This window comes from Benincasa hispida, chromosome 6 (assembly GCF_027475165.1).
Source record: "Benincasa hispida cultivar pf3 chromosome 6, pf3_genome.v1.1, whole genome shotgun sequence".
Classification (NCBI taxonomy): domain Eukaryota; kingdom Viridiplantae; phylum Streptophyta; class Magnoliopsida; order Cucurbitales; family Cucurbitaceae; genus Benincasa; species Benincasa hispida.
In genome coordinates, this window is record NC_143483.1 from 27,016,300 (window position 1) to 27,088,388 (window position 72,089).

Consider the following 72,089-nt stretch of genomic DNA (forward strand, 5'->3'; position numbering starts at 1 on the left):
TTTTCACTCATAGTTTAAAAAACCAAGCCAAATTTTGATAACTAAAAAAAAGTAGCTTTCAAAGTTGTTTTTGTTTTTTAAATTTGGCTAAGAATTCAATCAATGTACTTTATCATAAATGTAGATGAAATAAACTTAATTTTTAAGAACAAAAATAAAAAACCAAATGATTACCAAACGAGATTTTTAGTCATTATACTTTTGAAAGTTTTACCATTCATAAATCTATTAAATATAAATTGGAAGTTTTTTATTCATTAGACATAAAATTTAATTCAAATTTACATAAAATAAAATAATTAACTTAAAAAATAATTTATTAAGTGACTATTAGACATAAAAGTACTCATTTAGAGTCATATTAAACACTTCTAAAAACTTAAAAATAAAACCTAAATTTTTAATCTTTATTCTTGAATTAAAAAGCAAACTAGGGAAAATTCATTTTTTACCATAACTTTTGCTACTTATATCAATTTTAATCTTAAACTTTTAATTTTATCAATTTAAACCCTGAAATTTTATAAATATATCTAAATAAAACAAAATGGAGGGTTTAAATTGATACAATTACGAAAGTTCAAGGTTTAAATCGATATACTTATAAAAGTTTAAGATTTAAATTGATACAATTATTAGTTAGAGATTTAATTTAATACAACACCTAAAGTTTAGGGGTATAAATTATTATTTTTCCAAAAAAAGAAAAAGAAACTTAGGTTGATTAAAAAGAAAAAAACTCAATAAAATAAAACATATATGGAAGTTATGACTTACAAAAAATGAAATTGATAAAAAAAAAACGATTATATTTAAATGAAACAACAAAGACGAACATTAAAGGAAAAACTACGAAAAAAAAATATAAAACATGCAAATAGTTGAAAGGAAATTGATTTAGGATCAAATTTTGTATTAGTTATTTGAATTGAAATTGTATATTTGTGATGTTGAGTTTTCAGTCTTTTCATTTAGATTTTGCTATATTTACAAATAGCTTTAAATCTTGCTACTTTTGCTATTAATTTAGTCCATTTTATCATATATGTCCACCCTATCAAAGAGAGAAGATGAAGGAGCAAGGCGGTCAACCAAAGGCCCCTAATCAACGACTCAGATTTTGCCTATGTTAAATTAAATACAACAAAATACCAATATTATAATATCTACTCATGTTAGGCAAAGAAAAGATAATTTGAGGGGCACGTGCTCCTTAAATATGACGTGAATCTACCTTCAAATATAATGATATAAAAATCTTTAAAGATACAATTACGTCGAGCATATATTGAGTAAGATGAAGATGAAATAAAATGTCAATAACCAACATGTTAAAATCTTGAACTCAAAAGAACTTTGAGTTCTATAGAAAATTGTTTTACCACCTAATTCAAAATTGAAACCCTAAATTTCATTGTGTGACTAAACTTATTAAGTAACCTAGTCATCCGAACATACAAGTCATATCACCTTTCCATTTAAGTGTTAGTGAAATCTTAATAGCATGGACCGAAGTAAGCACTTTTTAAAAGTTCAAGATTAGAATTGATGTTTTTTAAAGTTTAAGGACAAAAATAGAATAAGATTCAAAGTTTAAGGACCATAATAGAATTTAAACCTATAAAAATTTAGCTAAAAATATATATATATTAATATAAAAATTATATTTTAGTATCTTGGGTTTGATTTAAGTTGAATTTGGGTTTATGAATCTTCAAACTCAGCATTTTAGTCTTTAAGATTTCAAATAATCTCAATTTTTTCTGTCCTTATCATTGACACTTTTGATCTAATTAATTCTTTTGTTATATATATAGCATTTAAGATCATTGTAATTGGTAGTAATTTTAGGAATAATAACCAAATGTATAACAACATTTAAAAAAAATTACAAATATAGACAAGTCTTTCTACTCTTATCAGTGATATGGTCTCTCACTGATAAACTCCTACTAATAATATGATCTATCACTGATAGACTATTTAAATTTGATCATATTTGCAATTTATGTACTAATATTTTGGGTCTAATGTCTATATTTACGATGGTCTCTATAAAAAAATACAGGAAAACGATTAGGGGTTGAGGGTGAAAGTTTGAAATCAAAATGACATCACACTCAGAGAGGAAAGAGGAAAGTAGATCTAGATGTCAAAGCAATCTTATTCTATCAACTTACGGACAAATGAGGATGAAAGCATTGAAAGATACTTCGAGTTTGAAAAACTTTGAGGGAGAGTAGAGTATGTAAGAGATGAAGAATACATGCTCAAACTGGCAAAAATATTTTTTTGCACATGGAAAAATTAAATTAGGAGGTAAACAAAATTTTTGAAATGATCAAATCAACGTAAAATCAGTGTTATTTTATCTAGTTTAGCCTAAAAAGTAATTAAAAACAAAACAAAACAAATAACAGTCTTCAAGCTAATCCAAGCAAAGCTCAGTCTTAATTGATATCGGCACTCATTTCCATCTTGTAAAACACTATTGCTTAATGATCCCACACAACCCTCCGAATAAAATATAATCTAGGTCCGATGTTATAAACGTCTTCCTAATTATATCGCTAATCTTTTAGAACAATCTCTTATCGAAATTAAAAGGCTTAATACATTGCAATGTGTGATTTAATTCAAATTTCAATGTTCCAGATTTAATGAAAAACTGCATCCCATTCAATCGAATTGGGATGCCCATATCTAGCATGTGGCTTGCTTGGTAGGAGTAACATGAAGGGATTAAATAAACACTGAACTAATAAACCTAATTCAAGGATAGATAATTCACAAACGAATATCCAATCTCATCCTTCTGATGCTTAAACTACACAAAAAAAAGCAGCACAAAAGTTCAAACTGAAAATGCACCATACATTTTCACAATTGTAAATTACATCTCATCTAAAACTTTAATAAGAATATAACTAATGTTTTTTTGGGGAAAAAAATATAACTTTAATAAGAATATAACATTAAAACATATTGTTTTCAATGATGACATTCGCAATGCTCAATGACCTTTATTTCATTCAAACTATATCCCTAGTCCAATCAATATTTAACTTGAACCGAAAAGTAAACTACAGGGAATTTACCTAATCAATTGAATGTGAGAGATATAATGTCATCAGCTTCAGTGTTTATCCATTTTTTGAGATATTTGCTCTGTTGAAACTCCTTGTCCAAACTATCCTTGAAATGAACCAAAAACCAGCCGAATAGATCTGCGAAAACTGTGGATTTGCTCTGTTGGGTTATTTATAAATAACATCAAAGACAAGAAGTCAGCCTCGTTTCGAAAGGAAGCGAATCAATAATCTCCTCTCCTGCTGCTGACAAGATCGCCGACTAATTTATCATTGTCCTCCTCACACTGATCCAAGTATTCTTTGTAGGCAGGATTATAAGCTGCAGCTGACTGTAAGTATTTTGTAGCTTCAGCCTTACGACCTTCATTGTATAGAGCACTGTAACGATGAGAAATAAGATTTTAGAGAATTTTCATGTTCAGGGAAGGGAATGTGAAATCTTTTCTAAAATCATTTTCCCCCTTAGGAAGGGGAGTGGGTAAGTGAAAGATGAATATAATCACTGGTAGGGTTGAGACCTTGCAAGCAGAACCAATCCGTCATAATAATGAGCTTTGCTCTTTGGTTCTTCTGGCTCTTTCATATTTGCAATTCTTTCCAGATGAGCAATGCCTTCTACCATTTTTCCCTGACATGACAATAATGAAAAGAAACGTAGTTACTTGTAGAACATAAATTGAGTCATAACTTGAGCTTCAAAAAATATCTAAGATGGATATACTCCCAAATTAATCCAGGAAAAAAATTGACGCGATGACAAATTGCAAGGGCTAACATGAGTATCAACTTCATCGAGCGTTATTTCCCAGATCAACTGGAAGAAATCGTGGATTTAACTTCAAAATTAAAATGTCTATTAATGTCTGGGATGCAATCAAATTATACAAAGCCACAAGTAATTGAAAATGAAATAGAAAGAGAACTAGATCAATATCATAGGTACAGCTTTTGGGACAATTTTATAACTCCCTCACCAGGTAATTTTAATTTCGAGCACATTATGTAATGATGTCCATCCTAGCCATGTTTAAATTCTCTCTAACATGTCATAGTTGATGAGTGGGAAAAAAGTTTCTAATAAACAGATTTGATTCAATCTACCTTGATCTCCTTGTTGATAGGCATAAGGTAAATAAATAAAACACGGACAATTCTCACCTGCCTTATACTGGCAACACCTGCCCATTGGGAAGCAAGAATTAGAAGATCTACCCCCTCAACTTCCGTGGGATGCCCGGAAAGAAATAGCTGAATAAGAAATAATTATTGTTTTAGCAAAATAAGAAATAAGCAAAAAAAATGAGCATCAGAAATATCTAAAATACGTTCAAAACCTCTTGTTCAGAGACATAAGAGATGATGCAAGATGATAGTAAGATAGCTGATCGGCATATGGGTAAGGAAAATGTACCTATTAATAAAGTACAATATTAAATACCTATTGGAGACTTTTCTACCTCAATCATTCTACATTTGATGTCTATTTCGTATTTAATTATGTAAGTCTAATCTCATTAAAGAGAATATACAGAGTGTTTTTCAGATCTTGGGGATACCTAAAAATAGCTCGATTAGAAGGTTTGTACTCAAGAAAACAACAAAAAAACAATACCAAAATCTTCTTTGATAACGATTGGGAGAGCTCAAAAGTCTGGTTAATCATTAGATGTTGATCCTTTGTCTGGGAAAACTTGGTAACGCGATGAAGGAACAATTAGTTATGCCCAAAAATGATGTACAAGTTAGAGACCACTAATTGTTCCCTCTCATGGCCACCATTTTACCCCTTGAACTACCGTTAATAAGGAAGGAAAAACTCATGTTCCTCATACCCACTTCCACACTCGCAATTTATAACCAAAACCCTCCTTTGCCAACACCTTGTCCAAAATATTCCAGTCTACATCATCATAAGCTTTTTCAAAATCAATCATGAAAACCACACCTTTCTTTCTAACTCTATAATCCTCAATCACTTCGTTAGCAATAAGAGTTGAAGATATGTCTAGGCTTAGAATTTGTCAAATTGTGGGTCCTTTTTCCTTCCACTACAAAATGACACTATTCTCACCAAGGATATACGGATATATTTAGAAAAGTGAAGAATCACACGATCATAGCTACATTCAATCAGGAGGGAGATTATTGAAAAGCTCGCTTGGCCCATGACCTTAACTGAGACCCCTTTTTCTTGTTTTTTAAATTACTTATGCACATAATTTCTCCCGTTCTTGTGTAAAATGCCCTTACCTTTCTTTTCCTTTCTTTTCTTGCTAATTGGCTACTACTGGGTTCTTTCCTGTCTTGTTTATTAGCTTTATTCTTAAATTGGGTTTTAAACCTTTACCAATTCAATGAAAACGGGCAGTTTTACTCAATTCTGGAGATGACCATATAGATATACTGTTATCTGAAACTGAAATAATAGTCGACATATCATTGTTATGCACCAGCAAGATAATTCATACACTAATAATGAAAAAGAAAATCCAACATTGGGACAGACCTTGGAAATTGCACGCTCTAAGTATGCAGTAGCCTCTGCAGGTTGCCCATTTTGTAACAGAGTTTGTCCCATGACAATCAAAGCTCGAACATACTCAGGCTCCTTGTTAAGTGCCTGTCTAAAATATTAAATAAGTCGTGTGTGTAGCCCTTTTTTTCTTCCACTGCAATTTAGCCAAAATCACTCGCCAAAGAAACCCATATAGAACATATACATGATACTGACATCTGAGAGAAGAATAGAGAGCTTACCGCAGTAAAGGAATAGCCCTTTCCTTTTGCCCTTTTGATAGGAGTTGGACAGAAAGCTGTCAAGTTTAATCATTAGCTATCTGAAAACGTTTGCATTACACATTTACACTAACTTGAACCAACACAAAAAGAAAATTAAGCTCAGCATAATTTACAGCAAGCAATTCCTTAGGAGACAGCTTCTCTACAGAAATTTTTTTCCACTTGGTGGGCAAATCCAATGGTATTTTTCCTGGATTATTGGTTTCTCCGAGAGTTGCAGTGCCCACAGGAACTTCCTTGGAAGGCAATCCCAATTTACTGCGGACAGCAGGATGCTGGAGGGTTAATTGCTGCAAGGTTGATATAAAAATAAGCTTCTCAAAATATGCAAACTAAACCAAAAAGTTTAAAAAACTACAATAATTGAGAAGAAGCTTGTTACTAAAAACCCCTAATTGCTTCTTTTCTTTTTTTTTTTTTTCTTTTTTTTTTTAATAACTGGGAGTGGGAGGTCAACAGACAACACAAAGGAATTAGAAATAAAGGGAAAAGATTTGCTCGCAAGAAATAACTAAAAGATCACTGCAAAACTGAAAGTATGTCCACACAACAATCGGTCAAAGTATTCATTCAAAAAAAGTGGTAAATTTTTGGTCCTTCGTCAAGGAAAAGCTAAGCAAAGACCTCACCTGAATTGCAGTGAACGAACTATTTGTAACCCAATAGACTAGACTACCCTGTAAAATAAATAATAAGGGGAAAAAACCAGATTCAGTAAATTCATACTCTAGACCAAATGGGCAAGGGCAAGATGTCATTATTATTGGCAACAAAGGTTGAGAAGAAACAACCAGAATGATCGTAATAAGATCTGTCAGATAAGGTAAAAGAAGGCACATTTGAGCAAAGAAAAACTAAACAGATAGGGCAGCTCATCTAAGTTGTGACATAATACCATTAGGATAAATTAGTCAATCATTAAAGAAAAAACACAGAGAAGAGGTTAACTTAAATTCAATTCGGGTTAATTGGTCAGTTCGTTCCTTTCTCTAGGGATTGAACTCTAGTCAATCCCACTAAATTCTAGTTTAGTATTCTTTAGTCCTGACTCACTTTAATGAATTATTTTTTATTTCTTCATCAAAAAAACAGAACATAACAAAAACAATATTAGAAATACTAATTGCTCCTGCATGAGCACAATGGTCATCAAACAAAATAACATTTGTAGGGTAAAATTGCACAATTTTGAAACCTAGGGATGAAATTGACATATTTCCCAAACCTTATGGATCAAAAACGTAATTTACTCCTTTTTATTATATCAATAAGTGGTTCATTTCTTGTTGAAAACAAAAGCCTTTTTGTGACTCAGTGGCATAGTAAGGATATATCATCTCCCATTTTTTAGCACGGTTTTTGTATGAATGTATTATCTCTTTTTTATCAAAAAAAAAAACAAACAAACAAACAAACAAACTTCAGACATGTTACATACAGTTTTTTTAAAAAAAAAATAACGAATCAATTGACACTGTCAATCAAAAATTGAATATTGTTCCAGCGCAGCAATAAGAGTTGAAACAAAGTACATGATGTAATAAGAAAGCCTCAAATGCTCCTTAAAAAGATATAGAAGTCTTGGTAGGCAATGCTTAATTGACGTTAGAATTGAGGATGGAAAACAATCAAAGGATTTATGAAGACAATTATAGCCCTTGGTTTGATCGGTTCGAGTCTGCACGTTTACAGCATCCTCATGGTGGTCTCTTTCTAAGCCTTTTGCTGATTTTTCTTTCATACATATGTTTAAATTTGGATGCCTTTATTTTTCCCATGTAATTGCTATTATTTTTTTTTCTTGTCTCGTTATCTCCCTTGTCAAGATACCTTTTGAGCTTTTCATTTCTTCATTTCTTGTTTAATAAAAAACAAAACAAAAACAAAAACATATGCGACATCTATGATTTGGATCTTTTTTTGGAAGTTCAAGAATTTTTTGGCTTTTCTCCTCTCCATAGTGAGAATTTATCTTCAAGGGCTCTCTTTGAGTTTTATTTTCAACATTTCTTATCGATCCTAATATGGTACCTAGTGATATTTTGTCGGCATGGATAGCTCAGCTTGACAAAGAATGGGTTCGAATTCAAAAGGAGAAGCTTCTTTGACAAATAAAATTCCTCAAACGGAAGATTGCGATTTTTCAGCAACACTTGTTGGAACTTTCAGACATTTACTCCAACTTCTATGGGCAACTCAACGTTCATACTCTTGCATGATGTTAATGTATTAGTTCTTTGTTAAGTTTTTGAGAATATCATTTGTTATGGTTTGTGGAATCTTTATATGACTCTATGTTTTTCCTTGTTACTCCTTTAAGAGTTTGTATCCTTTGAGCACTAGTCTCTCTTTTCTTCTTTTTCATAAAAAGTTCTATAAAAAATTAAAAATTAAAAATAAGAATAAGAATAAAGTAAAAAATGCTTCCATTAAATTCTACAAGAATGGTGAAGTCTTATACAAAATTTAAAAATGCCACTTCGAAAAGTAATCATGAACAGAATTACCTGAGGAATACAGTAACTAATAAAAAACAGTGGCACAGTCAGTAGATTCAAATAGAGTTTGTAGTACTGCAGAGAAATAGAAAATATATTTATCAGTCTAAAATATATCTAAACCAATGGAACAAAAATATAAGCATGTGTTATAGAGTACAATTCTGTCAACATTAAGAACATCTTAAACACTTACTTCTGCTAAAATGCCAAATATGCCAGTTGCTTTTTTCAATGATGATTTTCTGAAAGACACCTGAGCAAAAGAAATAAAGAAATAAGGAATGAACACATACCTGTTAACAATGAAAACTGAAAATGTGGATGCTTCTTTGGCGAGATTTGAAAAACCAGAAAATTTATATTGCCCCAAAAAATTGTACTATATGGCAACAATAAGTCAAAACAACATAGTTGCTTTCATGACAAGCAATAATGTGTAGGCAAGTGAAGAATGAAGAAAAACAAGAATTTCACACATTCTGCTGATGACTGATGAAAGTTCATGCATGTTTGTAATTGAAGACCACATAATGCCACAAAACTCAATTGGAAGTTTCTGTTATCTTCTCTTCAAATGCCCTTCCATTTTTTCCTTTTCAAACATTCGCATACCCGGCACAGCAACCGTTCTAAAAACCTTAGGTCGCATTGCCTCTTGAACCCTTACCAATACCACCGGGTAATCTTCACATGCCTCATAAACACAAACACTCAAGCTAGATCAGAAGCACCTAACTTACCACCCTATTCAAAGAAATGTGTTTTTGCTTGAAAACAAGAAAAAGTTGAAATACCTGAACATTAATAAAGTGCAAGCTGGCAATTAGAAACGGAAATATGGGGCCGAAAACTCCATGTGGATACTCTGTCAGATTTTGGAACCATAAAGCTCCACCCTGCAATTAATACACCACAAACTTAACCCTTTTTTTTTCTTATAAGAAGATCAATTTTCATTGAGAAAAAAGGAAAGAATACAAGAAATAAAACTTAACCCTTAACTATTTCCAACTTCAGATCCAAGAAATTAAAAAAAAATGAAAATAATGCAACTACGGCAGCTTGTTGATCATATCAAAGCTCAGAAATGAAAGGAATTCCAGAAGGCATCTAGTATGATAGGATGACGAGCTAAATACATCAAACTACAAAGCCCAACCCATCCATGCCCTTGATTGCACTTTTCAAGTGGTAAAATGAGAAAGATAACTTTTTCAGTCTCCTAAGTGTATTGTGTAAGACTTAATTGGGTTTTTTTACCCGTATTTAACAAATCAGCCTTACACAGTCAAATCCTGGATGGTGATCAAGTGACATTTTGCGGATAGTAACCATCCACAATAGAAAGCATGGGACCTGCACGTAGGTTTGGAAAGAAAAAAGAAAAGGGCAAAGACTTTCATCAGAAGAGCTAAACAGCAACAACATGAAAATAGTCTTCATAATATATGTGCTTGCATGGAATGGTTGAGTAAACTTAAATAAAAATAACAAAAGATAATGTGAAACTTAGAAACTCTGATAATTCCATAATTTATGGTTCAGAATATTGTCATTTAATTAAAGAACAGATCGTGCTCCTGATGGGTTTATATGGAAAACCAAATTCAAGCTTGAGATAAGTTCCCCACCCCCCCTTCTCTCTCCCTCTAGAAAGCCAGATTTCATTGAAGCAGACAATAGAACATGCAAGGGAATATGAAAAAGGAACAAAAGGATCCTAGTGAACAAAGAGCAAAAACTATCAAACTACACAATTACAGGAAACAAGACCTATTTTTTTTAAAAAAATGGAAATAAAGGATAATCACTAGAAACCTTGGTGAGAAAAACAAAAAACGAAGGCCAAATTGTAGATTAAGCCTAACCAAGCCCAAATCTCCACCAAGACATCCTCTCCAGTCTCTCCTCATTTAGCTCCTCAAGATGCTCCTATTTGCTCCAGCCGAATACTTGAAAGAACAGCAAAGAGACCAGCATGCCAGCGTTGCGCCCTATCTCAAAAGGGAAGATGGAATAACCACATCCATCAATTCATATCCCACCACAGCCTGCTATGATCCGAACACCAAAAGTTCCCAAGAAGCTATCCCAAATCATCTAAGCAAGCTAAAACCCCCAGAAAACATACTCCAACCTTTTTGAGCCCTTACATAGGTTGGATCATCACAGCCCGAGAAAAACAAAAGAGAATTTCTAGATATGGTCAATAGTGTTAGTCCTCACATGGAAGACCTTCTAGGCAAAAACTAACCTTCTTAGGAATTTGTACCTTCCCAATCAAGGAAAATAGTGGGAAAGCAAGGGACGAGGCCATGCAAAATAAGAAGAATACCTACCATCATTACTGCACTTACAAAAAAGCTATCGGAGAAGCCAAGATTATTATAATTATCCATTTTTTCCTTGAAATTTTTATTTTAAGCAAATTTTACGATGCCATAATCTTTATACAGAAAAACAAACGTTCTTGATACTTTCTTGAGTATTTCAATTGAAGAGGGACTACCCTTGACTAACCTTCTCTCACGCTAGTCAAGAAAGTGATAGACCCTGAGTAACGAAAGTATATGAACGCCGAAGGAAGACCAAGGAGAGGCTAGGTAATGAGAAAGATAAAGTGTAATAAAATAGATGTGGGGCGGGGGCCACAAGAGAGGAGGAGAGTATTTGTAAGGCCATTGAGGCCATGGGAAAGGTAGGAATGATTTTGTGAGTAGCAATCTCTCTTATGAGATTTAGAGGAAAGGTAGGGAGCTCTCGAATACTCCCTTGCTGTTGATAAATAAAGGTAACTTGGCTCAGGCCTATTAGAAAGATCATGAAGTTTTCAAATATTGTTGGAACTTCTAGACAAAATAGACATTGGATGATTATCATTTACAAAGACAAAAGAAAAATAGTTCAAAATAAAACTTTGATGGAACTCAGACATGAGAAAACAGAACATCTTTCCAAAAATAATATAGTTTCTAATTAGATTAGAATCACCTGAATAGAAAAGTATGCAACGAACCACAGAAATGAGGGGCATCCAATTGCCTTTCTTTCCTTTCGGAAAAGAGAAATTTGGTCCATGTAACTCCGTCCCGATAGAGGTGGTGGCAGTGGAGGTGGCACTTTGAGAAATGCAAATAAAAGTCAAACTAAAGTAATTGAGTTAAACAAGTGAATTTCATTGACCCATAAATGAGGTGGTAATATAGTATTGTGATTATTTTAATATAATAACAATTTAACTATATGCAATTAAATTTTTTGTATATATATATCTTTAAATTGGTCAACAAATTATACAATTAAGGAAAAACATCAATTTATACCCCTAAACTCTGGCAAAGAACCCCAAAATAATAATTATATTAATTTAAACCTTAAGCTTTCATAAGTGATGCCCAAGGAAAGGCATGAACCTACCCATTAAACACACTTCCCAAGAGATTTTTAGCCCACTAAAAATATTTCCTGTCTCTCTCAAAGTGGCAGATGAGACTATACTTCTTCCACGATCAAGCAGCCAAATTTATTAGGTCACAAATAAATTTATTAGGAAGTGAGCGGATGTGATTGAAGGCTTTCTGGATTTTCTAGTCAAGACTTGCTGGCAGGGGAAATTTCTTTGCTTAAAAGAGACTGTTTTTCCAAGATATTTGGGAGCATATTCAGGAGGATCTTAGGAGAGATTTCACTAAGTTCTATGAGAGAAAGATCCTGGATAGCTCGCTAAATGAAACTTTCATCTGCAAGTTTCTAAGATGGAAAAAAGGCATGTTGGCTAAGTGGTTGTGGCATTTTCCCCGTGAGCCCGGATCCTTATAGCATAGGATGTTAGGTAGTAAGTATAATTGATTAGTTTGCAGGTGGGGTTAAAGATCGGCTCTTGAGGATGTTGCCCTCATCAGTGGGTCCTTTCTGTTGTATTCTTTGTCGGAAGGCGGAGGAAGACCTGGAACACTTTGGAGCCGTGAGTTTAGGAGATCCATGTAGAGTCATTTCTTTCAAGAGTTTGGGTTTGCACCGCTCACCAGAGGGGTATCAGAGACACGATCGGTGAGTTTCTCCTCAATCCGCCTTCTTAGAGGAAAGGTTAGTACTTGTCGTTTGCAGAGATGTGTGCTTTATTATGGGAAATTTAGGGAGAGAGAAATAGAAGAGGTGGGGCCTTTCCTTCTTCATATTTCGGTTTTCCTCTAGGCCATAATCCTAAGCTAAACCAATTCTTTTTCATTTGTTTTTGTCATCAGTAAGGTTAGAGTCTTCCTTATTGGAGAAAGGGTCCTTTTTAAAGAGGTGGAAGGCTTACCCTTGCATAATCTGTCTTGAGTGGCATTCCAATTTATTTCTTGTCCCTGTTTAACACTACTCGGTGCAGTTTGTAAGACCATTGAGAAGTGATGAGGGATGTCATCTCGATGGGGGATAAGGAAGGGAAAGGTTCTCATTGGGAAAGATTGCAAGGCCTTTTAATGATAAAAATCTTTTCATTTCTTTTGTAGGGGGTCACAGACTCTAATTGGAGAAGTGTACTCTCCACAATCCTTTTGTAATCCTAATCATGGTAGTTTCTCATAAAACTCGACTGGATGGGTTTTCTGTTTCTAGTATGCAAGTGCTTCCTTCAGTAAGATATGTTTCTTCACCTTAGCCTTTAGTTGGTTCTTTCTTTTGTTGGAAAGAAATACTCGTTTGTTATAAAGAGAGGATAAAGATGTGGTTACGTTAAATAGTTGTGTGATTTATTAATTCTTTTTACATAATCACAACAACCCAAGACAAAAGCTGTAATGAGTCGGGCAGTAAAGAGAAATAAATCCATTCGTTACTTTGGAAACTTACACTTCGGAAACAATTCTCCAATCCTTTTCAACTTGTTGAGTTGAACAATGAGTAAGGGCAGCAACGTAAATCTGAGAGCTAAAGTTGATGAAGCAATAACTGCCCACCTGAAATTAAAAGGATCAGCGAAGTAAATTAAAATTGAAGCTATCAATCTTACTACAAACCACCGTCCACGATCTTTCCACACCCCTAAAAGATCAAACTCGTAGACTACGGGAACATTAAAAATTTTTGTTTCTAACTCAAGCTTACATGCGGAGTATAACAATATAATGGGAATAGTATTTTATTGTTATCCATGACAATACAAGGATAGATGCTCTCTTAAATAGATAAGCTTGAGAGAAGTAACAGAAAACTACTCGGCCACTTACATAACAAAAGGTCTAGAATAACTGATTAGCAAGAGATTAACCAAACTAACTAAATTATAACAAAGCTAACAACAATTAAGTACACATAACATGGAGTTGGAAATACCAAAGCGAGCATAGCAGCTCAACTGCCATTAAGAAAATGCAACATTATACTGAAACGTTCACCACATCAAAGACAGAGCTCGTCAATTTCTCCATGACATACCCATATCAAATAAAAGAAAGACACTATGGACAAAACACGATTCAAAGTGTTCAAATTCGAAATAGAAAAGATCAAAATCCATATGCGCCGAACACTGCTCTCAATTTTCCTCCAGAATCATATGAGAAGCATTGAAATGCTCACCAGGGCATACCGGTATACTGATGGAACCCATCCAGTATCGAAGTCAGTTGTTGAATGGGTAAAATCGACTCCTCCACCACAGCCGCACCAATGACTTCCTCGACAACTCCTCCAAGTTCCAGGTCTTGAATCCCAGAATGGATTCCCGTGTCGTCGTTAGAAAGGCGGCTTGATTCAACGCCGAAATGGCCAATTTGTTCGAACTCTGATTCATCGTCTGAACGAGTCCACAATGACCGAGAGGAGAATGCGGTGAGAGCAGCAGTGGAGCATAAATGAGGATCAAAGCGACGGGTTGGCCTGCTGAATGATTGATGATGAGGGCTTGGGAGAGTGTGAGCTTCGTGAAGTCGAAAGGCCATGGGATAAGAAAGGGAAGCGCTGGAGTAAAATCGAGACGGACGAAGACGGCGAAGGTGAGTACAGAGCTGCGACTTTGCCATTTTTCGGCGGAGAGAACATACTCCGACCACCAGAGATACCGACTCCCCTATTAGAAATTGCTTAAATTGTCTAAAAATGGAAAACTCTATTAGAAAGACTAAGGCCACCTTCACCAGACCACAAAATGACCCAAAACCCAAAAACTTTTTTACTAAAACTTTTCTAGCACGAACCTTTTTCCCATGCGAAATTCTAAAATTACTCTTAGTTTTTAAAAAATCTTCAGACCGTTTAGTGAACTTGCATCTTTACGAATACTTTAAGCGAGCATTTAGATATTACTAAGCAATCGGATAGAGATTACTAAGCGATCGTTTCGCTAAATATTACACGATCATTTAGATATCCATTATGCGATCGTTGGCTAACTGTTACGCGATCGTTTAGTTTTTGTTATACGATTGTTTAGATATCTATTATGCGATTGTTTAGATATCTGTTATGTGATCGTATAGTTTTTGTTAAACGACCATTTATGTTTTGTTATGTGATCGTTTAGAGAATACTAAGTGATCATTTAGCTAACTGTTACGCGATCATTTAAATATCCATTATGCTATCGTTTGACTAACTATTATGCGATCGTTTAGTTTTTGTTATACGATCGTTGAGATATCTGTTATGCGATCGTTTAGTTTTTGTTAAATGATTGTTTAGGTTTTATTATGCAATCGTTTAGATTTTGTTATGCGATCGTTTAGATTTTGTTATACGATCGTTTAGATAAATTTGTGCTAAATTTGTAAAATACAATTGGTGTTATACATTTAACTAAACAAATAAATAACTAAGCGATCGTTAAATTTGTGCTAAAATTACATATTGTACAGTATAATTGGTGCTCAAATTATATATTGTATAGTATAAATTTGTACAGTATAATTGGTGCCAAAATTACATATTGTATAGTATAAATTTGTACCGTATAATTGGTGCTAAAATTACATATTGTATAGTATAATTGGTGTTATACAGAAAAACGAAGCAAAAATTTCATATTGTTTAGTCTAGATGGGTCAGTATCAGGTGTTATCAATGTTTGTCTGCACGTTTTCTTGTTATGTCCTCTCTAACCACATCGTGTACATCTGTGTATTTGTCGTGGCTCCTCTCCAATTGAAGGTATCCTAACGGTTTGACGTCGATCTACACTTACTACCTTTTGCGATGGTAGAATTGGTTCAAAATCTCAACATCTCCAACCCATTCTTGACTGTGTCCGACTGGGAAGATTGGTTCGACGTAAGCAGAAAGTACACATTCAACTGTAAACTATTTTGCACATAATGTTTGAACATTAATGTTTCTCAGGGTCGCTGCAGATATTGCATGGGAGCATGGGATCTCGAGGCAATTAAGCTCCATACACGTACATGTTCGTGAACGAAGATCAACCAACCCCCTCAAATATCCATCGTCCACATTAATTATATGTATATCCACTGGAGAAACATGATATGTTCTAGACATCATTTCTGATTCCTTAAGAATACTCATTGCGTAATTAATTACAATGTTTGTGCATGTCATTGCTTGTGTACGTCGAATATAGAACCAACCTTGTAGCCACTCGCGGATATGCCCTAATAGCTTTGTGATTGGTAGTTCTCAGGCATCTTGTAACACTCTATTGAAGCATTCTACTATATTTGTCGTCATCTTGTCTTACCTACAATGAACTTGATAAACCCTTGCCCACCGTTGTAATCCAACCTCCTCAAGATAGGCCGTCACACCAGGATATTGATGGAGCTTAGCCCAATACATCTGAAAGTCAGACATTCTATATGCTTTCGCCGCTAGGTAGAAGTGTGGGATTATGTCCTTATTCTTGAATTTGTCCACCAAATTGTTCCGAATATAGTATATACACAGGGCATGAAATGCATCAGGGAATATCCTTACATACACCAAAATGATCCTTCTGGCAACCCTCGTGCATATACCAATTCATACTCTCTAGTGTGATAAGCCCGTCCGTAGGTAATGTTCACTCTATATTCTCGTCGGACGTCCTCAATTATAACCCTTGGGCGGTAGGTTCGGCCAGCTTGTTTGTATTTGGACTTTATTAAGTGTCCAATAATCCAACTTTTTACTTGTCGATGATTACCAGTTCTCATTTCAAGAGAACATGTATGTTCGTTGGGATATTTCGTCACTTTGAAGGAATCACTTTCTTTCATTTTTTTTGCACGGACCCACCACTTGCATTCCTCCACCAAACACCAAATAGTTAGCAAGCTCTTTGTTGACTTTTTACACGGTAGTCAAAGTTATTTCTTATTGTAAGCATCGATAATTTAACTGACAAGTCATATTTCAAAAAGAAAATTTGACCGACCTTTATATATCCTTGTCATTCCGACAATCATGAGGTATTGTGATGAAGTTTTCATATGATGGGCCATTTGATGGTCTGGGTATATCAACAAATGGTTCGATAGGAACGATAGAATGCATTAGAATCGAAGGCATCACAAGCAGTGGAACGGGAGCATGTGGGGTTGGAACATGGATGTTAGGTTTTGAGAAGTTTGTAGACCTGAAGATTGTCCATATCCCATATTCAGTATTGAATCATGAAGTACATTTGGGTTCACTATTCCGACCAAACCAAACTTCACTTCGGTCATCTCTCAAGTTACATGGCTCAATATGATCATCAAATGAAGACATGGTATGAATTGGATTGGGTTGATTGGTTGAATTGCTCTGGTGTACACCATGACTTTCACAAGGTGTAACTGATACAAATAACGACATCTGGGATGCCTCACTGCCTTCTAAAAAGAAACTTATATCTTCACCGTCGACTATGTCAATTGGGGGAGTAGGGACTAATAGATTGTAGCAACATTTGATGTGTATATCAAACATATCTGGATCGATATCCAGTCGTTGGTGCATTATACTCAGTAATTCACTGACTATTATATCATTTCTGATCACCAGACCTTTCATATGACCACTAACCTAATTTCTTCCGGACTCATCCTAATCTCCATCAAATCGTACAAAGATACGAAGTAGCGTCATTGATCTACAATGAGATAAACAAATCATTGATAAGTGAACGATCGTGTATAAATTACCATGCGATCGTGTATATATTACTACATGCTCGTGTAGTAAACAATTGCATAATAATGTCTAAACGATCGCATAGTAATATATAAATGATCATATTAGTACATAATCGTTTATAATTTACTAGGCGATCATGTATAAATTACTATGCGATTGTGTATAAATTACTATGCAGTCGTGTATAAATTACTACACAATCGATGTATAAACGATTGCATAGTGATGTATTAATGATTGTGTATATATTACTACATGATCGTTTATAATTTACTATATGATCGTGTATAAATTACTACACGATTGTTTATAGTTACTATACGATCGTATTGTAATTTATGAACGATCGTGTAGTAATTTATACACGATCGCATAGTAAACGATTGCATAGTAATGTATAAACGATCGCATAGTAATGTATAAACGATCACATAGTAATGTATAAACGATCACATAGTAATGTATAAACGACCACACAGGAATGTATAAATGATCGCATAGTAATGTATAAACAATCGTCCAGTAATTTAATGTTAAACGACACTTATTATGAAAGCGGTATGGGAGAAGAAATCGTGCATTGAATGAATGACTGAAGAAACCGTTGAACGAAAAAGAAATGTGGACTGAATCCGACGATGAAAGCTACAAGAAAAGGCTACGAGAGAATCCGAATATGTTGGACTGAAATTCTAAGAGAAAGCTACGAGAGAACAATGAGAGAATTTCGTGGGAGTTCGACGACAGAAAGTGAATAATGAGAGTGACGTTCCATTCTCTTCAGAATATTAGTTGGGAATAAATGTTTTGGTGGAATGTTGATGATGTATTGAATTCACATTGAATGAAGGGCTGGAGAAATCATTGAAGGAAGAAGAAATCGTTGAAGGAAGAAGAAATGTGGTACGATCTGAAGGCGGAAGAAAACTTGGGGTAATTTTGAAATTTCGCATGGGGAAAAGGTCAGTGGTAGAAAAGTTTTTAGGAAGAGGTCATTCGTAGAAAAGTTTTGGGTTTTGAATCATTTTATAAAATTTTCCATCTTCACCCTCGAATGAAAAAGGACTCAATAGATCAATATGAAATTTAGAGGTTTCATATAAAAACAGTAAAAAAAAAATTAAAATTGTAAAAATGTCAAATCGAATTAAATACTAAAAAATAATAATGACAATTTGTCAGAACTACCATCACTTATAAATAAATATGTAACGTTCAAAAGTTGAAGCTAGAAAGTTTAAAAATGTTCAAAAAAAGCCTTCAAATATATTATAACTAAACAATTATCACGGTCATTAATGGAGCCTACCAAACATCCGTTCAATACCTACATGATATGATTACTATACCATACTAGGCATTCATGCAAAATAAAAAAATAATAATTAAAACAAAGCCCACCAACAACTCAAGTCAAAATCGAAAATAAATTAGGGATTTGGAAATCTTTTTCATGCGCAACGTTTTCCTTTTCGCCAGGTGAACACAATACACACTATCAGTGTGAGGAACGAAAACCAGACTTCTCAGGTGAGGATAGCCCCTTTTATTGTGGCAATCTTTCACCTTCTCATGTACAATTTCTCTAAAACTAGTTTATATAGAAATCTTCATTTTTTTTCTTAGAAATAATCCAAGATTTAGCTAATTCTTTTCTTAAATAGAATAATGCATTTGAAAATAATATTTTATTTGTACTCCTTAGGCAAACCGAATAAATCTTTGTTCAACAAATATTTTCCCTTGATTTTTAGGATTTCAAAATAGAAAGGCAATATTATCCCCATCATTTAAATAATAAGTTTAAAAACAATAAACCATTTAAAGGCATTTGAAGAAGGATAAAATTTATGAAAAAATTGAAGGAAGAAAAAGAGTTAATGAAAGATTGAAAGTTGCTGGAATTACTGGGAGAAAAAAAATGAAACAAAGAACCAATAGTAGTCAACAGTGAGGATGGGGTATGTTTCTAATATCTAATTGTAGTAATTCTGAAAACCAATAAACTGAAACTGTACAATAGGATACAAATGATACAATTGCTAGAGGAGTAGTTATCAAACATAAAAGTCCAAGAAGTAACAAAAAAAGAGACCAAGAAGCCTCTTCAAAGATGTGAATGTTCCAATGAAAAAAAAAACAAGAACACATCCCAAGGTAATATCGGTCTGTTTGAATACTCTATGTTAACAATATGTGTTCATAATAATATAAATAAACGTGCGTAATGTGAGAAAGACAATAGACAAAAGAAGAAGAAGAATGATATAAAGGATGTATGGGAAGAGAGAAGCAAGAAGAACAAGAAGAGATTAGGGTATGACATATACATTTTATCCATAACTTATTGAAATTATAGTGTATTTGTTAGAGTGACTGGATCATATGATCCATCAAATTCTCAATAGGAAGAAGGATAGTAATCAAGGTGAAGAGGATGAATCAAAACTCGAAGAGACTTTTGAAAACATGGAAGAGGAAATGAAAGAAAATGAAGAATCTAATTCAGAAAGCCATGGAACACACAACAGAGACAAAAAAAGAATCTTCCAGCAAAGAGTCAGACAAAAAAAAAAAAAAAACAAAAAAGAGAGAGGCAAAAAGGCAATCCACCATAACTTAAAAACACTAGTGGAGTTTTTTTGAACAATACCAAATTATTTACTGTAATTGACAAATTCTAGGTAAACAATAGCAAAGATAAAGAAAAGGGTAAACTAACCAAAAGGCAAAAGGGAAAAGCACTCTTAGGAGAAGACAGAAAGGATGTATGTTTACTAAAATACACTATATTTGTACTTACTGCCTGACCTTATACATATTGTACTTATAGTTTAATATACGTATATTAGAATGCTTTGTATTTGATTAATGTTGAAAGGAGAAACAAATCACTTAATAATTGAAACAATCAACGAAAACTTAGATGAAGAATTGCAAGAGAAGCTTAGAAACACAATTTTTGGACATTTCCTTGATTTTTCAATTACAAATCAATCATCACGACTTTTATTACATCTAATACAAAGAATTTGTAAACCTAAGTCTTCCACACATTTGAATTTCTTGATAGGTAGTCAGATATTGAAGTTTGGTTTAAGGGAATTTGCTTTAATAACTGGATTAGATGGTGGAAAATTGTCGATCATTGATCAAACTATGATAAAGGATGGTGGAAATATAAAGAAAATGTACTTCGATAATAAAAAATATATGACCAAGATGTTTCTTAACATAATCTTCAATATTAGCAAAGTAGGCTCTGCCAGTGATAGATAAAAATGGCTAAATTATATTTTCTGGAGAGTTTCCTTATCCCAAAACAAAAGAATTTAAATTTGGTATTGGAGCATATAATAGAATTGAATTTGAAATACGATGGAAATCATGTGTATACCTGCAAATGAAGGTTCCTAGTAGACAATGCAATGCATGCATGGGAGTACGAAATCATGTCTAGGTCCTATCGTCGACATGAACAAGTACAATTCAGAATATCGACCAAAAATTTGTTGGTGCGGTTGTGAACTTCAAATTTGTGTTGGTTAATAAGGTATACCTGCAAAAAGATAACAATTAGTTTACCTTACAAACCTATCTATTACTAATGATACATATATTACTTAAACAAAAAGTAACTTACATTCATTGACCAACTCTTCCTTAAGGCTAATCGGATCATGTCCTCTACATATGTGGAAAGTTCTTAACGTTGGAAACTCTAATGATTGCGACGTTTAAAAAACCATTTTTTAATCAGACTATGATTCGAATCAAGAGACCGATAACTAGTAATTCCATGCTTCATTCAACAATGAATTCATGCTTTCAGATATGTTTGTTGTCATCAATGAATATCTTTTCCTTCCACATAATGCCCTAGCCCATATTCTAACTCATGTCTAATAGAGGGAGCAAGATCATCCAACTATCTCATGTAATATTCAAACTTCAAAGTTATATATGCTCTTGCACACATATGGAAAGAATCCTTAATTGGACTTAACTTATGGTTCTTTTTAAGGTTCTTATACAAATGAAATGCACATAACCCATATTCAGCTAGATCATAGACAAAACTAACACATTTTCCTATACTTTTATGATCATCAAACAAAATAACAAGATCATTAGGCTCTCCAAAAGCAGCTTTAAGATTACGAAAAAACCAAGATTATGATCCATCGTTCTCTGAATCAACAATTGCAAATGCAAGAGGCACAATCTGAGAATTACCATCAAAAGTGCAAGTAGATAATAATGTCCCCATAAATTTGTTCTTCATAGTGGTGCCATCAATTGACATAATGGAAAAAACTAATTCCATGTATCTATAGAAGCAGCAAGGGTCATGAAATACTACTTAAATCTCCATTCATCGTCACATTCTTGTGTGCTATATGTTCTTGTAAGGAATAAACATTCTTGGTGAATATTATGGAAAATACATTGTATTTCTAATTAATTAAATTGAACATTGGAGAAAATAAGTGATAGCACCTAAAATGTGCTATTTTCCCATTCTTAATTTTAGGTCGTTAATATGTTTAATGTGTTTATTTAGTGTTTTTATAGGTATCGAGTATCTTGAAGGTAGAATCAGTTGTTACGAACTGTTCGGGGTTAATTTGGAGCAATTAAGAGCTAATTTGAGAAATCGAACTTCAAAATGATGTGAAGAGACGAAAATACCCTTGGACAGAGTTGAGCGTTGCGCAACACTACAAGACAGTAGCCTCCACAACGCTAGAAAATAGGGCAGCGTTGCAATACTCTAATTTTTTTTACGGAGGCGCATGCGAGGCCTCGCAGTGTTACAACGCTGCGACTGCAATTTATAAGTCTCTTCTTCGTTTTAGGCAAAGTAGCATGGAAATAATCACCTCCCAATTGACTTCTATGTCGATTTTCTCCCTTTCTCACCTCTCCACTTGTATTTTTCTTCATTTTTCTCCCCATCTCATTAATTAATGAAGACATTGCTTGGTTCTTCTCTTCTTCATCTCCATGGGAAGGTAAGACCTAGCTCTCTAAATTAGAGATTTGGATTAATGTAATTTTTGAGAGTTTTGTTTAAATGTAATTTCTATATTCTTGTCTATGGGTTTCAATATGAATCTTGTGTTTATGAATTGCATAATTTTATTATTGATTGACAACCAATAATTTGTTGTGTAATTTGAATGTTTAGAGATAACTTATAATATATGACATATAATTATAGGTTAATCTCAAAGGAAGCAGTAGGTTAGTTAGGCTTGCAATTCATTGTCTAAAATGAATAATATTGTTCCTATCAACCTAGAGAGCAACTACATTAAATGTTTGATTAGATGTTGGAAGCCGAATATGAAAGAGAAAGCATGCATAAAACGAAAGCTAACAGAATCATTAAGCACTCTAATTACATTTAATTTGAGTCCAAAGCATGCTAAAAAAAACAGATTTTAACAAAATGAGGGTTTCATCATGTATACCTTTGAAGATTTCCACTTGCTTCTTGCTAAATCCACGAAATTAACCTTCAATTTTTTAGTAGACCACCAAGAGTTTATTCTGTACTATTCTTAACCTTGGAATGAGTGGTGGAAACTCATAATTGAGATGGATTAAGGTGGAATTGGAGAGGTTTGAGAGCAAAACTCAGAAAGTTTCAGAAGTTTCATAAAATTATGAAATGCATCAACTTCAATCTCAGAAAATTGAAGTTTTTATTTAGTTCCTTCATACAAGCACTAAGTCTTTCAGCAATTTTACATATTTAGAAGGCGGAGGCGAGTGAAGAGAGAAGATGCCAAAAGATCGTTCTGGTTAGCTCGAAAGAGTGTCGGGAAGCGTTGAGAACAAAGAGATGGCCGACTCTTGCGGAAGCAAGAACATTCTTTTAGGCAGAGTAGAGAAAAACTCAGTGTAATAGCCTTGGAAAGCAAGACGTTGCTACCAGGCTCTCTATCCCTATTTTCCATTGTCATTCTGTATTTTGAGCTTATTTATAAAATGGAATTTGCATCTCTACATCTGTTCACTTTCTTTACATTACGCATGAGTAACTAAACTGTTGAATGGGTTGAGAAGCACTTAGCTAGCATAACCTGAGATCTTCACTTTATGCGATCATTTTGTATTATGTATGTGTCATATGTCCTTTAGAGATGCTCGGGAGGGTGGTCTAAGGATAAAATCTAGGCTTGAAAAAGTCAGATTAGAATCTAGGCTCGGGAGAGTCATATTAGAACTGCATAATCAAAAGATAGAAGCTTAGGAATAAGTTCTATTTGTTATTAACGCATCTCATGCACCTTAGAGATAGGATATGATGGTATGTGGTCACCTTGTATCTGTGTGCATCATTCATCATCGTATAGGCAAAAAATAGAGACTTAGGAATAAGTCCTATAGACATCATCGCATACATTGCATGCGTCCTAAAACTAGGAACTATAACATTTGCATTAGAAGATGAATTGCTGTTGTATGTGTGTAGCATGATCGCATAGCTTGAACGCAATCTCAGGAAGCGCTAGCTAAATACCTTCTCAACCTATTCCCTCACATACTCATTGTAACTTTTGTTGTTATTAACTCTTTTCTCAAGTCCGCCGCATAGAATATATACCTTAAACAAACATACCAACCAACTCATTGTGTTATTTGTCACCGCAAAGAAATCTGAAATCACTATCGCATACTGTCTCTATAATCCCTGTGTTCGACCCTAGGCTTACCAGGCAACCTAGTAGAATTTATACTTGGATTTTACTAGGAAAACTTGCATGCACAACGCATACACTACAGTCGCAATACACACCATAATTTCATCATATTCACAATGCATCATCTACTAAAGAAATTGAAGGTCAATTTCATGGAACTTGCAAGGATTAAGTAGAATTCTTCAGAGGTATACTAGCTGAAGCCCTTTTCTGTTTTAAAACTTATTTTAGTATATTTTGTACTCAAATTAAGTGTAATAAGAGTGCTTAATGATTCTGTTAGCTTCCGCTTTCTACATGTTTAATTCATCATGAATTATGATAGAAGCTTGTGAAATCAGAAAGATTTCACGTGAGCTCATTAAATATCCTTGATCCTTGATTTTTGGAGCTTTTCTTATAATTTCTTTGTTTTATGAAGGATATTGGTGAAATTTGCAAACTACAGTTAGTGATGCAATTGCAATAATATAAAATAGTTCGGCAGAGATTTCAGTAGTTTTGGAAAGGATTTCTCCATCGATTTATGTCTCAATTCTAAAAAATTTTATACCTAAAAAAGATCTTGAAGAAACCATAGTTTGAAGGCTAGAAATAGGGTATGAAGTCAAGGATTCAAGACATACCATGATCATCATCTTTACATATCGCACAACTTTTATTCCAATTTTGATTCCAATACTTTTGTTGTCGTTATTTCTTTGTATTACGCTCGATGTTTTGCTAATTCTCTTTCCGATCCATCATTGTCAAAAGATGTAGGGTGTTAAGACCCAATTATCCTTGACGAAGAAAGTTGGGTTGATTGAGGATGGTTGTAGTAGGAGCTCTCAATTTTTAGGCTCTTTCTTTTCCTGTATTTCTATTTATTGTATCTTAGGGCCTGTTTGGTAGACATCAAATTCTATTTTATGTTTTCAGATTCATTGAATTTAGTGAATATATATTTAGTTGACAATCTAATTTTAACTATTTTCGGATTTTGTGATCCAAACAGTGCAAATTGTGAAAACAACTTTTTTTTATATTTTCTGGGTATCTAGATTTTGAATTCAAAATTTTTAAATGCAGAATTATATTAAAAATGATAAAAACAATAACAAGTATACTATTTCATATTATAACTCAATTATTTTTGTTAAATTAAAATGTAATATATTATATATTATATGATATTAAAAATAGTAATTATACAAAAGTTTTAATATAAAACAAGTTCATTAATTAATTAATAATAGTTTATATTTCAAGATAGTGTTTAGTGAGAAACTAAATATATTTTCAAACATATTTAAAAGAATTTATTTAAATTGGAATTTAGTTTATGAATCTACTATCGAACACATATCTGAAAACATGAAATACAACTCTGTTTTCTTTAAATCTCTTGTTTTCAAAATTCTGTTTTCAGATTGCCTACCAAATAGGCCCTTAATTTCTAGCACTGTTTTTGGTTTATGTACTTTGTATTTTCCTTCATTTTTCTCTACTAGTTTACAAGTTTCATTCAAGTTCTAAGTTTTGTACTTCTCTCCCATTAATTTAATACAAGTTTTTCATTGCTATTTTCATATTCTTTTGCCTTTACTTTTAATATGTCTTTCTCTTTATTTATTGCTTTCTTTTTATTTCATTATGGACTAAACTTTTCCTCGGTATTCAAATATGTAAATACTCCAAAAGAAAAAAAATAAGTCTTTCATGCAGAAAAAGTAACTTTGCCCATTCCCATAACATGGTTTGATTTGAGTTTATTTTCATTATTAGTCTAGATTAATCACTTAGATTACTATACAAAAGTTAAGTTTAATATTGAAAGAATTAAATAAAACTTGGATTTCATAAAAGCAATCTAGGAAAATATCTTAGACCTAAGGCTTTGTTTTTTACCCTAGACCTAGGACAAAATCTTTAGAACCTTGAATTGTATTTTTATTTACTTAAGATTGCATTAACCGTTGACATATTAGGCTTAACAACTCAGACTCCTAAAGATATTTTATAGGAGGTCAAATAGGTGTTGAATCTGGTTCACCATGCTTAAGTTTTAGTCAAAATTGCAATTGCATGAAAGGTGGCATTCTCTAATCAAAGGGTGTGCACATATTTGAGTCCCTCATTTATTTTCATTATCTTCTATTAAAAAAAAATTATCACTACACATGATTTTTAATTACTTTACAATTGCATTCTTAAGAAAAATCTTGTTCATTCTTAGAACTTTTGTTACATAGGTTCTCTTGGTTACAATACTAGAAGTACTTCCAATTATTACTTCTTGACGGTGTGTATTTGCATCAGACTAGAAACTGTTATTTCTTTTACATGTTTCATAATTTAGGTCTATGACTCAGTTGTCTCACCGGCAGGAAAAGATTCCATTTTTTTCTCGCAAACTTGCATTACTGCATCATATGACATGTCGACTCCAAATGTGATACACAAAATAAACAAAGGTGTTAGAATAAATCCCTTTTACTTACAAGTTACAAATATTGGAGACAATATCATTAAAGATTATTTTGACTTTAGGTTTCACCCTCGCCCTCCATAGAGAACCCCAAGTCTTTATGACTATCACCATGCTAGAGAAAATGGGGAGGGAATCAAAATTCAACTTGATCCCCAGATGGTAGGCATGCTTCATAAAGAAGAGCCATTTGTTGTTTTAATCAAAGCTCCATAACACTCCATCTTCAACCTTGTTGCGCTCAATGGGGATAGAAAAAATGTTGACAATATCATCTTGGGGGCATAAATGATTCCTTAATCAGGTTTTCATCCTAGAAACCCACTAGAGAAATGAGAAAATAAACTTTCTTGTTTTTAGCCTTGTCCTAAATCCAAATTGTTATTGGTATACTGATTTTCGAATGGAATCCATTCGTATTTCATTCTTTCTTGCCTAAACTTTGCTTTTCTTTGCAATACTATCTGTTTAACACTGCACACCAAAAACATTCCTTAAAGCTCAAGGGGTATTTGACCCAACGACTTCATAAGTCGTTGTTAAATAACTTAACTCCACCAATTTCAATAGTGTCCACTATTGAAGTTTACACATTTATTGATGAAAATCATCCTCTCGTCTTTCTCTCTTTTGCACATTTATTGAACTCCATATTCGCAATTTTGGACTCCAAACATAGACTTTCTAAATTTAACATATTAGGGAGCTTTTGGGACGCAAAGTAGGTTATTATAGTCTGTGGGTCATAAGAAACTGTGTGTTGTTATATTTTGTGTTTGAGGTGCAAACTATTATAGTCTGATTTATAATAGTCTGTGTTTGGGGTGCAAAATATTTTATTATGTGTTATAATAGTCTGTGTTTGGAGTGCAGTTTATTATAGTATGAATTATAATAGGCTGTAATTTGAATGTACGTTATTTTAGACCGTGTGTAACTTTTTCTTCTATAATTTTTTATAATACAAATAATTATGCATATGAAATATCATAAAAATATAATTAAAACTATATATTCCACCAATTTAGACAAAATTAATCGTATTTTAATTTATGTTAAAAGCTAATCATTTTTTTTGTCATTTTGGGAGGTACCTTGGCTAACATGGAAAAAAAAAAAAAAAAGTATATTACTTTAGGATGCAATTGATGTGTTTCATATGTAAAGTTCTTTTTTGGAGGTACAAAAAAAATCTAAAACAAAATAACTAACTCATGATTGCATGACTAAAATATGACCAACAAGATTTTCTACCAAATCTACTACAAACTTAAATGTATAATTGAAACAAAGTAATCATTGTTCATTATCGAAAAGTAGTCCAAAATACGGGTTGGTCAAACATTCTCTTGAAGAAGAAGGTTGCAATAGTCCAACTTTAGGGTCGTGGGAATGGATAATAAGCTCTTTGTATCTTGCACGCTGTGAAATATGATTTGCATAAGCTTCAACCTCTGTCGGTTATGCAATTCAGAAATATTTTGGAGTTGGCTCAAGACTTTCGCACACAGTTTAGCCTCTGTTGAACACTTCTCTTTCGGCCATTCTACAACCGCCTTCAACTGGTCATTTGCAAAGTCCATCGTATTCTTAACAATCTCTGCCGTTTCAAATTGATTTCCATGTTGCTTCCTCTTACTTTCTCTCGAAGCATTTCCTTCTTCAGTGCTTCAACCAGTACGTGTTCCATGTATCTCATCCTGTGACATGTCCATTCCCTAACTAGATATCGTGGGGTTGATCGGATATTGTGATTCACCAATGGGAACACCATCATTCATATGGTTTGGCACGTTAGACCCGAAGTCCACAAAGGTCACCAACAGTGCTCCCGTAGCCCGATCCTTGCCGAAGATGTAGGCTAGATCATCATAGTATGGGAACGACTTGTGTACCCTTTGCTGCAAGATGACTCTACATGAAGGGTAAAGTGGATGTTATGATTAGGTTACCAATATTCATAAAACAATTTAGACAAAATTGCATTTTCACCCATCCATCAAATAACTCCCGCTATACAGTGTTGCATTGGAATTCCTCATTCTAGCTGAATCCACCGCAAGTCGGTCCTCTATGCAATCGTTTGGTAAGTTTTTTTTTTTTAGGGATTTAACTCGACAATCTATAGTTGGCGATCCTTGGATATTACAGTCAGACAACTTCTCAGCCATCATACGTTGTAGTTGTGCCAAGTACCCAAGTCCAAACGTCCCATTATCTGATCTCCATCCACCAGATGCAGCCAACGCCACCAAGCACTTGACCAGCTTCGCTTCTTCCTCTTATTCCAAGTGTGCTTTAGGGCTCTAGAGGAACTTAATATTTTAGTATATACACGTGCACATTTTATTACAATTAAACAACAAGCAAATGTATGGAACATAATTAATGGGTGAAGTGAAGTACAAAACGTAGTAAACATAATGATATTAAGAGAGTTTTGAATGAAGTCATTTCACAACACACGACAAAGAAAATAAGTGTTCTAATTAATTAAAGAAGCATAAAGGCACTACTCGTTATGCAACTCCAATTTAGCAAACCTCTATTACGCTAAGTCATCCCTTCATTGGGTTCATTCATTTGAACTCTCAATGTAATTAATCTCATCCCCCCCAGTTGTAGCAAAGTTTGAATCAACCTCATCCAAATCCTTGACCAGTTCACTGTTATTCATCTCCCTATTGATAAGATCGTGTAGAAGGCAACACGCCATGATGGTTCGACATTGGATTTGCACTGGGTAGTATAATTTTCCTCGTAAGATTGCCCATCTACCCTTTAACAACCCGAACATTCTCTCGATGACATTCTGTGCATAAGAATGCTTCATATTAAAGAATTCTCATGGAGTTGTTGGTGCATTACCTCTTCTAGGCCACTCTGAAAGATGATATCTTTCGCCTCTATATGGCACCAAGAAACCCTCTACATTTGGGTGCTTGACATCACATAGATAATAATACCCTATTGAACGTCCAACTGTTTCAAACCTTATACTAGAAATACAATGAGTAGGAAGAGATAGTATGTGTACCTAGTTACCTTCAGAACCTTAAGTTTATTACGTCATGATATTGCATCTTTGAGAGCTTGAGAATTAGCTGTGGATCTTTCCCACCCTGATAAGATGCATACGAGGTCACCATTTGTATCGCAAACACCAAGTACATTTATTGCAATTTCACTATTTCTCGTTCTATACCTTGGGCGATCAGTTGCACTGACATTTACCTTAATGTACGTGCCATCTAATGCACCTAGATAATTCTGCGGAGGAAAAAAAACAAGAAATATTCATGCGCACACGTTCACCTAACAAATAAGTCACATCGAACTGACGTTGGTTTAAACTGTATCTTAAACCATTTCTATCTCTGAATTGTACATGATTTTGTGATCGACAAAAGTTTTTTTTTAACAACATGGCGTATAATCGTATACGCTAATAAAACGGAGTTGAAATGCCTAGAAATAGTCTCACCAAACCGTACAAATTCTCTTTGAACTATTCGGTTTTTAACGTTGTGGGTTAAGATATGCAAGAACATGACAACCATCTCCTCTACATCTATAACTTCTGTTCTGACTAATCCGCCAATTGTCTTAAGTAAATGACATAGAATGACAAAACATATCTATCCATTCTTGTACTTTGATGACAACATAGGTTGGACTCATGAACGAGTTGAAAGTATGCTAACTGTCTAATACGATGTCTACTGTTGTGTGATGTGTTTTCTATCCTCCTATGGTCATTCAGTAATAACTCTAGTATTAAAAGTAACTGATGTTGTGAAGTTGTGAATACTATTAGTATCGTAACTAGTTCTGTTGAGTCCATTATATACTAAAAAATTTGGATTTGGTTCTGAAAAATAAATTTTAGATCATAAAATAATTACAATATTAATTTTCTGTGTTCTCTTTTTATGTTACTATAGATTACTATAGATTGGCACTCTATTTTTAAAAAAAAACAAATCCAGCAAACTTATTTTTCATGTTCTTTTTAATACCATATTAACCTAGGTTCTTTTTTTTTTTAATTCCATAGTAAACAATCACTTTTGTATATAACCAATATTTCTTTTGAAAACAATTACACGGTTGATTGTGACTCTTTTTTTTTAAAAAAACAAATTCAACAAACTGATCATTTATGTTCTTTTTTTTTTTCATGTAATTCTAAAAACAAACACACTATAGATTTGTAATCCTTTTTTAATAAGTAATACAACAAACTGATTTTTTATGTTCTTTTTTCATATTATTCTAGAAACGAGTTACCTATGGATTGTTAATCCTTTTTTAAAAAAGAAAAAAAAAACTGGTTTTTTGTGTTCTTTTTTAATGCCATATTAAACAACAGTGGTTTTTTGGGTTCTTTTAAAAAAAATTCTTGTTATTCCTTCAAATTTTAGCAACAAGTATAAACTCATGTTATTCATCCAAACATAAAAATCCTTCAAGTATTTATCCAACTATAAATTCATGTTATTCATCCAAACATAACAAATTTTTTAAGTGAGATAAATTCATCCAAGCAGCTATAAATAAGAAAAAAAACATATATGAATATTTTCATCATACAAACAACTATAAATAGGAATATATGAATATTTCTCCAAACAACTTTAAATTCATGTAAATGAACCTCAAGCAATACTCGAGTATTCTAATAGTCCACCCTGATAAGAGCACATAAAAAATAATGATTAGCAACAAACATAAGTAAGAAAGAAAAGTGTGTAACTTAAACCCCGAAAAGAATTACATAAAATAGAATGATAATTTCAAATTCCATAATAATGATAGATAATTATCACCTTAGCAAGATTCATAGCAAGACGAACCTTAAAATAAGTTACAATAAAGAACATTAGTACTACACAAAACAAGTTATAGTAGGAAGACACTAGTTAACAACCGTGATAACAAAATGTTGGAGAAAGAGGGAAAAGACATAGCAATTGCATTTATGAAGCAGATAGAATGTGTTTGTCCTTATAGTTGAAGGCAAGCGAGACCATAATTATAAAGTGAAAAAAAAAAAAAAACGGAATGGGGTCCAACCTTAGAGTTATGAAATTCATTCATTGAAACTTGAATTATAGATAATATCATGAATAATGGTAAATAAGAAATCAACAATGTAGATAGAATGACCAACAATTGATTTTAAATCAGAGACAAACAATGATAAATCATTTCATTCAAGGAAAAATAATTGAAAATCAGAGACGAACAATAGAGAGAGTAGAAACCAAAAGATGCACAGAAGTTCATGGTAATGTGAAATAAAGCACAAGATAAGAAAATAGTGGAGACAAGAGAAATGATGTGTCAATTGCATTAAGCAAGTAGATGGAATGAGTTTGGCCTAAAGTTGGAGTGAAGTGAGACCCATATATAATAGTTGTGTGAACTATTGGCCCACCAATTTTTTAAGTGAGACTCATATATAAATAAAAGTCAATGATTTTGACTTACCCAATAAACAGTAACCAACAACCACTGTCAATCAGTATACAATAAATCATCATAAAAATAGGGGATATGACAATGATGAATACAATAAACAGTATTTAACAACTACTGTCAATCAATATACAATAAAGCATCCTAAAAATAGGGGATATGACAATGAATACAATATAAGTAGTACCTCACTGCCAATCAATATACAATAAACAATGGACAAGTAAAGGCCAAAAGTTACAAAATGAACAAACAATGGACAAACAGATACCAAAATTTACGAAAATGGCAAAACAATGGACAAACAGAGGCCAAAAGTAATAAACAATAGATAGACATAGACCAAAATGACAAACAATGGACACTACACAGAGAAAATCCATCCTTCTTCATCAATAGAATGAAAATAACCTAATCAAAACAAAGAAACCCTGAAGTGAGGAATTCATCAAATACCTAAAGAGCACAAAAAACAAAGAAGCAAATCCATAACAACAAAACACAACTTCATTTTGACACCACCATGATAAGTATAAGCAGTAACATTAGAATCAACCCAAGAAGTAGCAGCCTAAAACACACGTTTCTCCATTTTGTCAAAATTAACAAAATGGACAAATAATGGACAAACAGAGACGAAAATGGCAAAACAATGAACATGAAATTAAATTCGGAGACCAACCGTAGACAAACATAGAGCATAATTTACAAAATTTTGAGCTAAAATTGAAAAAAAAAATTGGACCTCATCATTTGCTGGGAAAGGGAAAAGAAGATTACCTATGACCTCCCCTCCTACCAAGCTCCACAACTTGTCCTTCACCCCCTACCACTCTCCAAACGATAACTTCCACCCTCCACCAAGCACAATCGTCTAGGTTGAATCGACAGAGTGAGAAAATCAAATGATGCAGTAGGGAATCAAATGATTGGAGCGACAAGGGATAATATTCGCTTGGAACAACAAGGGGAAGAATGAACAGACACGTTTAGAACAGTAACGAGAGGGAAGAAGTAAGACGAAACCTCAATCGATAGAGGTGAAGAGGCGCAAATCTAGATCTGTGAAGGATCTAGAGAAAAACATGCAAGAAGAGTACCACCATAAATGTAGATCTATAGATCTGTGAAAGGTTAGATGAAATAAAGTTAGGGGCTAAGGATTCAAATTTGGTTTCGACGAAGAGATGCGAAACTAGATTTGAAGACGACACCGACAACTCTGAAAGAGACTAAAACCACATATGAGAAGTGGAATCGATGGAGAAGGTAGAATAAAAAAGTTATAATAGGCGTGGAATGGATGGAGAAGTAAAGAGAGAAGGAAGAACATCTTAGATTTGAGTATTTCTTTCAATTGGAAAAGAAAGGAGACGGAAGAAACAAGGGAGAAGAAAGGGAGATCTTGCAAATAGTTCGTGGGGTTGAAAATAATGTTTACTAAGGTTTATTTTCACCATAATTTTAGAACTCCACTTCTCAGCCCAAACAACCCCTTAGTTTCAGACTTCAAACTAACTTGCCACCCAACCCACCTTGCCTAAAAACTAAAAAAGGGGGAAAAAAAAAGGCTGGAAGGAAGATACGGTCTCGTCCATAAACCCTCGAGAAAGAGAGTGAGCCAAAAGGACAGAGGAGGGAGGCATGGAAGGGAGTTCCTACCAGCGGTTTCCAAAGGTAAAAATCCGAGAACTCCGAGATGATTACGCCAAATTCGAGCTCCGTGACACGGACGCCAGCATGGCCAACGCCCTCCGCCGCGTCATGATCGCCGAGGTGCCCACCATCGCCATTGACCTGGTTGAAATTGAAGTGAACTCCTCTGTTCTTAATGACGAGTTCATCGCCCATCGCCTCGGTCTTATTCCTCTCACCAGCGAGCGTGCCATGTCCATGCGCTTCTCTCGCGACTGCGATGCTTGCGATGGTGATGGCCAATGCGAGTTTTGCTCTGTCGAGTTTCACCTTCGCGCCAAGTGCCACAACGACCAAACCCTAGACGTCACCAGCAAGGATCTCTATAGTTCTGATCACACTGTTGTCCCCGTTGATTTCTCTGATTCTGCTGCAGCTACTGGTGAAGCGCTGGATTCCAAGTATGTCTTACTCTCTTGTCTCTCATACGTGTTTATTCTTGCCATTTTCTCAGCATTATTCAGTTGTTGGGGGGTTTTACCTGATTATTGCATTAGGTTGTGAAGCCCTAGGCGTGGTCTGTAATGTTTAGTCTGCAACTCCATTTGCTATTCGGGTTATAAATGGAGGTTGAGGCTTAGGGGATTACACATTTTTAGAGACAATCCATCACTACAACTCAGAAGCTCGGCCTTTTAAGTTCTAACTTGTTCTTTCTATGCAACATTGCAACGTGATTGAGAAAAATATAATATTAGTTTGGTGTCATTATGGTTCATTAAGTAATTGCTCCCCAGTTTTGAGCTGGTTTTGTGATGATTGTAGAGGAATAATCATTGTGAAGCTACGTCGTGGTCAAGAGTTGCGGCTGCGAGCCATAGCTAGGAAGGGGATTGGTAAAGATCATGCAAAATGGTCGCCTGCAGCAACTGTGACATTCATGTATGAGCCGAGCATTCATATCAATGAGGACCTAATGGACACATTAACTCCAGAGGAAAAGAGAACTTGGGTTGAAAGTTGCCCAACCAGAGTATTTGAATTTGATTCTGTTACTCATCAGGTTCTTCTCATACAACCTCATTTTAGTTTTCTTCTTATTTGTTGCTTTAGTACTATTATGCAATTGCCCAGAGGGTTGTGTTGAAGAGGTGATGTGGACGGTATTTGTCCTTAATATCATTGTCTGTTGTTTGTGGTTTGTCATGCAGAGACGTCATGTTTGTAACATTTAGAATAAAGAATAAACTATAGTACTCTGCTGGTTCTCTCGTAAATAGGAGAGCTACCAGATCCTGCCTTATAGCTGACATTTTGCCCCAAAAAACTGCTTGTTTTGGCAATTTCCTTCCATGGCCTAGAAGAACCTCTCCAGGTTTTGAAATTGATTAAGCCTCTTAAGTAGTCAACATCATATTTGCTTTTCACGACCAACCTCCAAAGAGCATTCTATTCTTGTTCAAATGTCCATAGCCAGAAATTCTCAGAATGAAGATTTTCCACTCCTGAACCTCCCAAGGAATGACGAGTCATGATCCTGTTCCCATCTGACTAAGTTGCAGCTTCCAACTCTTTGCAACTAGCTTCTATGTTTTCTCATTCTTCTGTTGATAATTGTCTTTCTGAAGATTGTTTCTATTGAACCAATGAGATATTCAAGGAGACATTTTTTCGAGAGGATTTTCAGATGTCTGATAAGGAACCTATAGTAAGTCTTAGTTGTGAAAACTTGGATCAGAATGTTTACGTTCTTCATTGGAAAAAACGAAGCTCCAAAGCTCCCAAAGAGGCTTTTAATGATGAAGCTATTGGAGTGGCTTTAGGCCTAAATCTTCTCCAAATCTTTAAGCATCTTCTTCAGAGGACGTGGAGAAGTTCTCATCTTTTCTTTAAGTTCAATTTGAAGTGTATGAGATTCCTACAAGAGCCACTCATTAAGATGTTTAAGTTTCTCAAGGTATAAGTCTGGTTGCAGCTGGTTTTGTGTTGTTTATTCTACTCCAGTTATGGTACTCTTTTTGACTTTGTTTTTTCAATTGGCTCTGAGTTTTTCATTTGTTTATTTTCTTGGTGACTCCAATCTGGATATGTCTTGTTTTTTTTTTTTTAAAAAAAATGTATAGTTGGGGCATCAGGATTTAGGACATGATTCGTTCTCACTACTTTTGCACCTGATTGGTGTAAAATTTTAGAAGGATTGCCAACGAATTAGATCTTTTTATTTAATTGTATCAACATCCAGATTTTGAGATATTTTGCCAATGGCTAAAGGAAGTATACGCATCATTCAAACTTAGAAATTGTCTTGTTTCTTATAGCTAATATATATATATATATATTCACTTGTGTTTCTTGTCTTTTTTGCTGAATTCTTGTTGCTCATTTTGTTTATAAAGGTTACGGTGGTTGATCCTGAGGCATACACTTACGATGATGAGGTGATTAAGAAAGCAGAAGCTATGGGTAAAGCTGGACTAGTGGATATTACTGCAAAAGAAGATAGTTTTATCTTCACAGTTGAATCTACTGGTGCAATCAAAGCTTCCCAGTTGATACTCAATGCCATAGATATCCTGAAACAGAAGCTGGATGCAGTCCGCCTTTCAGATGATACTGTAGAAGCAGATGATCAGTTTGGTGAGTTAGGTGCACATATGCGAGGTGGATGATCCAAATGCGTATCCATATGTTTCTAGGAGGTGAGGACTGACTTGAATTTTGTTTTCGTGGACCATCCCATTTTCTGTATGAATGTACCTGGTTTAGTGCAATCTTTTTTCACATATTTTATGCATTCCTAGCTTCTGGAAATGATTAAAATGTAGTGTCTTTGGCATTGTTTGACACGGATTCGTAGTTAATTTAGCTTCTTTCTACTATCTTCAAGCAATGCTTTAATGATTTTCCAGGGCTGCTTCCTTGGTGCAGTTTTTACTGTGTCTTCTAAGCGTCCTGAAATTGGAACAAGACGACCTATGGTGAAAAAACATTGTTTTTGGGTATCGTTAACTGTATTAGTGTGACATCAGACATTTTCGTTGAAGTTTAGGCGATGGATTTAACTTTTCAAGTGTTTAATTTTGAGAAAAAAAGTCATTTTAAAAAAAAATTGAAGTGTTTGGCAGTCATTTAAAAGTGTATTTTAAATCATTTTTATCAAAAGAGTTTAAATATTAATGACTTGTTTGAAAAGACATTCTCATTCAAAATGGAAGTTCAGATAGTTTTGAAGTTCCAGAAACCCTTTATTCAACTTACTTTCCAAGAAATTTGCTCATTGTGGATGAAATTGGTGAAATAATTTGGTTAGGGAGGATTTGTTTTGGTTGTGGGGTTATTTGGATCTTGGAATGAAATCAGGACTATTAGGGTCCGTGTGGATTAAGATTTTGTAGATGTCTGAAAATAAATGATGTTTGAGGATAAAAAATGACTGTATTTGGTTATGTATGAAAATGAGAATAGAATGTTTGAAAATGTATTATACTTTTTTATGCAATTATAAAGTGTAAAATTAATAAAAATTAATTTCAATAATTAATTTTTGTTTGTTAATTTATTTTATTACATTAAGTTATTAAATCAGTTTTAAGCCATAAAAAATTAACTAGTTTAATATATTTATTATCAATTAGTTTTTTTATCCCATATTTATATTATCAATTTTTATTTAAAAAATATTGGTAATTAATTTAAATATATATATTTTTTTGTAATTTTGTTAATCGAAGAATTAATTAATTAAAAACAAGATTAGCATGGTGGTTTGTGGTTGAGGATTGTAGCAGAAAACAAGATTAGCATGGTGGTTTGTGGTTGAAATAGAGAGAAACAAAAAGAGGAAAAAGAAAAGAGGAGATGGAACTTGTTGGCATTTAGCAATTGGTGACAATGTCACATAGAAAGATGAGAGTTATGGTTTTAACCTGTTAGGGGCAGTTTATAGTGAGGTTTTCTCCACGTCCAGGAATTAAGGATGCATGGAAATAGTATGTGGGAACTAAAAAAAAAATTGAGATTGTGAAAACAAGTCCAAACGATCGTTTACAAAATATTATACGATTGCTTAATTATCTACACGATCGCTGAACTTTGCTACACGATCGTTTACAAAATACTATATGATCGTTTAAATTATTGAGTTCCGCTACACGATTGTTTACAAAATACTATACGATCGTTTAAATTATCTACAAGATCACTGAGCTTCGTTACATGATCGCCGAGTAACAAAACGCTATACGATCGCCTATCCAATGCTATACCATCGCCTACCAATGCTACACGATCGCTTATCAAATGCTACACGATCGCTGAGTAACAAAATGTTATATGATCGCCTACCAAATGCTATACGATCGTTTACCAAATGCTACACCTATACAATTTCACGGCCGGAAGGAAGGAAAATCGTGGTAGGAAGCGGAAGAAGAAATGAAACCCACAACACTTCTCAATGGATATGCAATTCCTTAATTTGTGTGGATAAAAGATACCCTGTCTTTTCTAAGATAAATAAACAAATTCCACCAACCAACACATGGGCTTTGTAAACCCATTCTTATTTCCATCCTCTTCTACCTCCAACCAAACGGCCCCAAACGGCCCCTTAGTGGTATGGTATGCAACTGCAACAATAGTAGAACAAGGAAGAGAGAAGCTGTAGCTCACACGTTACATTTTTTCTTTTCCTTTTTCCTTTATTTAATTGAATTATATAAAAATTGAATTCTAAAACAAAATCTAGAATTTCAAATTTGGTTAAAATTTATTGGGTTTTTATAAAATGAAATCTAATTATATCTATCTATCCATATATATAATTCCAATTCAAGTTGATTCTTATACTTTTCCTCTTAAATTTGAAAGTTACAAATTTTAAACTTGTTATCAACTTAAACTAAAAAATTTCAAATCTCATATCAAATAAATTTCAATTAATTATCTTCTCAATTATATCAATTCTGAAACTAAAATACAAAACTCTGAGGAAACAAAATCCAATAAATCAAAAAATAATGATTTAAATTTAAAAGATCTCGAGATATTACAAATTATATACTGATGATATATTATTATATTATATTTAAAAAATAAAATATATAAATAGTAATAATATAAACAAAAAAATGCATGAAATAAAAAATTAAACTGTGATGAGAATACAAATCTCTAAAATGTATAACAAAAAACAAATTAGATTAAATTGAATCAATTCGAGATAGAAGGTTACAAAAAATTGAATTTGATAACAAAATGTATAAATAAATAAAAAATGAATAAGATAAAACCCAATTTGCTAAGAAAATATATAATTAAATCGAAAAAGAATAAGATAAGATCGAATCCAATAACAAAAGATAAATTTGGATAGATATTGAGAGAGAAAAAAAATGATGAAGATACAAAATTTCGTTATAATAACGAATCACAAAAAGAATGATGGTTAAAATCTCATAATTTTAAATTATAATTACACTGTATGTGTAAATGTACATTAGTTAAATCTCATAGTTTCATATAATTATTACACTGGATATGTAACTATATGTTAGTTAATTACAAGAATATATTGATATTAATGGAAAAAAAAATATATAATATTCTGTTTTAATCACGAATATGAAAAATGATGGTTAAATCAAATAAATATAAGAGAATGATTTTTTTTTTATGGATTCGAAAAGTGGTCATACAAATTTAATCGGAGGAAAAACTACCAATACGAAATTCAAATTGGGTAGAAAATTGCTCCATTTTTTCTCTAAAATCCATAAGGTTAGAAACTGATAACCGACGCTAACCCATTTACAATATATTTCTATTCTAAATTAGTTCATGCCATGAAAATTACATTGTATTCAATATTTTTTAGAGAATTACAGATGTCCAAAACAGATGCCATGAAGTGTTGATGCGCTGTGGAGAAACCACTGCCATAAAAGCAATTACGGTGGGACCTCGGTGCTAATCGCTTATGCTGGTTGCTCCCCAAGATTAAAGCAGCCTCCAAATTCAGACATGCACTCGTCGGAAAATGGACTAGAATCGATGAGAAGACCGAACAGAAGAAGCTAAGAATTTAGGGAAATAGAAGATGGAAATCGAGTTTGTTGTGTCCCCTTTCTCATCAGAGTTAAATAGTAGAGGAGAGAAGGACACCAACGGACAGAAACGAATGGTCAGAATCCAGACAGTTTGTTAACAGACAGAAACCAACAGTCACAAACCCAATGATAAAAAATGAACAGTCAACAAAATAAAAATAAACGGATTTAATAATAATTTTATTAAAAAAAATTAAAAGGTAAGTAATTAAAATTTGGTTCTTTTTCGCACAAGCATGGTTACCCGAACCCGCCTATCCGACCGGGCGGCGACGTGCGCGCGTGGTGAAAGGGTTATACTTCCACTATCAATATACTTTGGATTCTAAACTAGAATCCCGTATATTCTCTAGACAATTCTGAATCTATCCATGACAAAACTTCTGACTCTTCTTAACTTTTTCTATGGGCCTAAGCCCAAAAGTCATTTCCAACACAAATCAAGTACTATAAAAAAATAATCTCATTTGAGTGGTAGACACGTTTGACTAGAAATCTTATCATTTCCAAAATTCACCAAAAAAGTCCAAATGAAATCCGAATTCTTGCAATTTTGTCCAAGGGCTGGACTTCCAATCCAAATTGGGATTTTTATGTAAAGTGACCGAGAGGTCAAGTAAATCACTGAACCTACGAGTAAATTCAAAGTTTTAATCCCGATTAGGTTGAAAATTTTCGATATTACAAACACATTCGGGGGGTGTTTGGATCGTCAAAATGGAATCAGGATTAGAATTTGATTGCGATGAGGTTTGATGTATGAGATGAGGATTACAAGGTGGGTTGGGTTGTGTTGTGTTTGACTGTTTTTTTTAACAATTATTTTTTTTACTATTTTTGTATAATTATTTTCTCCTTCATGTTACCTAAATCGGTGATATTATATAACTCAGCTAATTTAATGAATGGACCCATTTCAAAAAAGAATTTTGTTTTCTCCTTCAACTCCTTTCTTGACATCCTCAACCATAGATACATGGATAAAATTCAATTGGACAGAACTTACACTACTTTGAAAAAAAAAAAAATTCTAGCAAATTAGAAACAGATTGTGGTTGATTTGATTTTAAAATCACATCCTAAAATTTAAAATTTAATAATTGACTTTAAACTCTAAAAATATGCCCATATTCTCATTTGATTATGTTTTAAAAAATTTTGTAATCTAAAATTTGTATCATTTGATTTTAAAACTAATACACTAATACTTTAATTTTTTTTAATACATAATGTTGCTGAATATTTTCTTCATAGTAACTTTTTTTTTTAAAAAAAAAAAACTAGAAAATCTTGATTTTAATTTCTAATTCTAACTTTTATCCAAAGTTGAAATACTATTAGCAATCAAGGGACACATTTGTATTGATTTGAATACCTCTGTCACCCTATATCTTTTATCTAGGAATTTATTATTTATGACCCATTTGATAATATTCTCATTTCTTATTTTTTGTTTCTATTTTTTTAAGAATTTGAAATAGAAACATATGTGATAGCTATTTCTATTTCTCATTTTTTGAAAAAGAAATAAAAATAAAAATATGTTTGATAATTATTTTTTATTTTTTAGTGAACTAAAATATATTACATATAATATAATAAAATATATAACAAGGATTAAAATAAATATAAAATAATTATAAAGAGTTTATAGTACTAAATACAATTTTAAAAACAAAAAATCACTATAATAAACTTTAACAATCAATAATCAATCGCACAACTTGATATACATATTTGTGTGTCGACTTGTAGTCGAATATTTAGGAAAGAAAGTTGAGTATATAACATGTATTATTTAATTGGTATAGTTTCAAATATAGAAATCAGATCCAAAGTATTTGTTAATATAATATAATAAAAAATAATTTATAAATATAGTAAAATTTAGATCTAGTTTTCTGGATCTTTCAGTGATAAACCATATCACTAATAGAGGTCTATCAATGGTAAAGTCTATCACTAATAAGAGTTTATCAACGATAGTCGATCACTGCTAGATTTTACTATATCGGACCTGATCGAATCTCTAGCATATGGGCGAGGGTTAAGCTTCGTTCTATAGCTGTTCAATGGCTAGGTCTTTGACCCACTCGGTGTAGGTTGTCGACTGTTAGGCTAAGTTATCCCTTATTCTTGTTGATCAGTTCGCCTCTGCTCGAGGGAAAGATCTCCATTCTTGCATTTCTTTATTCCAATTTTTAAAATCCTCAGAGCATTCAGGAAACTGAAATAATAGCATATGGATTTTTCTAAATCCTCTTTTCGTTGCTCTTGTAGCAAAGAAGGCAGCTAACGTAGCGATGAAATTACTTTCTTTTGAGTGATTTGATTCATCAAGAGGGAAGCTGACCTTCTTATTAGAGAAAGGAGAAAAAGGCTCTTTTTAGAGAGAGTTCGTTAATGGATTTATTCTTTACAGGTAATAGCAGTTGAGGAGTTGTTAAGAACTGATATTATTAACACTATTGCTATACAATTAATTATTTATTCTAATAGTGCTACACATTACAATTGCTCTATTTAATTCAATAGTAATTTTTTCCTTTAAAAACTTAACTAAATGACTTCACATGCTTGGGGATAGCTATTTTTATATCTCTCTCTCTGTTTTTATTTATTTATTTATTTTAAGTTTTTTGTCATGTGGTTTTTTTATTAGTTTTTTAGTGAGTTATAGATAAATTATGACCATTGTCTAATAAGCCAACTACGTGTGCTTTGACCCATTCATAACGACCAAATTAAGTTAGTCAAATTAATTAATTACCAAGTGACTATTATGAAATCATTTTTCTATATAATTAAAAAGACTTGAGACATTTCAGGTATACTAAAAACACTTTGAATTCTCTATTCTCTTGCTCTCTTTAAACCGCTATTGACTTGATTGTCCAAGTGTCGATGACCAAACATCACATTAGTACAATTTTTTCTTCTATTTTGTAGTGTTATTGTTTGATTCCTCCTAAACATTACAAATTCATGGTTGGTATAAAATTTCGATAACAATAGTTGACATTATTTGTGGAGGAATCGATTTAGTGCAATAACCAAAAATCGTACGTTCCTAGCAAAATGAGTACAAACATGAACACGAATAACTGAACTGTTGATAGAGAATATTCAGATAGGGAACAATATCCCAGAAGAGTTTGTTGTTCAAAATGAAGAAATAAATATCATTCTTGTTGCTTAGCCTAATCAGCAACTAGTGGAATTGAAAAGGAAGATGCAATTGATGAACCAAAATGTCGCTTCAAATTCTAGAGCTTTTATGTCAACTGATAGCAACCAAAATGTATTATCATAGTGGTCGGAGCAGATTTTGTCATCTAAATGCGAACTAAATAATTTAACCGTATCCACTGCAACAAACTGCTAGTCTTAGTGGCTAGATTAGGTCGAACACAGAGAGCGTTAGAATTTATTAACTAAAGTATTTTCAGTCCAGGATAACCAAAGGGGGGAGAGGGGTTTAAAATTGTTTTGTTGATAATAAATTTAAATGCATAAAATAAAATAAAATGTTAAAACTCAATTTGAGAAGACCTAGCTTCTATTGTGGCAGAATTCACCTATTCAACACAGTCAATCATAGAATTCTCATTACTAAAGGCATGTAAAAAAAAAAAAAAAACTATACTTAATTGAATTAATTGAAATAGCCAGGTAATTCGACCTAATCAACTAATTAGCCCAATTTAAATCAATGAACAACATGCAAATCAAAAGTAATCTAATTATATTAAGAACTAGGGTTAAATTAGGTTGAATATCTAACAAGGAACAACTTTAGTTAAATATTTAGTTGATTTGATCCTAGGTTGGTTAGAACAATACTCATCGTGATTTGCAAGCTACCCTAACCTCTTGCTTCTACTTGATTAACAAAAGATTACATGTCACATATCTATAAAAAAGCAATAATCATAAAATTTCCAAGCATCCAATTCTATAATCATAAACAATAGAAAAATAGAATTGAAATAAAAAATCACAATATGCTAGTTCGAAATCTCATAAATACATCAAATAAACGAAAATCTTAAAAATCTAAAATGGATTAAGTACCTTAGCCATAATCGACATGAAAAATGCCTAGGTATTGTCTTGATACATTCTCAAACTAAATAGAAGAAAAGAGAAGAAAAATTGGGGTAGGAGACCGTTGGAATTGATAGTGATTTGATTCTTCTTTCATCATTTGACTTAGGCGGCATAAATAACCATAGATATTTGTAGTCATAGCGTAACGACGCTATAGCCAATAGATTATGCTGGCTTTTGTAATCGCAGCATAAGGCATCGAGCGTAATCACAGTGGAGTAATGTTGATCATGTTGAGGCGCACACACTTCCTCCGTAGTGTAACTACGCTATGGGTAGCGTAATTACACTGCCCTGTTTATGTGCATTCTATATTCAAACGTAACATTGGAGTGTAAAGCAAGGGTAGCTACACTCGAACGATCAGTTGCTTCTGCCTTTCAGCATAGAGTTACGCTCGGTAGAGAGTAATTATGTTGCATATAGAGGCATTTTTTTGGTCATTTTACATCTTTGAAGTTCTAGTGCTTAAATTAACTCCAAATAACTTCTAATGCTCGATTCTACCTCTTGAGAGCTCAAAACCTACAAAATAACATAATAAACACATAAAATTCTAGAACGATCCCGAATTAAGTGGATCTAGATAGCAATTTTTTGGTGCTATCAAACACCTCCAACTTAACTCTTGATCGTCCTCGAACAAAGTAGAAATAAACACACAGTCAAACAAATGATATGCTCACTCAAATTCCATGGTTCGTTACTCAAGCCTCAACGTCTCCTAGGATTTAGTTTGCACTCAACAACGAAATGAAATCATAATCAATTGATGAAGCACATTTTAAAACTGATTCAAGACTTATTCATGCAAAGGTGAGTTCGAAGCCCTTCTAGTTAAGTCCTAATCAGCTTGATATGGTTTTAAATGACCCTACATTTGTTTTCCCCTACACTAGCTCATGCACGAACCATCAAGTACCAAAACAATCAATACGGTAATATTTCAACTAAGGCGCTTGAAATTTAACTATAGAGATCCTTAAACTTGTATTTATTTTACCTAGGGGCATTAGCTTTCACACAAGGCGCAGGAAACTATACTCACTTTTTTCTCGTGAGTGTCCTAACTAATCACAACCATGTAGCTCTTTCTACCCCTAGTCATATATAGCATTACAAGTTCATTTTTTTTCATGATATTTTCTTTTCAGTGCAAACATATATCAGCTAATTTTTTTTTCTTTTTTTAAAGAGTACGCATATAAATCATTTTCTCCCTTTTTATTACATTACAACCCATCATGCAAAACATTTTCTAATCAGTGGGGCTATCAAAGTGAGAACAAAAATACAGGTTAAGTAATATGATTCTAAGAATGCAAGGCCAAATTTAGGCAGACAAAATACTTAAGCATGCATGAGAAGTAAGATTTTTTTTAAAAAAGGGCTAAAAATCATAATTATACATATCAAACATCATGTCATACAAATTAAAAAATCAAAGGAATGCATCATAAACTAGTCATCATAACGAACCACAAAATGAGCAAATATGCATATAGAGCATACAAACAAAATCACCCGAGCTCAGATTCTCAAGGGCTCCAGCCAGAATACATACATACCCCACCCCCACTTAAAATCTAACATTGTCCTCAATGTGATAAAGAATAGAAAACAAGGGACAAAATGAAAAGGAAAACAGAAAACTTCCCTAAAATCGACACACTAGATGACAGTGATATCTGGCTCATAAAAAATACACTTCATCTTCTTGAGGACAACTAAAACCTAAAGATCAAGAAACATAGGAAGAATTAAGTCCAACAAAAATAAGAAAATAGACAGAAAATAAAACCTATACTAAGAAAGTAAGAAAAAAATAAATCATGGCTGCATCTAGGTGGTGCAATTTTTTAAAGTCGGTATGCTCGACTCAACTTGGCTTCATTAACCACTATCACGAACCACCAAGTCTCAATCTCCCAACCCCAACTTAAGAGGTTTGCCACTATCCTGTAAAATATTACTACTAAAACATATAGGATTAGTGGCGGAAGAAGAATCAATCATACAAGTTTTTTTCTATCTTTTCTTTGTGCCTAAGAGTTAGAGACCCTAAATCAATATCAATAATAGCCCTAGCCGTCTTTAACAAGGGTCGACCTAACAACACAAATAATTCTGAAGAAGAAGCAGAATATACACTCATATTAATCACATAAAAACCAAAAGGGAAAGCCAGTCCATTTACTTTAACAAGTAAATCTTTGACTAAACCAACTGACCTAACAAGGGAATGGTTAGCTAACTGCACCAAAATATCAGCATGGTATAAGATATGGGATTGAAAATCAGCATACACAGAAGCAGGCATAATATTTAATGCAGACCCTAAATCCAACATAGCATCTAGTGCCTAATAAAGAGGGCATAGAAAACGCACCTAGGTTATTTTTCTTAATAGGAAGATTACCTAACAACATTACCTCTTGTTTGACCTCTTCCTTTTGCTTCTTTTCCTTCTTCTCAAGAACTTCAACTTTATTTTCCTTTGGAATCTCAACCCAAACCTTCTTGCCCTTTGCAGTAGGGCTTTTGCCACCAGAAGACTGCTTTGAACTCACATCCTCCTTGAGTGATCCTCCCTGAGAAACAGTCAACCTGCTAGGAAATGAAGCATGAGGGATATTAGTTTTGAAATTTAAAGGTGGATCAAATCTTATACCTCGTTCTCTGGGCGAACTAACAATCCTTTCATCAACATTCTCAACACCAATTTCACTTACAACCTTCATTAGATCGTTAACAAGCACCTTGAGGCTCTCCACATAGTTCACAATAGCGATGGTACTGATATTACACATATTGGATACTAGTTGGGAAGGAAGCTTTCCATATTGGGTATCCAATCTGTTGACCGCATTGGCCAGTTGGGAGATCTAGGTAGCCATATTACTCATGTGAGAAGCAGTAGTTTGCTGGAACTTCTCCTGGTTCTGCTGAATCTGCATGGTAGACTCTTCCAAGCTTTTCACCATATCCTTTAAAGGCATATTCGAATTGCTCTAGACCTGGTTTCCTTGGCTACCCCAATGATTGATGTTGTACATTCAGCCGCCTTATTGATTTTTCGCATAATTTATTTTAGCAACAGGTTCCTGAGATTGTGTCTTTATAGAGCAAACCTATTTCGCAAGAGTAGAAAGTTTAATAATTTCAGCTTTAAGGTCACTTACCTCTTGTGAAGATGTGGCGGACTAAGAGATGCGATCTTTGGTCCCAAGCTGCTGGTTATTTTCAGCCATGGTGGAAATCAGCTCTATAGCTTGAGAGGGGGTTTTGTTCGCAAGTGCTCCACCTGCTGCTGCATCGATATTACTTTTGTCCTACTGTAGTAATCCTTCGTAAAAGTAGTGAATCAGGAGGTGATCTGGGATTTGATGATTGGAGAAGTCAATGCGATGCTTGAACCTTTCTCAATACTCGTATAATTACTCTCCATGCCCTTATAGGGCGTTGTCAATCTCTTTCCTTATTCTGCAGCTTTAGATGTTGGAAAAAAATTGTCCAAAACCTGTCTTTCATCACTGTCCAGGTGGTGATGCAACCTGATGACAGATAGTACAACCGGTCCTTCTCTTCATCTTTCAAAGAGAACGGGAAGGCTCGCAGGTTGAGCTACTCCTTAGTTACACCATGAGGGCACATTCCACTGCACACGATGTGGAAGTTCTTCAGATGCTTGTGTGGATCCTCACTTGAACATCCAAAAAAAAAAGAAGGTAGTAAGTGAATGAGTCTAGTTTTGAGTTCAAAATTACCTATGGTCTCAGAACAAGTGATGTAGAGGGGATGCTAAATAAGGCAATGAGCTAAAAGCTCCTTAAGAGTGAGCTCGATAGGTTGCACTATCGTCTCTTGCTCAAACTCTTTTTCAGAATGCTCTTCTTTAAATGTGCCCTCAACACGGATTTGCTCTTCTAAAGCTCTTCATTCTCTAGTCTTTCTTCTTCGTCTCCTTTTCTTCCTATCAAGCTCTGAAAAATACAACAAATAATTTCGATCCTCCTCCAGGAAAGTAGCATTCATGGAAACAAACACCCTATTTTCCGAAGGATCATAAAAATAACCCCCTTGTGTACCTTTGGGGTAACCTACAAAGAAGCATAACCTCGACCATGGTTCCAACTTCTTGGGATTTCCCTCAAGCACATGTGCAGGGCAACCCCAAATGCGGAAGTGACGTAAACTAGCTTTATGCTCTTCCATAACTCCAGATGTGTTCTTGCAACACTCCTAGAAGGAACATAGTTGAGTATATATACCGCAGTCTCCATTGCGAAACCCCAAAACGAGTCTGGTAAGGAAGCGTAACTCATCATCGAACGAATCATGTCCAAAAGGTTCTATTTCTCCTCTCCATTACACCATTCTGCTAAGGTATACCCTACGCTGAGAGTTGGAAAACGATTCCATGTTCTATCAAATAGTCTTAGAATGCCGAGTCCAAAGGCTCTTCCACCTCGATCCGATCGAAGTGTTTTAATCCGTCTATCCAATGCGTTTTCAACTTCAGCCTTAAACTCTTTGAACTTTTCAAAGGATTCAAACTTCCATGCATAAGATAAATATACCCATACCTAGAGTAATCATTAGTAAAACAGATAAAATACTCATAGCCTCTTCAGGCTTGCACATTCATAGGACCATAAAGGTCAGAATGTACTAACTTAAGAGGCTCTTTTGCTCGATAACCTTTTCCAGTAAAAAGTCTTTTTGTCATCTTACCCTTAAGGCAAGATTCGCACACCGGTAAAGAATTTTCTTCTAACTCCCTTAGAATTCCATTCTTCACCAATCTCTCAATCCTATTGAGATTGATGTGCCCTAATCAAAGATGCCAAAGTTGGGCATTTTCTTTTGGAGAAATTCGTTGACGTTTAGATTGAGGTACGACGGTTTTAAACAATTCTGTGTTATGGAGGGAACTTATGGCTAATGGTCTTAGCATACACAAGTTACTTTCCAGATACGTTGTACAAATATTAACACCATCTTTATGAATAAACACTTTATCCACATTAAAAGAAAGAGTGTATTTACATTACAACAATCACTTTACAGAAATAAGGTTCCTCTTAAGTTTAGGAACAATATATACATCATGTAAAACAAGAAACCTATTCTGTAAAGATAACTGGAACCCTTCCACTGCCACAGCTGAGACGACGTGCCCGGTGCATACTCGCATCATCATCTCATCAGCCTTCAGCTGTCACCAGGATCTAATCCTCTGAAAAGAAAAACAAACGTGATTAGTGGCGCTCGAATCAATTATCCAGGCAGAATCATCATTCTCCACTAAACAAGTATCAAGTACGAGTAAATCATATTTACCTTTATCTTCTTTGACCTTAGCCTTGGCGGCCTTCCTTTCCTTCAACCAGCGAGGAGAGTTCCTCTTTCAGTGTCTGTCCTGATTGTAGTGGAAACATTTTCCCTTTTCAACCGGCGGCGGACGCCTTCTCGGGGCGACAGGTGGCAGATTAGCAAGCGCCTTCCCTTTCCCCTTACCACCTTTCTTCTTCTTCCCCTTGCAGAGATAGAAGTAGAAGATGCAGACTTTGTTCATGAAGTCTAACCTCTATGGAACGTCCTTGAAGATGAAGCAACATTTGCCTCAGCCTTCTTCCTCTCCTTACTTTTTAGTAAAGATTGGTAGGTCTGCAACTCGTTGAGGAGAGTTGTCAGGGTGTATTTTATTTTGTTAAGAATCACATTGCTAACAAAGTATAGGAAGCTCTTTGGCAAAGAATGCAAGATTATGCTAACCTGGCTGCCCTCATCGATAATAGACTCATTCAACTCCGCCACATTGAAGTGGACCATCATGTTAAGCACATGTTCACAAACATAGGTGTCTTCTTCCATTTTGGAGTTGAATATATACTTAAGAGCCTCGTGTTTGAGCTGTTCAGACGGTTGTCCAAACATCACCTGTAGGGATTCATGATCTCACGCGCTTAGACCATGGGCTCATGCTTCTTAGCCAAGACATCATTAAGACTTGCCAAGATATAGGCTCAGGTCTTCTCATTTGCCTGTCTCTATCGCTCGTATGTCTTCCGAACATTTCGAGTGACATTTGGAGCTAAAATAGAAGGACAACCCTCCGTAAGAGCAAACATGAGATCCTTGATGATTAAAATTTTCGTGATCATGTGTTTCCATGTTGAAAAATTATCGCCAGTTAGTTTCTTGGCACTATGCAAAGCTATTGTAGCTGTGACCGTTTTAAAAAACTTGTTGTTGAAAAACAAACAAAACTTTTATTAGATTTTGGTAAACCACATTTTAACCAATTAATTTTTACAAAATAGTTTCAAGTACCCTAAGTATTAAACTTCCATTTTGCAATGATGCCCCAGCAAGGCAGGACAAACGTCACCGGTGGGATGATCAGATGCCCCTTCACTAGGATGAGACCTTCTCAACTATTAGGCAGAACCAACTCTTGGAACTGAACCTAACAACCACCATTTATTTGGTTCAGAACTGTTAACCTTTAACAATTCTGCGTAAATATGACCCTCGCTTTCGATGCCAGAGTCCCACCTTAATGAGCCCACCGTAGGGAAGAAGAGATTAGAACAAAAGACTAAGTAACCTTATCCTCTTTCAAGAGATCAGATAAAGAAACGTGCAAAACTACCATCCTATAGGGGGACACTCTCAGGGTGCCTCGAGGCGATGCGTAGAAAATTTATTCAATCCAACGAAGGAGACCGAGGGATATATTGTCGCACTTCCCGCTCCTACTTACTATGAACACTCTCTTCATCCACCTTGATATTGACTTACCCAAACACCATCCTTTAGGGGGGACACTCCTAAGGTACCACAATACCAATGGTAGATCTCACGGTGTGAACTATATAGGAGAAAGTGAAAGGTTTAAATGAAGCATCATATGCCCCATGTACCTCCCACTGAATGTTCTACCTAGAGGTTCATTAATCTATACAATCCAGCTACTGATTTTAGTCTAAGTCATCTTTTTAAGTCCGCTCATAAACAATTTTTGTCTATGATATAAACAAGTTCAAGTAGTCACATTTAAACAATTTAATGGACTGTCTTTAACTTACATGCATGCATCAAATCTATCTAATTTACCTTTTCAGGTAGGTTCCCAGGTAGGGGTGTTACGTTTCCGTCAACTTAAATACCCCAGCCTAGCCAGAACCCGCCTTAGACAAAAGGTTCCTTATAGATGAATTTGCTACACTTTAACCTTTTATTAGTCAATTTAATCCTATTAAACTGATTAAAAGATTAAAGCCTAAGGGTTGCTAATCATATTAGAACCGTGATCTTAGGTCTATGTCATCCAAGTTTTAAATATTTTAAAACCATGAATTAGACCTAAGTGAGCATGCATGTCTTTCTTATTGCTTTTAGTTCTAATTTCTCTTTGACCTTTAAAAAGAAATAACTAAAATTACTTTGCGCATAACTAGGTGTTTATAACGCTTATAAAAAAACCTATGTATCATGCTTCATACAATGTCAGGTCATTACTATACATAACTTTTATATACACATAATAACCAAGCAGACATGCTTTCTATACACCCTTATACTATAACAATTATAATATAAAGATGATGCATGTCAATGCTTTTTATACATGCATAAATATAACTCTTATATTATATGATACATGAGCATGCTCTTACATAATTAAATCATGCTTTTCTAAATTATAACATTTACAATAAAGAGATGATGCATGACCAATGCATAACCTAAGGTGGGATTTACTGTATGTGCATACCATATGACATATAAATAACCATACATCTCATGTAATAAACCAATGATTAATGGACCGGGATGAACCTTTACAAAACTAGAATGAAATAATTCCATCTATTACATTTTTCCATTGAGGAAACCGGTTCACAGGTAAACCGGGTCTTGAACTGCCAGGAGAAGCTCCATCGTTTAGTAAATGCCATAGGCAAACAATCGCTTAGCGCACACTAGACGATAGCGCGAAAAAACTAAACGATCGCTTAAATGACAACAAGGCTACGAAGCCTGATCGTCTAGGTGATCGCTTAACACACGAAGAGGTAAACGATTTACTGTGTGTTACTCCGCGATCGTTTAGTCAGGTACTAAGCGATGAAACTTGATGAGCTAAATGATTGCCTAGTGCGCATGCACGTTAAACGACACCCAAGCATCCGATACTCAGTGATCACCTACCCCATTGTCTACACGACCTGATCAACTCTTAATCGTCTTCTTCCTCGAAGAGCAGCAACCCTTGCTCCGAAATTATTCACGAACGACTCAAGACTCAAACTAATTTTGAATTACAGACTCGATAACAATTAATTATGCCAAAAAACGCAAGGGCCTTTACAATTAACCGAAAAGCCAAAAGAAATAATGAAACTGAGGTTTCGTCCCAGAAAATTCCATTAATCCGCACATCCATAAACAATTTAATCATTAAACAGAGAGTAGATATGTTGCACCCACCGCGAAGGCTCGAGAGTCATAAACTCCACAAATGCCTTTTCTGGGTCTTGATTTCTGAGATCAAATCCTCCTTCCTTGGGTCAATAATAACTTCATTCTTGAGTATTTTTTCACCAAAGAGGAAAAGAAAGCAACAAAACCATGAGAAATTTTCAAAAAAAAAAAAAAAAAACAAAAAGAGGAGAAGAAACCTACAAAATGGATAATAGACGGCAAACGATGGATGAAGGGAGGCAGATGACGGCTGAATGAATGTCTAGCAGCCTTAATTTTGGATTTTCATGCGTCTGATCTACGAGGGGTTGAAGAATAAGAAGATGATGAAGGAACTCTTAAACAAGAGTATCCATGAGTGGATGCGGATCTTTCCGATTTCATTGTGACAGAATTACCACACATACATTCTAACATACAGATATGCATTGTACACTAATTACTGGCATGCTTTAACAAATAATATACAAAAGACTGAGAGAAACGTATCACTTGAAGACTTTCTTCAATCAAACTTAGTTCGACGGAAACAACTTTTCTACGCTTCTCATTGCCCAGCAAACAGTCGTCTAACAGCACCATGGTCGTCTACACGATCGGTAGTGCACGAACCAACAGCAACCGGGGATGACCCCACTCGAAGCCCTCGGTATTCTCAAGTGAGAATCCAAAGGGTGGAATTTGATGGAATTGATAGAGAGAAGGAGGAAAAGACGATCGTGTAGTACGAACAAGCAAGTGGGAGATGGTAGAAGACTATCATATAGTCGAGTGCTTGTCGTTTAGAAAAAGGTACACGATCGTGTAGGTTTTGCTAAGTGGTCGTCTAGCAAAAGGTAAGCGATCATTTAGGTTTGCTCGACGCACTAAGTGATCGTTTAGAAAAGGTAAACGATCATTTAGAAATCGCGGGCGATCGTTTAGTGCACGGGTGTGCAATCGTTTAGGAAGATAGGCACTATCGTATAGGCTCTCAACGGTATGCGATCGAATAGGAAGACACCGTGAGCAATTTTTCTACGTATCTCACAAAATTAAAAAAAATTTCATTTTATTCTTCAGTTACAAGAACTGAATTCGAACTTCCCACTATTGCACGATTCCAGAGAATTACACGACCAATTATCTCATAACCGCCTTATTAATTAATTAATGAATAATCATATTATATTTTTAACCTATAGTTTGATATCATATATCTACTATAGTGTTTTCTTCTCTACTTAATATAAATCATATTTATATCCAATTTTCTCCAAAATAATGTATCTCATACATTTAGTCAATTATATCATATATAAATGAACTCCCTCTTGTCAATTTGAACATTTCAAACTGACCCAAAAACTGATTCTCAACTTTATCCAAGCTACCAAGGGGATCTTATGGACCTATGGCTCAAAGCTCCAACCATACGTAAATAGCTGACTAAACTCTTTAGTCACGAGATTTACCATCCGTTAACTGCTAGGCATTCCACTAAAGACCAATAACTGAACTCTTCTAACTACAGATATATTTCTGTGTCCATCGAATATAACCAATCATGAGTATGATGACCCTTCACAGATGCTTGTAAGTACAACTGAGCCAATTTACCATTTTGTCCTTGTAGTTATATCTCACTCCTTAAGTACCACTGATCCCTCTAATGAACAATACAACATAGTCCAACTATGTGTGAACACCTCTCGGACCAAGAGAAGATATGTGGCACCACATCGTTCAAGCCCTGAAATTAACCCTTAAAGGAACTATTTATCTACTTGCCCCTGCTTCGGGGAAGGAGTGAATTCCATTTTGTGTAGTAGAGTTTCCAGCTCCCAAATCAGACAAATCCCTAAAGTGGTAGGTTTGAGTCGGCGGTCTGGCCACTCGCACCCATGCAAATCAAAGAACCGCCCTCGATGGTAGGAGTTCTCAACTCACTCAGGATTGAGGTCATGTTACCTATGGTCATTCGAGTGAAGTGAAGTCTCTGTCATGAATGGTGTTATATAACAAGATGTTAACACTTCGTGGTCAAGTCTTATACAAACTCTTTGTATATACATGAATAATAAGATCAGATCATCTGTGATAAGTCACAATACTTGTGACCATTCCACAAAGCGGATTGCATCCGCAGCGTTACCAGGATAAGGTTTCCTTCCTATATCCATATACTACAGGCCATTTTGGTTTAAGTTACATACAGGACAACCAAGGACTTAAGGTTTATTGGTTTATGGTAAAACAAATAAAACATTCAACTGAGCAAAATCAAGAAATGAAGTAAAATATCATATATTATACATCGCAAGTATTTGTACAAACTGTTTACAAACTACAGGACACGAGACTTTAGGGCATCAATCCCAACAGAAGAAAGATAGATCTGAAATTTGCTCGATTTGGGGGTTTTATAACATAACTCCTAACGGACAATGGTGACCCATCGGGAGTTTGGCCCATCTTGACAAACCTTCACACCTAACTCCTGACATATTGTTTTATTTGTTGGGAGTTCTTTTATATCTCCTGATGATCATGGGAGGCATCGAGAGATCCTTCATAGAGAATGGTCTTCTATTCCCATCTCCCGACACCTGCTTTTTGCGCGTCGGGAGTTCTTACCAATTCCTGATGCCTCACTTATGGCGTCGGAAGTTATTGAGCACTCCCGACACCACCCTTACGTAGTTGGGAGATCCTCTCCTAATAATTTATCTCCCGACAGTCATTTTAGGCATCGAAAGAGTCCCTGTTTTTGTAGTGAATTTATCTCCCGACAGTCATTTTATGGCTCATATTGTCTGTAACATTTACAACTCATGTAACAATTACAAAGTGGATCGTATCTGCAGTGTTATCAAGATAAGGCACCCAACCTTATCTATTTACTGCATACCTTTTAGGTTATAACTTGAATATAGACCACTTGTATGTCTACCACATACTGTTCAAATGACATCACATAACCTTGAATCTTAGTTTATTAGATTGAATTAATACAGCCTAAATTTCAAATAAAATACCTCTTATTTTTATTAAATAAAGAATTTTTTTCTTTCAAAATACAAACTACAAGATATACGAAAACAATACTGTCCAATTCAATCGACAATAAATATTTATTGACATTTGTTATTTTTCATAGTAATATTTTTTATAACAATTTATCATTGTCAATAAACAACACAGAAGTTCACTTTTTATATCAATTAATCTTTTATATTGACATTAAAAATCTATCACAAAAGTAATAATAATGTCATGTTTACAATGTCAATCATGCTTTAACTGTGACACTTTCTAGACGTCACTAAATTGCATACATTGACACCTTCTTCTTGTAGAAACTTAATAAGTAAATTTGGGTCATAAATAAATAACTCCTAGCCAAATCAATAATAAAAAAGAAAAAAGAAAAAAAATTTCATACAATTCTTCCAAAAGTATATATTCAAACAATATGATTTACTCAACCCTAAAACTATGCATACTAAAAACAAATCAATGTATTTCAAAATGTAATTGCAAGAAATAAGTCACACATTACAAGACTCATGTAATAGAAACTTAAATGAGTAAAAATTGGGTAATTGGTATGAAGTAAATTTTGGTGAGGGGTTATTTATATAGTTTGACAAGGTGGTTAATATCAAAAGGGTAAGTGTCACCAGCTTGTTTGGCATTAAAGGCTCTACTTGCTACTAATCTAAATCCAATTTCAGTTGGATGAACTCCATCCCAAAACATATAATCCATCCTATTCCCACATACTTTTCCAAATGGATCACATTGCATTCCCCCTACTTCAACTTCACAGCATGGAGCATCTAGTACCTTTTTACCTGCAAATATATGTATATATCTTTTGTTTATTTTCTCAATTATATATAGATTTATTTTCAAATCAAAAACTATCATTTCAACCAATTATTTACATTTAATATGTTTAAATTTCAATCTTCTATGGAGAATCATGTTTCAATGAGTAGGAGAAGCTCTTTATTATTTTATATATAGAAACTTATTTGGCATGATGATTTTTTTAAATGTTGTTCTTATTAAAAATCAGGGAAAAAAAAAGAGAAAGAGATAAATAAATAATATTTCTTTGTTTTGAATGCATTTTCTTAGTTAGAAAGCATAACTTGATATATTGCATCCTATTTTCTAAAGTTAATACATAGAATAATAAGTAATTTTTCTTTTCTTTTTTTTCTTTCTTTTTTTTTGTTTTTTTAAAATGCAGATATCATTAAATAGTTTTCTAAGTAAAATCAGAAAGGGAAAGAAACAATCAAAAGGTTGTTTGGCAATTGTTCTAAAAATATATTAGTAGGAACACTCTTTTATTGACTCATAAAGGTACCCATTAAAAATCACAACTCATAAGGCTACAATTTTAGGGAAAAAAATCAAATTTATTTAATAAAAATAGATTTTTCATGAAAATAAATGTACTGAGGGAAAAAAAAACTTCAAATAATGGAAGAAATGGGGTGTGTGGATAAAAAGCTTTCATCTCATATTAAAGGGTAAGAATATGCATGTATATATAAGGTCATAGATTAATGTAACTTTTGTAAATTAAAGGACATATGCATACACTAGATAATAAGTTTAAGAATATTAATGAAACTTTTAAATATTTTTGGATATTTTTAAAACAAAGTATTAAAATATTCGAGGGTATTTTCCATAATTTAACCGAATGATATTTAAAAAGCAAAAAACTAAAAATGTTATCTCCTACCTATTTAGTTGAATCAATACTAAATTCATATTGCTTGATTAAGAAGAGAAGAGAAGAGTAATTTATAAGAAAAGTACTTACCATAATCTGAAGGGTCAATAGTGGAAATTTTGAAGACATCAATGAAAGTAAATTTAGCAGCAGGCAAGTTAGTATTAAGCTGTTGAACAAGAGACTTGAGGCCATCATTGAAAAGTTGAATAGCACTGTTCATTTTGTCAACACATGGCAGCCCTCTATGCTCAAAGTTAGCCCTTGCATATGGAGTACAACCTATGGATCCCACTCCAAATATGGCCACCTTTCTTGCTCCTTGATCATATAGAATCTACATTTAATATTTTCCCCAACAATATTAAATAATCAATTTTTTGTTATGTCACATTTTGATGGTGAAAAGAGTGTAGTATATATTGATATAATTAAATTAAGTGTAGACTTTGTTTGATAACTATTTAGATCTCATTTGATAATGTTTTCGTGTTTAATTTTTTGTTTTTGAACTTTATGCTTGCGTTGTTTCATTTGATAAAATTTAGTTTTTTTTTATTGGAAATTGTACTTTTTTTTTTTTTCACAATTTCTTAATCATGTTCATTTGAATTCTTATCCAAACTATAAAAAACAAATAAGTTTTTAAGAACCACTTTTTTTTTTAATATTTAAAACAAACTTGCTTCAAATTTTGAAAACACGTCTAAAATGTAAACGAATAAAATAAAGAAACCAATAGGTGGAAGTAATATAGATTTAATTTTCAAAATCCTATAAATCAAAAGTCGAATGTTTACCAAACAGAGCGTAAGATTTTCATCTTTAATTGAAAAAGAAAGAATTGAATTTATAACCAAATTAAAATATAAAAAAGAAATTAAAAACAAAACTACCTCGTTAGTTTTCAAATCCTATCGTTGATTATTTTAAAGACACTTTCAGAAAAATAGATATCAAAACAAAGAAAAAAATTCATAGGTAGGTAAAAGTTAACGTACATAAATTTGGAAAATTATTTTAAATGGTAAAACTGTTGAAAATATTTACAAAATATAACAAAATTTTAGAATATCTTGTAAATATTTTTTTATATTTAAAAACAGCCCTTCAAAAACCAAATAATTATGTTTTAAATTATTTTAATTAAGTGGGGATTTAGGGAAGAATATATAAGAGAGAATAATGATACAATTTTTAAGGAAATTAACTAACCTTCAATTGGGTGGAGAGTTCTTTGTTTAGAGCAATGGCATATGCTTTTGGAGAATATTGAGAACTTGTCTGGTAGAGTTTTGGCATAAAAAAATTATTAAGGTAATCATTGCTTCCAATTTGAATTGTATATAAGCATCTTTTAAGATAGCTTGTAATTTTTGTTTTGCTTCCCAATAACCCATGCATTTGTGAAATTGTGTAATTGTGATTCTCCAATTGCTTCTTGATGCTTGATACTTGCCCCTACAAATACATAAATAACAAATCATGATTCAATCTCGTTGTATATATATATCTTAGAAATTCAACATTCTACGTCTAACTTTACGTACTTAATCAAGGTCTCATTTTGATAACGATTTCATTTTGAATTTTTTTCCTTCTGAAATTTGTGTTTGTTTCCCCCAAAACAACAGAAACAAGTTTTAAACTACTTCTTTAAATTTCAAAACTTAACATGGTTTTTAAAACATCTGCGTAAAGTTGATAACAAAACATAAAACATATATATGGATGTACGTAATTTTCAAAAACTAAAAGACAAACTATTATCAAACGGAGCCCATCACTATTAACTCAGCATATGTGCAGTAGTTACGAGAGACACACATAGATGTGTATATATAATCACCAATGTGTTAAAAAATTTGAAACCTCCCATCTACAAGTTGAATTAAAAAAAGAAAAATCCATTTCCACCCATCAAGTAAAAATAAAGGTCGTATCGCATTATCTCGAGTTTTAGATAAATGATTGAAGGAAAATTAATGAAATGAAGGACTATCATTTATTTTAAGTTAAAATATCATTTTGGTCTTTGTATTTGTAGTTCCATTTCTTTTTAGTATTTATACTTTTAATTGTTCAAATATAATTTCTATACTTGCCACAAATCTTAATTTAGACGTTATATATATATATATATATTCAAAATTTAATGAAATAAATGTTAATACACACTACTTTGATTTACTTTTGGAAAAACGAGCAACAAACTAAGACATAACTTAAATTTAAGATTTATGTATTTATTGAAGATACATGAGTTCAACATTTAAATATAGTGGCTAAAAAAATCGAAGTACATAAATCAAAACAATAATAATTTAATCATGATTTTATATGTTAAGTTAGGAACGAAGACATTAAACGCATTTTTGATTTATGATATTTTAGAGCTCCTATACATAATCTAAAGTTAATTATTGTTCTCTCCCCATCAATAGACAATAGAATAGACTAGGATAATAAGGACATCATACTATATTATATATAAGTAGAAAGTCCTAAATATTTATTGACATTGGTAGTGAAGTTTTACGGAGAATCAATAGACAATACATATTAACGATGAAGAAGTTTAAAGTTAATTACCAGTGTTCTTCCAGTTTCACGGAGAATTCCTGCACCTCCAGATGCATAGTTTACACCTTTCAAAATAGTCCGACTCTTTGTTATCTTAAATGGTGGAATGTAATCCCGAAACCCTAAAAATTTAGCTGAAAAAAAGAAAAGGCTCATTCTCAATCTTCTCTACCTTACATGAATGATTTGATGATCGATATTGTCTCATATCTATGTTATATAGTGGGTTATAGTTGTCTAAACTTTCATCCAATGAATCAAACCTAAGAATTTGAGTCTAGGTCAAATCTTCAGCCTTTTAGGATCGAACTAGCTAGGTCGGTGATGAGAGTAAAGTAGAATGTCAAAGAATTTGTATTGTGATATATCGGTTAATACTTTAAGCATGATTGTTATATTTTCGATGGATTGTATAAATGAAATAGGAGGGTGGAATTGATGAATTACAAACCGATGAAATCAGGAACATTGCGGCCATTGGTGAATCTGCCAGTGGGAATGCTTTGTTTAGAGAAGTCAATGCCATAAGGCTTATAATCAGCTCTTGCATTACCATATTCCCTTTCCAACATGTCATTGTTATTTCCATTGTCTGCTTGAGAATCTCCAAATACAAAATAACAACTAACTTTCTTTTTTGATGATGATGATGCTCCATCAACATATTTATTCTCTAATAATAATCCTCCAATTATTATTATTAAACAATAATACACCATCAATAATTCTCCCTTCATTTCTGCACAAGTTTTATTTTCCCAATGTTAGTTCCAAAATTCAATTTAAAAAAAAAAAAAAAACTATAGGTCACGAGTTATTTTTTAAGTATTGAAACCACTCTTAGAAAAAAAGACAGACATTTGGTTTTCTATTTTTGAAAATGAACTTTTCTATGTTTTGTCGTTACTTCGATTGATGTTTTACAAAATCAAGTCGTTTTTTTTAAACAAACAAACAAGGAGTTATTCTTGGATATTTGTTCTTGTACTTAGAATTCGACTAAAAATTCAAATATTTTTTTTTTAAGAAAATGAAAGTCATACGGGAAAATAGAGGAAAACATGCATAAATTTTAAGAAAAAGACAAAAAAACAAAAAACAAAATTATTATCAAATAAGACCTAATATTTTTGTTTCTCATTTTTATTTTTCTAATAAAAATAGTGTCTTTTTTTTCTTTTTTCATTGAAAAAAGTACACATATTTCGTAATGATTTCTTGTTTCTTAGTCCTTGATTTATGTTTGAGAAAGAAAATTGAAAGCAACAAAAAAAAATGATTTAGGTTTTATTTAATAATCATTTTGTTTTTTTTAATGTCTGAAAATTATGCCTATAAATTTATTATTTTGTTATATAATTTTTAACAATGTTTTCAAAAACCAAGACAAAGTGTGTAAATTAAAAATGATAGTGTTTAAAACCTGATTTTATTTTGAAATTTGGGCTAGAATTCAATTCTATTACTAAGAAAATGAAAACCATAATAAAAAATGTTGAGAAATAATTACCAAACAAGGTTTTAATTTTAAAAATGTTTCAAAAAAAACATGAAACGAAAGTTATTATATCCATTTCTTTCTCTGAAAATTTAAAACAGAAACATTATTATCCAACTCATAAAGCATTTATTTTAGAAAACATTGTAATTATAGAGGTAATAAACAATAATTTTGTTTTAAATAAAATAGAATGTTTATCTTAGTGAAACAAATAATGTATTTTTAGGTTGAAAATTAATAAACAAAATAAATAGATTTGAATGTATGGCTACTTTCTTACCAAGGGGAAGAAGCTACTGTGAGCCACTAATAATATCACTACTCTTTTTCTCCAACTTCCTATTCTGCATATTATAATGGTAAAAAAAAAAAAAAAAACATAAACAAATGCATCAAAATAAATTATCATATAATAGCAACCACTATATTAAGTATTGAAAACATTCATATATTATTTTATTTCATTTTATGGACTCTCCTATTCTTACCTTCTTTTGACATTCAATGAATGGACAAAAATTTCTATAAATGTATCTCATAAAATAATTAAAATTATGGTGCATTTGATAGACAAAATAATATATATATATATAATGGTTTTTTTTAGGGTTGTTTTTAAATATAGAAAAATGAACCAAAATATTTACAAATATTTATAAAATATTATTAATGATAGAAGTCTATGAGTGTCTATCAGTTCTAAAATTTTATTTGAAATAATTTCTCTTTTTTATTCTTTTGAAAAGCTAGAAATAGAATAAAAAAAAAATCAAAATATTTACAAGATATTAGTAATTCTAAAATTTTCCTATATTTGGTAATATTTTGATTTATTTTTCTAGATTTAAAAATAAGCCTAAGAAAAAAAATCAATTTTGATACTTCCAAATTTTGTATACAATTTTGAAAATGCATGATTTGACAAAAAAAAAAAAATAAAATATTAAATTGAAAGAATGGTCAAATGCATTATGTTTAGCAAGCACTCATTCAAAATAAATAAATAAATATAAAACTAAAAATAAGGTCATTTGGTAACATTTTCTATTTCTTATTCCCTATTTGTCAAGACTTTAAAAAAAAAAAAAACGGTTGATTGAGTAGTTCATGTATCTCATTTCTCATTTTCTAAAAACATTACGAACTTTATGTATAAATTTTAAAAACAACAAAATTAACTCTTTTTTTTTTCTTTTCAAACCATAAATATAAGTAAGGGTTCATGGGTTGGGTTGGATTAGAATGAAAGATTTTTTTAGATCCAACCCAATTGTTCATATGGTAAATCTTTTCAACCTAAATAATCCTTATTAAAAAATGAACCCAAATAACAAATATTTGGGTTGAGTTAGTTCGGGTGTCATTTATTTAAAATTTTGTTCTAAAAAGAGCAAAATGTAAATATATAAAAATCTAATTTAATTATTTTCATATATTGAAATAAGATTAACAACTAGTGAACAATTTTCTAAAGTGCAAAGGAAACACTTTTAGTTGAAAAATAAATTATTCAAAAAATATTGAAACTAAATAAAATTAATAAATTCATGTTGATTCGGGTTGGTTTGGGTTATATTAGGTGAACCCATGAACCAACCCAACCCATAAAATTTTCATTTATTTGAACATCCCCAAATATAAGCATTATTTTATCATTCATTCACAACTTATAAAATGCATAATAAACATATAAAATAAATATAACAAAAACATAAAATTTAATTTCAGAAGTTACTTTCATATAAAAATCTTACATTTTTAATTTAGAAGTTTATAGAGAACAATAAGGAAAAAACAATTGTAAACATCTTTTAGTTTTTGTCATTTGTTAACCGTTTTTGTTTTTCATTTCTCAAGAATAATTTTAAAAATTGTGTAAAATTTTGAAAACAACAAAATCAAGTTTCTGGTTGCTTATACATGTTTCCATTTTTCTTTTGAAAACATCAAGAAAAACGTTGTTTTTGTCATTCTTAACTTATAAAGTGCATAATAAATATCCATAATACATATAACTTAAAAAAATTTAACATAGAATTTTACATACTAATTTCCATGCCAAAAAAGACTATATTTTAAATTTAAATAAAAAAACATAAATGGTTATCAACAAATAATTTTTAAATAAAATAAAAAAAAATTGTTACCAAACACAAGGTGACCAAATAGAAATGTTATCAAACACGGACGTTATAAAGAGTAGAATACTCTTCATTTACGTTAAAAATTCAGAAATTCACACAAAGAAACAGCTAGCATGTGGAGTACATTATTTTGGTAATTTTATAGGGGATGAATTGTAATTTCTTATACAAAAACCAATACAAAATCAATTAAGTAATTAAGTAAAGAATATATAAGATATAAAGTTTAGAAGAAGCCTGTAAATTTTGGATGGAGGAATGGTGTTAAAGAGAAAATATGCTCCTAACTGCTCCAAAGGTTCACCAGCATTAATTTTCCTCCAAAAACCAGCTTTTGCTTCTATTCTGAAATCAAAAGTAAATCCAACAAAATGAAAAGCCTTTCTAGTTTTTCCAAAAATGAGATCTATGAGCTTTATTAATTAATCCTTCTCCTTTTTATAAGCCACACTTGTTTAACAAATCTATCAACCACTTCCTCTTTAATAGGGAGAGTGAATGGTCAAGGTTAAAAAAAAAAAATGATGAAGATGATATAAAAATAGAAACTTTTAAAATATTCAGTAGCTTTTTTTTTCTCCTTAAAATTGTAGTAGAATAAAAATTTTGTTTTGCCAATACTAGTGAGTTTAAATCTCAAAAATTGATAATTATGATGGTATATTTATTCGAATAAGCGTTGAGCATCCCATAGCTTAGGTTCAAATAGCAAAATTTCTAAATCGTATGGGAGCATATTATTTTGTATGAAATGTCATAGATTCACTCTAAGCATGACTTATTATAATAAGTCACAAGCAAATAAGTGACAATAAAGAAGTAGCCATAAGCAAAGAAGAATTTTTTAAAGTTAAAGTTGAAAATTCGCAGAAGATCAACTCTAAGACGGACTCTGCTCAAAGAAAGTCGAGGATGGTCCTCTTAAAAGGAATGTCGAGGCTGACCCAATTCAAAGGAAGCCTGAGGATGACCCAACTCAAAGGGTTAAGGCTTTCATGATGTGTGATAAAATACTCAATAAAGTTGTACAAGCCCGTTGGTTGGCTTTAGGTCCAAGGGCGAGGCTAATATCTTGTGTTTTTCCATCAAGCAGCATCAAGCATCTTGTGAGAAAAATCGCTGAGGCAAAATTGAACACATTGCTCACCCTTGGGTCAAGGCTAACCATCCTAGAGTCGACACGTGCCGGATGAGTCCCCAACACCATCAACCAACAAATCATGAAAGTTAAGGGGTTGAGAAGTTGAAAAGCACTTGAAAAATGCTTTCTTGGGCTTAGATTTTAGTTGGTTTTATTAGATAAATGAGTTCCTTTATGCTTTATTTGTATATTTTGTAGGAAACTATCACTTAGAATGGAATGAGCCAAATATGGTGTAAAAAGACCAAAATATCCCTTAGAAAGGTTAAATTTTGACCTAGGGCAAAGAAGAAGTAAAAAAATGGGTCAATAAGTGCAGAGGAATGTTGCACGGTGCGGTGCCTATATTTGAGAGGTCAAAATTAGAGTAGTGTGCAGTGCTCCGGCTTTTCCAAAAGTGAAATTTTTTTATATGGTATCGCGGTGCCCACTTATAGCGTCACGATGCTACGTCGATTTTTGCCCTATTTTAAGTTTGTTTTACCGTCATTTAAAGGGGAGTTCAACCTGGATCACTTAGGGCTTTTCACAGAGCTAAGAGGCTACCATTCTGAGGGATTTTTAGAGCTTAACCATGGGGTTGATCGAAGTTGGATCAAGAAGAGGACGTTGAGTGGTGGCGACAACGGATAACTCTCTTTTCTCTTTGAACTCATCCTTTATGTTTCTATACAATATGTTTAGGGCTTGTATTCTTAATATGAGTGGCTAAACATATTCATAGTGAAGGAAACGAATTTTTCGCGGAAGCATGTGAACACCATGCATTTGGAGTTCAATTTTGATAACATAAAATATAGAGAAAAAACAACAGAGATAAACAACAATATAAGCATGTTACTAAGAAGGAGAAAAGAGATCACGAGAAAACTTACCCTTGTAGACTCTCTTCTCGGTGTTTCCTCTTCAAGACTCAAACAACCTCAAACTCCTTTGCACGGTCTTTTCCTTCTTGAACTCAACGAACAACGATTTCATCCCACTAACCGTAAGAACACTTCTCATAAACAGAAACACCACCAGCAGGACTTCCTTGCTATTATCCGACAAGTAATAAAGAATTGTGGGATTCTTTTAATTTTGGGAGAAGGAGATATTCTTTTTTAGAGAAATTGAGGGCTATGTTTTGTAAAAGACCAAATCTGTAACTATTGCAGAATTCTCCACTCTAAAGAACTTACGTGAGAGTGATGAAGGATGGGAGTTATAACTCCCTATCCCTCCAACATCTAATAACTCCCTTTTAGAAGTTATTATCATTATTAATTTAATATGTTTAACTCTATTTAACATATATAAACAAATTAATAATATTAAATAATTACCAATTAAATCGTATATTTAATTTCATTTGAATCATATTCAAATAACATTCTTACATAACCTATAATTTTAATATGAATCTTATTCATATCAATTTTAACCTATTGTATTTATATGAATCACATTTATGTTGAGGTTGATGCCCTAAATCTCATAAGGTCCTGTAGTTTGAAATACTTTTATGAATAAAGATTCTGTGATTTATAATATATGATATTTTATTTACATTGTCTATAAAATATATGATATTTTAGTTGCATTAACCACAAACCAATAAACTAAGATCCATGATTATCGTTGTAACTTAAACATGTATGTGGAGACATACAAGTGGATCGTATTTAAGTGATAACCTAAATGGTCTATAGTATATAGATAAGGTTAGGTACCTTATCCTGGTGACACTACGACTATAGCCAGCTTTGTAGATGTTACAAATGTTGTAAAGTGCTACAAATGATCTAATCCTGATCATTCATCTATTAGACATGCGAGCAGGGATATTTTATACAAAGAAGTTTGTATAATACCAGACCACAAAATGTTTATTCTTGTTATATAACACCGTTCATAATTGAGACTTTCATTTCACTATGATGAACATAGGTAACATGACCTTAATCCTGAGTGAGTTATGAACACCTGCCAAAGAGGGCGGTCTTTTGATTTGCATGGGTGAGAGGGTCAGATCGCTGACTCAACAAGCCTACCATTTTGGGGATTCGTCTGATTGGGAAGCTGGAAACTCAACTACACGAGATGGAATTCACTCCTTCCCCGAAGCAGTGGTAAGTAGATAAATTACTCCCTTAAGGGCTGATTCTAAGTCTTGAACAATGTGGCACCACACCCTCTCTTGGCCCGAGAGGGATTTAGTCATAGTGAGGCTATGATCTATTGTTCATTAGGGGGATTAGTGGTACTTAAGGAGTTAGATGTAACTATAGGGGCAAAATGGTAATTTGGCCCAACTGTACTTACAAGCGATTTATGAAGGGTCATCGTACTGTTGATTGGTTATATCCAATGAACACATAAATATATCTGTAGTGTGAAGAGTGCAGGTGTCGTTCTTTAGTGGGGTGTCCGACAGTTAACGAATGGTAGATAATATGATTAAAGAGTTTTATCAATTATTCATGTATCGTTGGAGCTTCAAGCTACATGTCCATAAGGTCCCCTTGTTAGCTCAATGGATTTAAATTGAGAATCAGTTTTTGGGTTAATTTGAAATGTTCAAATTAATAAGAGGGAATTTGATTATATATGATATAATTAAATTAATTCAATTATATATGATATAATTGATATAATGTATTTGATACATTATTGTTTGATTGGAGGAACTAATATTTTAATATGATTCAAATATTCTTTTCTATGAATAAGATTCATAGTTATTAAAATTTAATATAAATATGATTTATATTAAATGCCATAAAATAGAGGAAAAGAACTATGGTTTATATATTGTATATGATGCAATATTAAAACTATAGGTTATTAATATAATATGATAAGTTAGTTATCATACTTATTTATATTTATTAATTATTTGATAATTAACTTCTTTTTCTCTATAACCACCCTTAATTGGTAGTTATTTGGTTTTATGGAAAAAGTGGGATAAAATGAAAATGGTTTTCTAATTATTCAAAAAAGGACGTGATTAACAATAGAGTATCTACATGATTTCTTGAGAGAGTATACGATAGTTTCAATATCTAAATGATCGAGTAGCTTGTCTATGTGATTGACTTCCTCATCTACACGATAGTGTTGTTTTTCTACTCGATCGTCTTCCTCCTTCACACCAAGCTTTCCCTCTAACCAAAATTAGCCAGAGCCCACCACTCCTAGATTCTCACATCAAGAATACCAAGGTCACCAAGTGGTAGTGTCCGGTTGGTTCAAGGATTGAGTTGCTATTTGCTGTTTGTTCGACGGGTGTTTGTGTTGTTCGACACGTTCGAGTTTGATTGAGGGATTACTTGAAGAAGGGTTCTTCAAAGGTATAGTCTCTTGATCCTTTGTTTGTTTTTTTTTTTTTTTTTTTTTTTTTTTTTTTTTTTTATATCAAAGTATGTTGTATTTTAGATTTTATGCATAATTTGTTATGTTTGACTGTAAACGTATGCGTTTATTCACAATAGGACGATCTGCTTTCGCTCAAAAGTTCTCTGTAAACAGAGTTCCTTCAATTCATATAATCAATATTTAAATCTTATTCAAATATATATGTAACGACCTGACATTTTGAGATCTCTAACAAGGGTCGTTACTTATAAATGCACATTTAAAACACAAACATTTTGACTATTGAGAAAAATAAATTTTACTAAAACAATAAAGACAATTTCCAAAATAATCTATAAATTTAATAAATAAAAAAATAATTAAAACCTTTGTTCGGGGACCCTAAAATTTACAAAAAATAACTAACAAAATAATAAATTTTTTTGTCTAGCATCGAGTTCTAAATAAAAAACTTTTAAATCTCTTAAAAGCCATAAATTGAGCAAAAGGGATTTCATGTCCCATATGGCATGGTCACGGGTCTCTCGTTACTCGTCGGTTTGTTCCCATCCTTACCTGAAAAATATAAAATAAGAAAGGATGAGTATGAAATACTCAGTAAATAACCCCCTACTGGAGCCATTTGGGTGATCTATTAAACTCAACCTAACATTTGCATGATGTGCATATCATAGCATAGCATGACATAAGTATAAAATAGTGAACCTAAGTCCGTAAACATAGCATAAGTAGTAGTGATCCTGAAGGATCACAAAACATGGCATAGGTAGTGCTCCCGTAGGAACAAAAATCAGTCATAAATGGTGAACATATCAATTCACAGTCATAAAGTGTACATAGTCCGATAGGAAAGTTAATAATCAGCCCTTAGCCTAGCATGCACACAATAGTCAAAGAGGTTTAAACATAATGTCATAGTCCATAGCTTTCCAACATACTCATGATGCAGCTTAAAATTACATATCTTAGCAAATCATTCAATCAATCTTTAGCATGCTTTTATGGTACCATCTGGTTAACCTTTTTTTAAAAAAAAAAAAAAAAAAAAACTCGAGTGTCCAACTGAAAGGCTACTCAAGGGCTTTCTAGTAGGAAATCACTTATCTCAATTGCAAGTCAAAATATAGTTCCCAAGTCAATCTTCGTAAAAATCCTTGAATCTTGAATTAAGCCTATCATTAACCAAACTTTAAATTCTGCCTTTAGGGCATAACTTATAAATTTATTCTAAATGCCTTCAAAATACTTACCAAAATCCTGCTGAAACACCTTCTAAGTTTTCGGACAACAGTTCAAAGAAACTCAAATTCTCAAATGTAAATTCAAAATGTAATGGGTATCATCAAAATGAAGCGAGACAACAATGGGTATTCAAGATTTTCAAGAAAAGCCATGAAAACTCATCCAAAACAACCAATCTTTACCTATATCCAAGATTCTGACGAAACCCAATGGAACGACGATGTTAGATGGTTAGGCAACAGTGGGTAGTGACACGTGACGGTATCGTATGAACACCTAGAGAGTGAGAGAGCAATGTGAGAGAAGCGAAGCATAAGCAGCCAGCAAAGACAGATCTTGAACGACGTTGATGAGTTATCGACGATGGCACTCAAGCGAAACCCAAATCGGTGATAAACAATGGCTAACGACAGCGCTTGATTGATGGTTGCACGGTGGACTTAGCGGATAAACAAACCATGCGGTGGTGGTGTTGGGGATCCTCGACGACGACGGTCTGCTATTCTCGAGGTGGGTTGAAAAGCAACGTGTGATAGGGTATGAAGATCGACGGCTGGTGTGGGGTTTCGCTCACAGCATGCACACACACATGCACACATGCACGCCCACAACACGCGCGCGCACACACATGCACACGCAATCCTCCAAATCTCCCATTAAAATAGAATCCGATTTTCTAAATGCTCAATCCTTAATAAAATAATCCTAATAATAAAATATACATAATTAAAATATACATCATCAATTAGTTTAAGTTGATGCACCGTGGAAATACATCCCATTCAGCCAAAGAAAGATGATACAAATAAAATAACTTTTATTCTATTAATAAAAATTTGTTTGTATAAATTTACAAACTACAAGAACAAAGAGATTTAGGACACCACCCCCAATATTGTTTACTGATGGTGCTTAATTATTTTGTTAATTGAATGTATTGGTTTTCTATCATGTTTGTGCTTTCCTAATTGACTGTTTAATCACCATTTAATTGATTTAGGCTTCTTAATTTGTTTGAGAAAGAGATTTCTAAATCGAAACTAACATGATAAATTGATTTTGGAATATGTATGAGAATGATAAAAAAATGTTGAATTCTAAGAATGGAGAGGCTTACTGCTATATCTACTAGTTTAAATTGCATGAAAATATAATTGACTTTTAGACATTAAAAATGGTTAAGCTCCAAGAAACCAAAATTATAGACCTTCTACGCTAAGTTGATGAATTGAATTAGTTGAAAGAAAATATTTTAAATCCATAACAATGATGAATGAAATAAATTCCCTAGGACGTTCTAATCAAATGAATCTCTAATTCTAACGTTTATTTGCTTTCATATTTTTATGCTTACAAAACCATCCAGTTTCAATTCCTTAGATAAAGTTGAGAAGATTACCTGATAGCTAAATAAATTGGATAGTTAATTCTTTAAGGGCAATACTCGGTCTCTAAACCATTTCACTATATTATTACTCGAGACGTACACTTATATGTGTCAGAAGTCTTGATTTATTTTCTTAAAATAAATAAATAAAACGACAATACTTCTATTCACAGTAGGAATGAAGCTACTCAAGCACTGCTAATGAAGAAGTTCTGTTTCTTATAATCAGGCTACAAGATTATTGAAGATAAGAAAAAGCTATAACCCATCAGAAAAAATGATGGGTAAGTAACCTTAACTCCACCCACAAAGTGGGGAACGATACCAAGAAGCTGGTTGGTCTAGTCGGATAATATTCTAGGTCCATTCATGATTTTGGGCACCTTGAATCTGAAGGGATCAAATCACGTGCGAATGCAATTGATCGCCTATACTTTTAATTACTGTTTTGAAAAAAAAAAATACTAGATTAAACATCTAAACTAAGCATGCTTTTACTGTGAAGAACTTCAAGGAAAAAGAAAATATATTTGAAGACAACTCTTCAATCTTCTCCAATTCTCACTGTGTTTGTGACCTCTTCAGCTATGAACTTAGACACTACCACTAAGTCTTTCCCACTATTCTCTAGCAAGGACTTGGTTTGTGCGAACCTTTTTGGAATACAAAGGGAAGAATTTTTCAGAGAAACTTTTTCTGCATGATTTTAGAGTGATAAGAGATTGAGAGAGAATTGAGAGAGTAATTGTATGAATGAGAATTCTACCCACTCACAACAAAATGCAGAAGTTAATCTATATAATGAGTGAAAAGAGTTAACTCCCCTCAACCCACTCCCTCCAACTCCCTATAACTGCGGGGGAGTTATTATTTAATTTATTAAATTAAATCAAATTCAATTTAATTTAATTTAATTTAATAATTATTAACTAATCCAATTAATTAATTTAATTTAATATTATATTTGATAAAATATTACATTTGAATCATTCAAATGTATTTTCTGTCATAATCTATAGTTTTAATGTGTATCTCCTTCACATTAAATTTAACCTATAGTTTTAATATAAATCTCATTCGTGTTAAATTTAACCTATAGTTTTAATATGAATCTCATTCATATTATTTAATATTTGAATCTTATTCAAATAAAGTATTCTCTCATAGTTTAATTTTGAATCTTATTCAAATTAACTTTACAATATAATGTATCTATATACATTATATTAATTATATCATATACAATTAACATATATTCTCTTATAATTTGAAAATTTCAAATTCTTCCAAAATGAATTGTCCTTGTTTTACCCTTAGTGATCTAGCAGAGGGACTTAATGAGCCTACAGATTAGTGTAGGAATCAAATTCCTGATGCGAAAGTGATTGATCGTCTTCGTGTTAGTAAATTCATTTTTAGAACAAGTTAAAACAAAGAAAATAGAACGATAAACATAATTGCCAAGCATGTTGTCAAAAAATACAGAGAGGAAAGGGAAG

The 72,089-nt window shown here is 33.0% G+C and overlaps 3 protein-coding genes across 3 annotated transcripts; 1 reads left to right on the forward strand and 2 right to left on the reverse strand.

The window, feature by feature from the left end:
• Positions 1-2,853: 2,853 nt before the first annotated feature.
• LOC120079823 (ALBINO3-like protein 2, chloroplastic) lies at positions 2,854-14,486 on the reverse strand. The gene is made up of 14 exons (XM_039034237.2): positions 13,958-14,486; positions 13,229-13,335; positions 11,384-11,511; positions 9,677-9,748; positions 9,187-9,288; positions 8,586-8,645; positions 8,399-8,464; positions 6,521-6,568; positions 6,005-6,181; positions 5,850-5,905; positions 5,599-5,716; positions 4,251-4,340; positions 3,611-3,720; positions 2,854-3,470 (listed from the first exon to the last, which is right to left on the reverse strand). The coding sequence occupies exons 1-14, from the start codon at positions 14,398-14,400 to the stop codon at positions 3,314-3,316; spliced, it is 1,734 nt and encodes a 577-aa protein (XP_038890165.1). The 5' UTR covers positions 14,401-14,486; the 3' UTR covers positions 2,854-3,313.
• Positions 14,487-33,414: 18,928 nt separating this feature from the next.
• LOC120080602 (DNA-directed RNA polymerases II, IV and V subunit 3-like) lies at positions 33,415-36,666 on the forward strand. The gene is made up of 3 exons (XM_039035325.2): positions 33,415-34,248; positions 34,613-34,850; positions 36,184-36,666. The coding sequence occupies exons 1-3, from the start codon at positions 33,797-33,799 to the stop codon at positions 36,454-36,456; spliced, it is 963 nt and encodes a 320-aa protein (XP_038891253.1). The 5' UTR covers positions 33,415-33,796; the 3' UTR covers positions 36,457-36,666.
• Positions 36,667-56,109: 19,443 nt separating this feature from the next.
• LOC120080617 (GDSL esterase/lipase At1g29670-like) lies at positions 56,110-60,552 on the reverse strand. The gene is made up of 5 exons (XM_039035348.1): positions 60,267-60,552; positions 59,825-59,949; positions 58,448-58,693; positions 57,323-57,569; positions 56,110-56,333 (listed from the first exon to the last, which is right to left on the reverse strand). The coding sequence occupies exons 1-5, from the start codon at positions 60,550-60,552 to the stop codon at positions 56,110-56,112; spliced, it is 1,128 nt and encodes a 375-aa protein (XP_038891276.1).
• Positions 60,553-72,089: the final 11,537 nt, after the last annotated feature.

Bases quoted from the DNA above. Each gene is read 5' to 3' on its own strand.
- LOC120079823 (XM_039034237.2), bottom strand. From the start codon at position 14,400: ATGGCAAAGTCGCAGCTCTGTACTCACCTTCGCCGTCTTCGTCCGTCT. The intron at 8,646-9,186 runs GTATTTCAACTT...TCTTTTGCTCAG, and splicing joins TGCACTTTATTAATGTTCAG to GTGTCTTTCAGAAAATCATC. The intron at 4,341-5,598 runs GTCTGTCCCAAT...TTTCTTATTCAG, and splicing joins TAGAGCGTGCAATTTCCAAG to CTATTTCTTTCCGGGCATCC.
- LOC120080602 (XM_039035325.2), top strand. From the start codon at position 33,797: ATGGAAGGGAGTTCCTACCAGCGGTTTCCAAAGGTAAAAATCCGAGAA. The intron at 34,249-34,612 runs GTATGTCTTACT...TGATGATTGTAG, and splicing joins GGTGAAGCGCTGGATTCCAA to AGGAATAATCATTGTGAAGC. The intron at 34,851-36,183 runs GTTCTTCTCATA...TTGTTTATAAAG, and splicing joins TTGATTCTGTTACTCATCAG to GTTACGGTGGTTGATCCTGA.
- LOC120080617 (XM_039035348.1), bottom strand. From the start codon at position 60,552: ATGAAGGGAGAATTATTGATGGTGTATTATTGTTTAATAATAATAATT. The intron at 59,950-60,266 runs GTTTGTAATTCA...TCTTTTTTTCAG, and splicing joins CAATGTTCCTGATTTCATCG to CTAAATTTTTAGGGTTTCGG. The intron at 57,570-58,447 runs GTTAGTTAATTT...TATTAAATGTAG, and splicing joins AACTCTCCACCCAATTGAAG to ATTCTATATGATCAAGGAGC.